Source organism: Urtica dioica, chromosome 1, assembly GCF_054948205.1.
Source record: "Urtica dioica subsp. dioica isolate 48M chromosome 1, U.dioica_male_clone48M_v1_H2, whole genome shotgun sequence".
In the NCBI taxonomy this organism is placed as follows: Eukaryota; Viridiplantae; Streptophyta; class Magnoliopsida; order Rosales; family Urticaceae; genus Urtica; species Urtica dioica.
The window spans coordinates 31,910,625-31,982,713 of record NC_142756.1 but is presented as its reverse complement, the minus strand read 5'-3'; the positions used below and the strand labels follow the sequence as shown (position 1 = coordinate 31,982,713).

The 72,089-nt window shown below is 43.3% G+C and overlaps 1 protein-coding gene across 1 annotated transcript; it reads right to left on the bottom strand.

Moving 5' to 3' along the window:
* Window positions 1-14,534: 14,534 nt before the first annotated feature.
* LOC149407895 (uncharacterized) lies at window positions 14,535-25,096 on the bottom strand. The gene is made up of 15 exons (XM_089615980.1): window positions 24,862-25,096; window positions 24,593-24,742; window positions 24,382-24,442; window positions 22,764-24,225; window positions 22,621-22,652; window positions 22,136-22,268; window positions 21,608-21,705; window positions 21,457-21,501; window positions 21,194-21,299; window positions 20,613-20,739; window positions 20,421-20,536; window positions 20,246-20,322; window positions 15,893-16,027; window positions 15,213-15,281; window positions 14,535-15,132 (listed from the first exon to the last, which is right to left on the bottom strand). The coding sequence occupies exons 2-15, from the start codon at window positions 24,709-24,711 to the stop codon at window positions 14,860-14,862; spliced, it is 2,853 nt and encodes a 950-aa protein (XP_089472106.1). The 5' UTR covers window positions 24,712-24,742; window positions 24,862-25,096; the 3' UTR covers window positions 14,535-14,859.
* Between the last annotated feature and the right edge of the window lie 46,993 nt (window positions 25,097-72,089).

Genomic DNA, 72,089 nt, shown 5'->3' with positions numbered 1-72,089 from the left:
CGCTAGAAGTAGTAGTAGTGGACGACATTGAATCTAATAAACAAAATTCAAAACATAATTTCAATTTTCAACTCAAATGTAATCAAAATTTCAACTCAAATGTAACAAAAATCCAATATAAACTCAACTCCAATCACAATATAAACTCAAATCCAATCCGATTCTAAACAAAAACACAATTTCAATCCCAATTCAATCTAATATCAAATATATTTCTCAAATCAAATCAATATCAAACTTAAATTCAATAAACTCAAATCCAATACAATATCTCCTAATTTCAAATCAATATCGAATTCACACTAAATAAGTCCATGTAGAAATGTTCAAAAACATTACCCGGAGTTGGACGAGCACAAGGGCGGCGAAGAGAAGGTGGTGAGATGAGGGCCAGAGAGGTAATGGCCGAAGGCGGCGAGGTGAGGGCGCGCGGCGAGGTGAGGGCGCGCGGCGAGGGTGGGCGCGAGCGAGGTGAGACCGGAGGGCGCGCGGCAATGTGAGGGCCGGAGGGCGGCGTGGGCGCACGGCGAGGTGAGGGAGGGGGCGGGGGCGCCGAGAGAGATGAGTGAGGTGACGGTCGGAGAGAGGGAGAGAGCGCGCGGGGCGAGGGCGCGGGGGCTCAGCGAGGTGAGGGACGGAGAGAGAGAGAGTGGTGGGGAGAGAGGGCCGAGGCGGCAAGAGAGTGGCGGAGAGAGAGAGAGGGACGAGAGAGATGAGTAGTGGAGAGAGAGATGAGAAGAAATGAAAGGAATGAGAAATGAGGGAAAATTGAAAAAAAAACGCTAAGTATAGATATGAAATGGGCGGGTAGTTAAAAAAATTTGAAATTTTCAGATTTTAAGACGCTCCTACAACGCTTATTATAAGCGTTGTAGGATCTCGCCGCGACGATGTATATTTCTCGCCGCGGCGAGATGCTTCTACAACGCTTATAATAAGCGTTGTAGGAGCCTCGCCGCGGTGAAACCAAATTCTCGTTGCAGCGAGAGTTACCCAGAAAAGTCTCGTCGCGGCGAAAATGTGCCATCACCGTGGCGAGGTAACCCTAGATGTCCTCGCCGCGGCAGTATACAATTTTCGCCGCGGCGACACCTTTCCACAACGCTTTTAAGCAGGCGTTGTAGAATCCTCGCCGCGGCGAAAGAGAATTCTCGCCGCAGCGAGGAATACATTCGCCGCGGCGTAAAATGTATGATGCCGCGGCGAGACTATATGTCTGGAACATGGTGCTCTCGGTAAGATTTTCGCCGCGGCGACGACGTGTTCCCGCCGCGGCGCAGGACTCCTGCCGCGGCGGGATTTGTACCTCGCCGCGGCGAACACATATTTTTGCCGCGGCGAGGATATTCTACAACGCTTTTGGAAGCGTTGTAGAATGTCTCGCCGCGGCGAAGTAGAAATGTCACCGCGGCGAGTGACACGAGACTGGTGATATAAATTCTCATTTCTGGTCTTTTTCACTTTGAACTCTCTCATAACCTCACTCGAAAAAATTCTCATAACCTCATTCTAGAGCGTCCTCGTTTACTAGTCTCATCTACACATTCAAATCTTGTAAGTTCTTCTTTCACTTGTTCTAATTGTTGTTCTCTTGATAGTTTACTAATTAGAATTGGCAATTTTTTGTATAATTAGAGTTTTTCTATGAATATGAGAAAGTGGATGTGGGAGAATAGATTGAATGAGATATATCGGAAAGGTGTAGATGAGTTTTGTGATTTTGCTAGAGAGAACATGGTAGATTTGAAATCTATTCGTTGTCCTTATATTAAATGTGGAAATCATAGACATTTTTCGATTGATGTCGTTCGGACCCATTTGTTTCCATATGGAATAATGACCTCGTATCAAAGATGGTTCTACCATGGTGAGGTTTTTCGTTCTACGGCAAATGAGGATGATGTTGAAGATGATGTTGATGATATGTGCGGAATGATGAATGATTTGGAGGACGATTTTGTTGAGCGACCGGAATTGTTTGAGTCCATGATGAATGATGCGGAGACACCATTATATGAAGGGTGTACAAGCTATTCGAAGTTGTCATTTTAGTTACATTATTTCATTTGAAGGCGTCGGGGGGTTGGACAAACACTAGTTTTACTCTATTGTTGGAAACACTGAAAGAAGCATTTCCGAAAGACAATAAAGTACCTTTAAGTATGTATGAAGCAAAGAAGACTTTGGGTACATTAGGCATGAAGTACGAGAAATTCCATGCGTGCCCAAATGATTGTGTTTTATATAGACACGAGTATGAAGATCTAGATGAATGTCCGACGTGCAAAGAGTCACGGTGGAAGAAGGGTAAAATTCCATGTAACGGGGTTAAAGGAGTTCCAGTTAAGGTACGTACATTTTCATCACTTGATTAGGAAATACATGTAGCTCATATTCATTATTTATTACTGATTTTTGTTAAATATATTTAAGTCGTTATGGTACATTCCTCCAATGCCGCGCTTTCGTCGAATGTTTAATAGTGTCAAACACGCGAAGAACATGGTTTGGCACTCCGAAAAGCGTATCGATGATGGTATGTTGAGACATCCTGCTGATGCTGCACAGTGGAAATCATTCGATTTAGAGTATAAGGATTTCAGTGTTGATACTCGAAATTTGCGCCTTGGTCTAGCTTCTGATGGAATTAACCCGTTCAGCATGATGAGCAGTAAATACAGTGTTTGGCCGGTTATACTTGTGAACTACAATCTCCCTCCAAAGCTATGTATGAAGAGAAAGTTCTTGATGTTAACGCTTTTGATTTCAGGACCGAATCAACCAGGAAATGATATTGATGTCTATTTGGCACCGTTGGTCGATGATTTGAAGATGTTATGGGAGAAAGGGATGGAAGTTAAAGACGCTTACCATGGAGATTCGTTCAACTTAAGGGCAATGTTAATGTGGACTATTAACGATTTTCCGGCCTATGGAAACTTGTCAGGATACTCTGTAAAATGCTCGATTGGTTGTCCGATTTGCATGAAAGACACATCTTCCATCCGTTTGAAGCATGGTAAGAAAACTGTTTTTCTGGGTCATAGAAGATTCTTACCAAGAGATCACTCGTATAGAAGATTGAAACAAGCGTTTGATGGAAATTCAGAAGAACGACCCCCTCCTAGAATTTTTTCTGGTGAAGATGTCTATGAGATTGTTAAAAACGTCAATGAAGTGCTTGGGAAAAGAAAGCGGAGTGCTAGTACTAAAGAATCGTTCAAAGAGAATCCTTGGAAGAAGAAATCAATTTTCTACGACCTTCCTTATTGGAAGACACACTACGTCCGGCATTGTCTGGATGTTATGCACATCGAGAAAAATGTTTTCGAATCGCTTATTGGTACACTTCTTGATGATCCAAATAAATCGAAAGACGGAATACAATCTCGATTGGATCTCAAAGAGATGAATATAAGAAGCATTTTGCATCCCGAGGAGGGGGGTGGGAAAAAAACAAAATTACCACCGGCAAAGTACACTCTAGATCGAAAGGAGAAAAAGAAATTGTGTAACTGGTTTGCTTCTATTAAAGTCCCCGAAGGTCATTCGTCAAACTATAAGAGGTTCGTGTCTTTGAAAGATTTGAGACTTACTGGAATGAAGACGCACGACTGTCATGTGCTGCTACAACAAATGTTGCCTCTTGCTTTGCGAGGAATTGTGCCAAAAGATGTGAGGTTTGCAATATCAAAGATATGTGTATTCTTTAACTCGATTTGCTCGAAGGTCATCGATCCAACTCGATTGGATTTAATGCAGTCAGAATTGGTGAAAACTCTGTGCTTGCTCGAAAAGATCTTTCCACCTTCGTTTTTCGACATAATGATCCACTTAACCGTCCACTTGGTACGTGAAGTGAAATTAGGAGGGCCCGTGTTTTTACGGTGGATGTATCCAATCGAACGTTATATGAAAGTGTTGAAAAGCTACGTGAAGAACTACAATAGGCCGGAAGGAAGCATAGTTGAAAATTACATAGCAGAAGAGTCGGTTGAGTTTTGTTCTGAGTATTTAGCTAAAACAGACGAAATTGGGTTACCCAAGAATACCAATTTTGATTCAAAAGCTCTATCTAAAGGTATTTTTTTAACACTTTATTTGTTTATTTAAATTATATATGAACATTATTTTTAATTATATTTGTTTCATTATAGGTACTTATTCGATCGTCAACCGAAAAGAATGGGAGCAAGCAAGTCTCCATGTGCTACACAACGTTTCCGAGGTCAAGCCATTTGTGGATATTCATTTGAATTAGTTGAGAGTGAATAATCCAAAGAAGGGTAGAAATGAAAAATGGTTGCAAGAAGAGCACAACCGTTTGTTTCAAAACTGGCTTGGAAAACGCATATTTATAGAGGCAGGACATTCATCTACGTTGAGTAAACTATCTGGCGGGCCTTCCTCAATGGTTACAAGGTACACTGCTTGGTCTGTTAATGGTTTTACATTTTACACAAGGGAACGAGACAACAAGCATCCCGTACAAAATAGTGGTGTTACATTGTTTGCTGAAGCTTTACATGTTTCGTCGGCAAAAGATAAGAATCCAAAACATGCTTTTATGAAGTATTACGGATATATTGAAGATATTTGGGAACTTGATTATTGCGGGTTGCGAGTCGCATTATTCAAGTGCAAATGGGCAGACAATAATCACGTTAAAGTTGATAATGAAGGAGTTACAATTGTTGACTTTAGACGGATTGGCTACGAGAATGATTCATTTATTTTGGCTTCGCAAGCAAGTCAAGTGTTTTATGTTTCGGATCCAGCAAATCCTGAGTTATCGTTAGTGGCTCATATGAAAGCGAGAAACGGTAACGAAGAAGAAGATGAAGACATGTCTAGCATTCCTCCGTTCACATCAGGATTACCGCCAATTGATCAAGAGGTGGATGATTTTAATGATGACGATGTGTCACATCTATTTCGTAAGGATATAGATCCTATTTTTGTTTGATATTGAACATTTAGATAATGTATTTTCATTTTGGATTTTATGTTATTCTCCTGTGGACAACGTTATTTTTCATTCAAAATTTCTCTATACAATGTCATTTACATTAAAATTACATTTCTCCAACATCGCCGCGGCTGAGTACAACTCTCGCCGTGGCAGGATAATCTCGCCGCGGCGAAATACAAATCCTCCCGCGGCGAGGACCCTTCTACAATGCTTAAACAAGCGTTGTAGAAACCTCGCCGCGGCAACGTATATTCCATGCCGCGGCGAGGTTATTACGCCGCGGCGGGAATATCACCTCGCCGCGGCGAGAAAAGTTCTTAAAAAACACAGACTCTCGGTATTAAAAAATCAAAATCTCGCCGCGACGAAATACAAATCCTGCCGCGGCGAGGACCCTTCTACAACGCCTTAACAAGCGTTGTAGAAACCTCGCCGCGGCAACGTATATTCCATGCCGCGGCGAGGTTATTACGCCGCGGCGGGAATATCACCTCGCCGCGGCGAGACAAGTTCTTAAAAAACACAGACTCTCGGTATTAAGAAATCAAAATCTCGCCGCGGCGAAATACAAATCCTGCCGCGGCGAGGACCCTTCTACAACGCTTTAACAAGCGTTGTAGAAACCTCGCCACGGCAACGTATATTCCATGCCGCGGCGGGAATATCACCTCGCCGCGGCGAGACAAGTTCTTAAAAAACACAGACTCTCGGTATTAAAAAATCAAAATCTCGCCGCGGCGAAATACAAATCCTGCCGCGGCGAGGACCCTTCTACAACGCTTTGACAAGCGTTGTAGAAACCTCGCCGCGGCAAGACTATATTCCATGCCGCGGCGAGGTCATTACGCCGCGGCGGGAATATCAACTCGCCGCGGCGAGACAAGTTCTTAAAAAACACAGACTCTCGGTATTAAAAAAATCAAAATCTCGCCGCGGCGAAGTAATATTTTAGCCGCGGCGTAGAGCAGTCACCGCGGCGGGGAATATACTGTGCCGCGGCGAGAATAGTCACGCCACGGCGAGAAAGGTACCTAGCCGCGGCGAAGAAGCACTCTACCACCTAATCATTCACTTTTTTTTCCAATATTTAACCTGTTCTCCAACTAAAAATGATCATTCAATTAAAATTTCTACAATCAATAAAACAAACCAAACTAGTCTTAAACTGAAACTTAAATTAGTCATAAACATAAACAAACCAAGCGAGTCATAAACATAAACAAACAAACCAAGCGAGTCTTAAACTGAAACTTAAATTTAAAAAGAGTTTGAAATTTATATGGAAGAGTTGGTGTTGTTGGTTCTTGAAATTTACTCGTCATTCGGTGGTGGTGGTGGTGGGTTCGCCGGATATTGAGGAGGTGCCATATGCGGTGGCCACTGTGGTGGTGCATACGGATAGTCGGAGTACTGAGGATATGGAGGAAATAACACCTGATTCTCTTGGTTGATGTCCCACCTAGAGTAGAGATCGTTCAACTGATTGATGTGAGAGGCGCCATACTCCGCTTGTTGGTGCATTAACTGTTGCGTGTGTTGGAACCCGCCGACGAGATAGTTGGAGCAATGAGCAATGTAGTCGATGGTGGCGGGGTCGATTACCGGAGGCGCTGGTAAGCGCAATAGGGGCTCCGCTTCCCCCTCTTCCCCCTCTTCCTCCGCTTCTTCCTCTTCCTCCGCTTGTGGATCCTCCCTAATCTTGTACCGCTCGATAATGGAATCCGTAATAGGCCCCATTGAACTGTGTATCGTATCCCTTTTTTGAGCGTGGTACCCCCCGCATTTGTACAAAGGCCGGTAATGATCGCCGGATATGGCAAACTGTGTCGTTCATTAGTATAGTCGAGTTTCTTCATCCAATTATAGATGAATCGACCGACGTTAATGGAAAGGCCTTTAACAATGCAGAACAACACCTGGATACGATCCTCGTCGAGAGTGGTGAAGTGCTTGATCGGATAGAGACGAGCGCAAACAAAGTAAATCCACGCTTTAGCGATCCTGGTGAGTTGGTCACGCTTGAGTACCCTTTTTCCTTTTTCAGTGACCCAATCCTCTCCCGGAATGCACAACACCCGCGACATCTCCTCATGGCTGCAACTTCTTAGCCATTCTCGATAGCCCTCGTTCTCGAAAGGCACATCTGGGGTCCCAAGAAGATCGTTGATAGCTTCGATACTCATATCGACCGGTTTCCCACGGACCGTCACAACATCACCTTGGGAGTCCGGCAAGTTTGCGTAGAATTCGTACACGAAGTTGACGTTCGAATCGAACTCGGGTACAGCACAGTACCTCCACCAATCATGACCAACTATGCTGTTGCGGATTTGCTTTCCTATATCCGACGTATTGCTTACATGGAATCCTCTCTCATGGATAATGTTACGCGGCAAGATTTTGTCGTAGCGTTCCTCCGCGACCTTGCTAGTAAAGATACTCGAGTTGTATTCCTCTTCGGGAGACTGTTGACGAGGTCGCTTGCCTTTTACTTTACTCTGACCTCTGGAAGAGCTCGAAGCCTTGGGGACCGCCGTGTTTTTAGTTCGAGGCATTTTCAAGCTCCTACAAAACATAATCATAAACAATTCTACAATTAACATATAACAAATTGTATATCAATTCCAAGAATATATATTTAAACATGACAAATTAAAACAATTCCAACAATCACAAATAATTCATAAACAATTCGACCAATCACAAATTCATGAACAATTCGATCAATCACAAATTCATAAACAATTCAATCTCAACATTAATATACATAACCATTTTAACCACTAACCTATGTAACAATATGTCAAACACAATCCGGACATTTCAATTTAACTCAAATTCTCATTCAAATTCACTCATTCAAATTCCACTAACCTAAATTCACTCATTCAAATTCCACTAACCTAAACCCTAACTTCTTGTTCTAAAAAGAGAAAATCAAACAAAACCCTAAATTTGTGAATTCAAAAAATCAAACTTTATGCAATTCGGGTAAACAACAAGAAATCCATATCAACAACACGAAATTAAATCAATATACACCTTAAAAAACTTTTAAAATCATACCTTACAATGAGGCGGCAAGAGAGAGAGAGAGAGAGGCGCGAGAGGAAGCACGGCGAGGACTCGGCGAGAGAAAAATGACGGCGAGGACAAGGCGAGAGAGAGTTGGCGGCGAGGACAAGGCGACGGTGAGATTTTGGGGCGGCGAGGACGTGGCGAGGGATTTTGAAAGAAAAAAACTGGAGAGATGCGGCCGAAAATGGTTGTCTCGTGTGTGGGTATAGAAAAAAAAAAGAAAAAAAAAACTGAAAACGGGCTTTTATAGTGAAAACCTAAAAACCCTCGCCGCGGCGAACATATGTCTTCGCCGCGGCGAGGAGTTCCTACAACGGATATTATAACCGTTGTAGGAACGTTTCGCCGCGGCGAGACAGTTTCTTAAAAAACTGCTTGGCCACGGTATCCACCTCGCCGCGGCGGAGGATATTTCTAGCCGCGGCGAAATTATGTCGCCGCGGCGAGAAATATTTATCGCCGCGGCGAATAGATTCTACAACGCTTGTAACAAGCGTTGTAGAAAGTGTCGCCGCGGCGATGTTGAAATTGTGCCGCGGCGAGGCCCATCCTTCTACAATGCTTCTACCATGCGTTGTAGAAAGTTTTCGCCGAGGCATAAATCACGTGGTGCCGCGGCGAGGATTCTACAACGGATAGTGTAAACGTTGTGGAAAATCTGAAATTTATGTACTTCTACAACGCTTAACAAAAGCGTTGTAGAATAACTAAGTTTCTATAACGCTTAGCTTTAAGCGTTGTAGAAACAATCAGATTCTACAACGCTTATCCATAAGCGTTGTAGAAACACCAAGATTCTACAACGCTTAGCCATAAGCGTTGTAGAAACACTATGTTTCTACAACGCTTATGTTAAGCGTTGTAGAAAGTGGGTTGTATAATCCAACATTTGTAGTAGTGTGTGCAACCAACCACTTAGTCCAAAAGGTCAACTTTGAAAAAAAATCCCTCAAGGGGAGGCCTTGCCTTCATCGTCTCACTCTCGGACGTAGCTCATTGAGCAATGATCGAAGTAAAAACGCCTTAGAGTACTCCCATTTAAGAGAGGGCCACAAGAGCGGCTCTTAGTCTCACGTTAATTGCTTCTTTCATTAGTGTTTGGGATCGTGGGTTACAAACAACGAGTATAACCCTCCCACTTAGTTTTTGGAGTTGGTACATCGACTCTTATAAGTTCGGAAACAAATTTCCTAGTTATAGAGCGATAGAGCGGACAACTAGAAAAGAATCCTAGATTTTCATGTTCAGAGCAGTGTTAGTGCATAAAGGCATAAGGTACATACTCGGATCTTTTCCTATTTTCTATTCGGGAAAGTGCATGAGGGAAGTGTGAACTTCAACTCACTCGGACACTTGAAAGTTTGAGATTACACATCTTTTTATTTTTCGGCTCGTCTACGAGGAGACCTCCCACTCAAATTTTCAAGAGCGTATAGATTTTGAACATATGTGATATAGATATAGTTTTGAAAACTTATTTGATTTGGATGACAAAATATTTTCAAGTTTGAAAATGAAAACGGTTTTTCAAAATTCAAACTAGTTTTGTAAAAATTCAATTTCAAGTTAAATTTTCAAAAATCAAAACATTTTAATCTTACACATCATGTTTATAATCTTATGAAAAACATTTTTGCTCAAGAAAATTTTCTCATTAGAGTTCTATAACTCATGGTAGTGGGGCTGAAAATCCGGATTTCTAAAAAAACTGGACTTTCGGAACAGCCGCGCACCTCAGAGTAAAATCGCCATAACTGGCGGCTCCGATGTCCTATTGACCCAAAACCTGTGGCATTGGAAATAGGGCAGACATACCTTTAATTTGATTCAAGAATCATTAAATTTCAAATTCTGAGCAGAGAGTTATGCAACGTTTACTGCGGGTTTTACTCCAGCTTTAAGAAAACATAAATAATTAAAGTTCGGTCTTTTAGTGCGTAAAAAGAATCGAGTGTAACGGAACGTTTTAGGGAGTTGTTAAAGCTTTTATTTGTGTTTTATTAACATGGTAATAATATGATATAAAAGAAATAACAACAAGCATAAAACGATTCAAGTAAATAAAAGAAACTAGCAAGACAATATAACTAGTCATAAAATTTACTCGAAATTTACTCAAACTTAAAAACATGTTTTTTTAATATAAATAATTAAAAACTTTTAGAACTGATTCTAATCTGTTTTAATAACATCCCAAACTCATAGAAAATCAACATGATTTTTAATTTAAAGGCAAGAGCAATAAATTAAAAAAAATCTAAGAAAACAATTCTAACTTGTCACAAAATTAGTAAACTTTCGAAAACGATTTTCAAGCTCATAATTTTAAATACATGTACATGCATATTTTTTACCATAGCTCTGATTCCATTTGTTGGAATTGATCTAGGGTTTGAGAAAAAGTTTAACGCTTCGGTAAGCGGCGGAATTTTAAAAATTTTCTTTTGATAAGTAAAACGATTTTACTAACCTAGACAAAGAGCACGCACATGTAAATATAAACTATTATGAGCATTAAAAATTACTAACCTTTTAGAATCTTGAACGTTGATGAGCCTTCGGAAGGTTGAAAACGTTCGTCTCCCTCGCAGCACGTCTCTCTTCTTTCCTCGCCAACTCGAGCAACCACGAAAGTTTCTATCACTATAATCACTCGAGAAAAATAAGAATTAGTGGGTGGGCACTTTTAAACACTTCGACTCAAGAATAAGTCTCAAAGTCGAAGAGCTAAAATCGCTAGGTCAAATGTGGACCTAGGTGCCAAAACAAAAACGAAAAGAACTTAGAGAGAGAAGGAGAGAGGGGCGGCCAAGCTAGAGAGAGAAGCTCTCAATCTCTAAAACTTGGGATGAATGAAATGTGAAGAATGAGGGCTCTCTTGCTATGCATAAGAATGAGGGCTCTCACTCTCAATCCCTCATGAGTCACACGGCCAAGGCAGCCTTCTAGAAGGCTAGGATTTGTTTCATCTTTTATTCCCTTGCCTTGCCTTTGACTCACTTGGCCGATTCTCTCTTGCTATGCATAGGAAATTTGTTTCCTCTTTTTCTTTTGGCAAGTATCTTGATACATTCATGCACAAAATAATTTCCCTTTCTCTCTTTATGTTGGGCGCCCAAGGCTTCTCTAGAAGGATCTTCTAGAAGCTTCTTCATTTGTTCATGACAACATGAGAAAAGCCCATTAAGAATTTTCAATAAAATTCTTATGAAATGAAATTAATCCAGAAGGCCCAATCAAACTAATTTGGCCGTGTGACATTAAGTCATCAAATGACCTTGTCAAAAAATTTATAGACATTCATTTCATCCTATGTCCAAAAGGACAAAAATACCCTTTTGATGATTTTCGTAAAACTTGTCTCGTTCTTGTTTTGACTTAGCTTCTAGTTTAACTATTCATACTCGATGTGATTTGTGACAGTGACCTCATGGACCCAAATGAACAAAGCTTGAGCTAAACACTTCGACTCAAAAGTTCACAAACCTTTTCCAAGTTCAGCTTAATGTCAACTGACTCCACTAAAGAGTTGACACTGAAAATCTCTCGGTTTAAATGAATTTATTTTCTACTCAAGAATTCAACCAAATTATGATGAGCGGATCCACTTAATATTATCTGTGTTTGCCCTTCATGAATATCATCAGCTAGTCGGGATTTACAAAATTACCAGTTTACCCTTCTAGCTGTTATTTCCTCAACTCCTTTGTCGTTTGTGAATAAGTTAGAAACAACGTATTGACGAGGAGCTAACAAGTCACATTGTTTCATCCAAAAAGAGTCAGGACTCAAGTTGGACACTGGCCAGTTCATTTATTCACATTCCAAGGAACAAAGCATGAGGTGATATACATTGCATTTCAGCAATCTTGTACATGAATTCCATATCTATGAGAACTTCACAAAGTTACTCATGACATTCTCACAACTTAGTACTTCACCAATAGGTCATGTTCAGAATCACATAGTGAGTCCAAACTCTGACTTTCTCAAATGAGAATACGTAAGCTGTGAAATGGCATGTCTCATTTCAGGATTAAGGTAAGCACGATGCAATTCCTACGTAGTGACTTCGAGACATAAGAGGTTAAATGGTTTGTTCTTATTTTGTCTCTAGAAGTGCACTGGTCAATTCAGTATCTTCGAAAGATACCTAGAAGAACTATAGAGTCTCCAACTCTCAATGCCCCATAACCAGACATCATAGATTCTCCTAACAATCGTACTGAGCTCAATAGTCCTTTGACCCTTAGATTGTGAATATATCGTTTTAAGCAAACTACGAAGAGTTTGTTCATGCAAATCTACATTTGTCTCTTCGTAAGTTGCTAAGTTTGTTTATGGACTAAAGACTAAGTTTTATCATAAAGCTTCAAATAGACAAAGAAGAATGAATTAACGTTTCAATTTTTATTAAGGAATAAGCAATTACAAGCAAGAGTGTTCGTGAGACTTTATTACATCAAATGTACAAAATAAAGACTACAACTCTTCTTGTGGGCACCATTGACAACATCCCTTAGGTGAGTGAACATTGACCTTTTTTCAGGAAGGCTGGATTCCATATCAGTCAATATTTCCCACTCGAATCATGCTCCGAAAACTCCCAAGACATAAGTTGTGATTAGTATGATAGTTGTCTTTTAGTGAATGAGTCAAAGAGTTTGGTAACATGATCCAGTGTCCATGATCACTTCAGGATTTAGATCAAGTCTCATTGTGACCATCATAGTGACCCCGGTTAGTGTGTCGTGACGGTACTTAAACGACACATCTACAACCAAAGTCTGTCCGGGTCGTACACTTACCACAAGTGTAGAATGCTTGCACGTCGTGATCAACCTACATTAGTGTTCCGCATATATGACTTTAGATACAGCTGTCCAGGCATGTATTAGTCATCGACCATGTTATAGCAACACCGCTCGAATTTAGGTGCCCAGCACGTGACTCAGTTTAATACGGAGGCTAAGGATGATACACTACTACAAATTCAATTTTCTGATCCGGAAGAGTATTAGGTGCGACTTTTGAGGCATTTGGTGCGACAATCGTCGCACCGGATGCCTCTATTTGTTATAGTATTAGTTGCTATTGATTCTGATATTCAGACATCAACCCACTAATCACATGATGCTAATAAAGTAAACTATTATTCTATTTAGTAATTATTTATTTATTATCTCTCGTGGACAAGAATTCCTAACAAAATCAAAGGGATTAAAATGTTAAATACTAATTTATAAACTGAATTCCATCTTTATTAATCATTAAAAAAAAGAAAAAAAAAAGTTAAAACATTACAACAAGATTATGATAAGAATATTACAACAAGATTACACTTCATGAATAGTCATGTTTTAGAAGTTTACATCAAAATTATCAACAAGATAATGTTCACAAATGTTTCTTGAAAATGTTATTCGTGTTGACACCAATATTTGTAAACAGTCAGTGTCTCGACTATTTCGAGTTTCAAACTCTGTCTTGATCGTCAATGATGCGACCCGAGCTACTAAATGCGGATTCGAACGAAACCGTTGAAACCAGGATCAAATGTACATCTCAGACTATATTGGACATTATTGGGAACATGTTTTTGTGTTGCCTCCACCATTCCAGCAAGTTGAGGTCGTCTTGGTTCATGAGTAAAATGCCTCCACAACCCTAGTATGATCACGTGCCATGTAATATTGTCCCGTATGACTCGTGTTGAGGTGGTGGATTTTCTTGGTGTTGAAATCTACGAAGTTGTTCTTAGATATACTGTGAAAGGGTCTTAGTATGCATATTGTTGTGAGAGAGAAGATGTTATTGTGTGCTCGAAGGATGTTATGTGGAGGAGGAGGTGGATGTTGTACGAAAGGCAGTGATTATTTACATAAAATTTACAAAACGTTGGTTATTTAGCAATTCTCAACATTTAAGTTGGCTATTTAGGTAATTAATTGTTATTTAAACTATTCCATTTTACTATCTATGTCACACATCTTATTGTAATATTGGGTGTGTGACATCTGGAAAACAGATAATAATTTTCACATATTTCGTAAATAAATTTACAAAAGTCCCAAAGTTCTTTAAAGTGTCATTTTTACCTCCTTTGCTGTTTCATTGGCAATCAGATAAGATTTCAAATTTCGGTCGATTCTTGGAAAATTTTCTTTTGATTCTGACCCGAGTCATTGTAGAACGATAAAAAATACTAGTCGAGACTCGAGATACCGAGAGCCCCATTTGACGTCTTTTTAACAACATGCACTATAGCCTATTACACCTTGAAATCTTGAACAATGCAACTCTCCAGTTTCATATCTAACTTAATATGAAGATTGCAAGTACCCGCCAAAAATATAAAAAATAAAAAATAAAAAATTCCTCATCAAACGTAAACAAAATGGGTATTATATATATATATATATATATATATATATATATATATATAATATTGGCGTATTTCGAAATTTCCAGAAATATAAACCTGTACCAATACAAATTTTCTTTTCATTGATCTCCTCAGCAGTAATAGTATAGATTAGATTTTATACTAAATCATATATGCTTTTCCTTCACAAATATAAAAGCAGTTTTGTAATTCAATATTCTTAGTGAATGTTGTAGATGTAACACAGGCATCACCACCCATAAACATTTCAATGTTTTAAAAACAATAATTCTGCATATTTGCGACTATCCCACTTGCAGAAGACTTGCAATTATTGATTAATGATGAACATACATGATAAAACGATATAATTTTTTAAGCTTACCTTCCCTTACCTTCGCTTTTAAGTATTAATTTGCCAAGACTATTGTCTCAACCACAGCTGATAATCTGATCCTTTGCCGACAAACTTTTGCCAACTTCCTTCGAGACTATTCTCCTTCGAGGGATTCCAATCAAAATGCCCGATCTTCATGACAAGCGTATCGCCAATATGGGCAACATAACCTTCTTTGTTCGCGTGGAATATCTTCACGGTGCTCCTGCAGTGGATCCCTGCCCTCTTCCGCGCCGCAATCAGCTCGTTGATTATGTCACGAATTCCGAAATCATAAATATGATCATAGAACACCACAGGCTGTAAAAAAATATAGAAGTAATAATAAAAATCGAGACTTGCAAAAGATTCGAGGGATTGAGAGAGGTCGAGAAACTTACGGTCCCAGGATGAGTCAAAATGTAGGCATATCCCTGCGCAAGCTTATCTCTTGGAAATGGCCAATGACCCTGAAAGAAAAAAAAAAAAAACCCTAAAGTTAGTCCTTTTCACCGGGTTCAAAAGCTTATATCAGATTCTGATGAGATAATGCTTCAAAAGTTTCTCTAACCAAGCCATTCTTGCAGGTTTGTGGGTCTTTGTAAAAAACTATACTCATTTTTATAAATAGAAAACAGGATAAAAAGAATATAAAGATAGTTTCTGGACTTTCGACGGGGTTGATCTCTCCCAAAAAAAAATCTTTGCATCAGCCTCCGCTTTTCTTCTACCATAATCTTCCTATTCATAGGCTAACACAACTTGTAACTATTATGTACTCAATCCTTAATTTACAGCTATATTTACAGTTTTACATTATTATATAACCAACATTTCGTAAATTTTAAGTAGATAGCCACGTTTATGTTTTTACACGCGTAAATTGACGTAAATACTCCACCTTTTTATTTCAATGAAAGGGCAACAAGAAACCATGTTATCTTTATGATTATTTACCTAAAATTTACGAAACGTTGACTGTATAATAATTTCAAATGTTTTAATCGAATATTTACCTAATTTTTTTTTGTTTAGTACTAATTAGTATAAATCCTGTTTAGATCCTGACAGTAAGAGAAACCTGAGTTGATCCAGTGTCGTGGTTCTCTAAGAACGTGACGGCACGAGAAGGCCACCAACCCATAACTCCACTTGGCTTTCCTTGAGGATCAATCAATCTCCAATATTCGTTATGTAGCGCTGCGTGAAGTATTCCCTGCAAAAACCTCAAAAGTGCACATTAGAAATAGAATTATAAAGAAGAAAAAACAAAAAAAACAAACAGAATTCAGGCTTACTTAGTGCAAATAGTCTTACGAAACTATGTGGCGAGTGACATTCAAGTCCCTAATGCTTTTAAAGCACTTTAGTCCTTAACGTAAGAGTGTTTAAAAAGTTTTTATATAAAATTCAATACCTAAACAACTCAACATATTTACAAACTTCAAATAAAAATTTAAAAACTAATAAAACAAAATCTTACTCTAAAACATTATAAATATTGTTCAACTTTTATTTAGTGTTTTTAAGGTATAAAAATATAATTTAATTAGTTTGTTTTATAAAATTAACTTATATTTATAAACATGTTTCGAGTTGTATAGGGTTCATTATTGAAGAAAATAAAGATATTTTTTAGAAAGGACTATAACGCTATAGAATCAATAGCTTGGGCACTATTTTTCTGAAAATTAGTTTATGACCAAAATGGCACTCCCAGAATAGTATAATAGTTTCTGGATTATTGATACGTATCTAGTACTTAGGATTATTGATAAATGAAATTAGGGGTTTTTAATTACGAAATTAGAGTTTAAGTCGTGCAATTAGGTTTTTAAATTCTGCTTTTTTACTATTCCGAATTTAGATGATTAATTAGAGTTTTATTTATGTAACTAGGTTTATGATTTTGGGCCCGGCACATTAAGTTAATGAAAAATACAGCCAATAACCAATCACCAAAAGTTTAGTCTCTCTCAAAGAGGAGAGGCTAAACTTGGTGAAAGATTGGCAAAGCTCCCTATTCGAGATCCAATTCCGGGCCGTATCAATTTTGGTATCAGAGCCGCTCAAGATGGAAGTTAGTTCGGAGGAATTTATGGAGAAGATGTTGGTGTTCATGGCTTAACTTGTATAAATTGGCAACCTATTCCCGAAGACACGAGCTCCAATCTTATTGGTCTTTTTAAAGAAGAAATAAATGACTATTTTTAGTTTGGCTATTTTTTCAGTTTGGCCACAGACGAGCCCGGTCCGGATGGTTTCTCCATTGCTTTTTATCAAGAATTTTGGGATATCCTTAAGGCTGATATTCTGAAGACATTCTCAGATTTTTGGTATAATAGAAGGATCAATCGGATTGTGAACGAGACTCACGTACGTCTTATTCCGAAGAAGGTGGAGTCGCGTTCCGTAGCTGACTTCAGACCAATCAGCTTGGTCACCAGCCTCTACAAGATTGTAGCGAAGGTTTTGTCCAGCCGCATTCGAGGAGTTATGGCTGGTACAATCGCTGCTGAACAAGCTGCTTTCGTCGAAGGAAGACAGATCTCGGACCTCATTCTCATCGCCAACGAGGTAGTGGAAGACATCCATAAAAGTGGGAGACAAGGGGTGGTGCTTAAATTGGATTTGGAGAAAGACTACGATAGAGTTAATTGGGATTTTTTCGATTTCGTCCTCGCAAAAAAAGGTTTTAATCCCCGGTGGAGGCTTTGGATACGACGCTGCTTCAGCTCGACCTCTTTTTCGTTAACGGAAAGCCTCGAGAAAGAATCGAGTGTTCTCGCGGCCTGAGACAGGGGGACCCACTTTCTCTTTTCCTTTTCACGTCAGTAGCGGATGCCCTTTCTCGAAGGATTCACCGATATTCGAATCTAGGGCTGTTTCTCCCGCTCCGTATTGGTGCATCTAATCTGCCTATAGCTCACTTGCAATTCTACGGCGATATCCTCGTTTTTGGCGAACCCAAAAACAAAACTAGGACTCTTTACAGTATAGTCTAACAATTATGTGGAGCCTCGGGGCTGAAGGTCAACATCGCGAAGAGTTCTTTTTTAGGCATAAACATCTCGGAATCTGTTATAGAAGATTTGGCCGCTGATTTCGATTGTTAGGTGTATTCTTGGCCTATCACCTATCTAGGGGTTCCTCTCGAAGGTAATCCGAGGACCAAAGATTTCTGGAATACGGTGATCATTAAAGTTACTAAACGGCTCTCGGGGTGGCAAAGAGGTTTTTTTTTTTTTTAAATCTAAAAGGGGGAAGTTCGTCCTCATCCATTCGGTTCTCTCGACCATTCCTAATTATTTTTGCTCCATTTTTAAAATGCCTAAAGGAGTTTGTGTGACCATTGAGAGGTTGATCAGGGCCTTCCTTTGGGAGGGTTTAGAAGGTTGCAATTCGGTCCACTCGGTGGCTTGGCCTCTTTGCTACAAACTTAAAGTTTATGGGGGTTTAGGTATTGGCAATATTGAAGATAGTAATAAAAGGCTGTTAGCTAAATGGTTATGGCGTTACCCGCTAAAGACCGATTCCCTCTGGCATAAGGTTATCAAAGTCATTCATGGCACTATGGAGAATGGCTGGGATCCTGACCAGTCCCTTCGGACTACTTTCCCAAGTCCTTGGAAATCTGTCTATCCAGTTTCAGAAGATTTTTTTGCTCGAGTTTCTTGGACAGTTAGAGACGGCTCCCTAGTGCGTTTTTGGAAAGATCCGTGGCTCTTTGATGATCCTCCAAGTTTAAATTATCCGGTCTCGCTCGCATTACCCAATTTGTCTACGCCACCGTCAATCACTTTGCTACGTTGATACGGCCCAGGATTTGGATCTCGTAACGGGAGCAATTGTGATTATATCACTCAGCACTGTCGACATTGTCCAACGTCGTAATCCCTACAAGTTGCTGCCCTTCCTGCTGTTCCCTGAATCCCGAGATCATCTTTTTGTCTCATGCCCTGGCCAGATCGTTATGGGCTAAAGTGGCTCTCAGTTTGTACTCTAGATCTGCTCCTCCTGACACTTTCGCAGATCTGTGTATTTGGTGTAATAGACCTGGAAAATCTCCTAAATGGAAACAGGGTGGCTAGAATAGTTTGTTTTGGCGATTTGCAAGGGTATTTGGAATCAGAGAAATAGAAGCATTTTTTACGATAATGCTTTATCGATCGAGGACTTCTGGGACAATATCTTCATAAGTATCGGCTTATGGATCTCAACCCTTAATTCGGACTTCTCCAGCTGTAGTCTTTCTGATCTCTCCCGAGATTGGCCTATCGCGATCTAGCTTGTACTTTGCTTTGTTCTAGGCGAAGCTTTCTTTCTTTTCTTTTTAATAAATTTTCGTTTCTCTTAAGATTGTCAGAGATGTCGGCGGCCGAGAGGATAAACCAGTGGTTATCAAGTGTCGGTGACGTCGGTGACAACGAAAGTTCAGACAGATTTTCTTGCAGCAATGGGATCTTATCCATGTGGGAAATAACGCCACGACGGGACGGTGCTGGGAGAAGGAAGGTCGCAAGTCTCGCCGGAGAAATCAAATCATGAGGAGATCGAGCCCAAGGGGTGCATCAGTGGCCAGGGGGAGTCCAAACCTGATCGCCTAGATTTTTCCACTTACGACGGGCTTGGTGATCCCTGAGCTCAGCTTCAGATCGTAATGTCTGCAAAACAAGCTTTATCCTCACCGAGATTGTTGCGAGAATCAAAACTTCGCCAACAAGGAGAAGCTCCATTAAAGGGAGTAGGTCGAAAAGCGATAGTGGTGGTGATTGGACAATCCACAAGTGGATCTATGATCTACGAAAAATAATCAACCAACGTTTGAATTGGGATCTTGACACAATGGAACAAGGGTGTCCACGAGCTATGTCAACGAGGCGTTCCGGAAGCTCAAAGAAGAGGAGGGGAGTAATGATACATATTTAGTATCTAGAGTTATCAATTAGGAAAATTAGGGATTTTTAATTACGAAATTAGTGTTTTATAATACAAAAAATTGGCTACGTAAGCCACCTAAATTATAGGAATTGTAAATTAGCCAACCTTTGGTAAATACTTTGTAAATAGCCAACTTGCATACGTGACAGCCTATTAACTACATTTTTTACATGTTTGACTGGATTAAATAAGTCTTTTATTAATCTGTTAATAAGTTAACTTGGCTATTTACAAGAAATTAACGAAAGGTGGGTCATATCAGTCTTTAAAAGAGGGGAGGCTAAGCTCGGTGAAAAATCGGCAAAGCTCTCTACTCGAGATCCAATCCGGGCAATAACAACTATTTGCATGAAAAAGAGTATATATCAGTGAAAGTACACATGCAATGCAACTATTAAGAATACGCCTGGTTTCTTTTCTTCATGAAACTGGAGTAAAAGTTATGGGACTACCTCGGATTTTTTAAATTGAACTAACAAATGGTAAAGAATACCTTGGTTGTGACATCAAATGCCGATGAAGTACCTCCGGTGGCATTGATCCAGTTGACTATCCTTTGACGATGAGCATCTAGAGAATGTGAAGTCCCAGGTGTCATTATCAACAGGTTTATCCCAAGTCAAACATGGTAATGTTAAAGCGTAGGCTTCGTCCCCTTATATTTTTACCTTGATTGTAACACAAGTTACCATGTTCATAACCTAAACTGTCCCAGTACTCTCCGATCGAAAATGCAGGATTCGAGGCTTCAATATATTCTTTTACATATGTCCCAGAGAAACCTCTGCGAATAACATAAAAGAAAATCAACGTATATACTCTCTAGAGATCTCATCTTATGCAAGTAAACTGTCTCTTACCTTACAAAATCTAGACGCCACCCATCATAACCTATATCAGTTCTTAGCCAGTTCAACCACTCTTTTATATCTTTTCTTACAAACTCCTGGGAATGATCAACGTTCGGAGCTGCATGGAATATATCACCTGTACAAGAAATACGAGTAACTGAGTAAGGAGCGTTTTCATCGTCCTACGTAGTAATGTACCAGAAACAAAAAATGGATTTTTTCTACTTAATACTCTATTTTGCTGCATTTTCTGAAAAAAAAAAAAAAAAAAAAAAAAAAAAAAAAAAATTGGAGCATTAAATTTTTGAATGCTGAAACAACCGGAGACTTTAAGACAGCAATCAATTACTCAGCAAAGTGTATGTACTCTGATCAGAAACAGACATAGATTAAAGTAAAATAAAAAATAGAAAATAATTTTTTTTAATAGAAACGATAATTTTTATTAATAACTGAAATAGCTCCGAAACAAAGGAGAGCAGTACAGGAAAAAACAAAGCTCAGGCAGGCCTAAAAAATAGATCAAAGTCAGTATTTAAAAGTTTATCATCAACTATGGTTTGCTCCAGCAAATAGACAGTGAACAGTACCGCTTGAAGGATTTCCTCGACCCTGAAAATTTGGGTCATCACACACAATGGCTTCGGGGCCCCAAGCAAGCTTTCCACCGTAAATGTTCCAAACGCCATTTGGACTCTGAGATCAAGATTTATAAATTTGGTCAATAGGCACCACAAAAGCATAAAATATTTTAGCACAACCAATATGTGTAAAACTTTTCATCTTAGTTTCCCACGTATATAAATGTCTCCATCACTACATGAGAAATAATTTTAGGTCAGAAATCCTTTACCTTCTTCTGTGCACATCGATGATTCAGTACAACATCTCCCAAGGCCTACACTCAAAGAGAACATAGATAGTGAACCGGGTTCAGGCACTAAACACGAACAATGCCAATCAATATGCATAAACTGATATCCGGACAAAAAATAGAGACAAACCAGAATGTTTTGCTTATGAAGTTCCGCAATGCAGAATTTCAGTTCTTCCTCGGTGCCATATGCGGAGTTCAAGTTGTAAAGATCAGAAGGCATATAACCTGCAAGTCACTAAACGTAAGTACCCAAAACCGTTGGTCAAATACTTTGCTAAACGCTATATACTAAAATGGGCTAAATAGTCTTGAGAAGTCAAAAGGGAAAAGGAGGAAAAGGGAGAAACTTATTTTGCACAACCTCATACCTAACCAATCTTTTCTATGAAGAAGATTTTTCTCCAACCAAATGAAAAGACCGGGAAGTAGAAAGATACAATTGCTGATAAAGAATCAAGATGCCTTGGAAATATTTTCATGCCACATACTATTCATAAAGAAAGGGGAAAAAGGCATTTAAGCCTGCTGCCAAACTAAACACATCTTGGGGAAAAAAGAATCTGTAGATGCGCTCATTATACTTGGTGGTGATACTAACAGTCACAATCAGAGAATAGTACATGTGATGAAAGATAAAGAAAACATGAGATGACACCTTGAGGAGCCACAGACTGTGTTGGAGGAGGAAGCCAAACTGCTGTTATTCCAGACTGAGATAAATCTGAAGCTTTAGCAGCCAAGTCTAGGTACCATGGCCTTCTCCAACTTTCCCAGTTAAAACCTTGAACCTTTAAAGTTAAAAGAATAAATCAACAAAAGCTCTAATCAGAAAAGACAATTACTTCTAATTAAGGGTGCCTATATACAACGCATCAGAAAAAGAAAACACCGTGATTGCAGCAGCAAAAATAATTCTAAATCTAGATTTTGCTACGAAGCACAGTGACTGATTTAGCAGAGTGTAAGGATTTTACACAACCTATGAATTATAGTTCAAAGTGATTGACCTGCTATAGAAGACTAGAGAAACCTGATAATTTCGCAAACACTACATTGTTCTTCAGTCGTCAACTTTATATTGCATAGACTACGAAGTATTAACTGAATATAAGCTAAAAAAAGCTTGGACAAAAAACTTACCACGATTTCTCGCCCCGTTCCAGTTCCTGGTTCTGTATAGAAGAGTGACGCCACAACAACACACGTCAATGTATATATTTTTTCTAATTTGATTAAAGCAGAAGAAGCAACAAATTTGATATAAGCAGTGTAACATCGACTACCTAATTGTTCCTTGTCCTGCTTCCGCTGCTCGGATTTCTCCTGAAGAGCGCGCTCGAGAGCCTTTCGCTTCTTCTCTATTGTCTCTTTCTCGATCACATGCTCGATAAGCGAATCCCCTTCCTTCAGCTTCTCTTGAGAAATGGACCAAACTTCATCAGCTTTGGGCAGGTCCAAAGTTCTGAAACTCGAGTTCAAGACCTCTGCAACGTCGGTCTTCCTTGGTGGAAACTTTGGACGGATGGTTCGGATCCTACGTGCCCTCCATGGGGGTATCTCTCTACGAGGACCTGCGCTCAGGAGTTTCCACTTCATCGAATCATCACCGGTCAGAAGGTCTAGCCTTCCACCATTAACGACGTAAATGGAATCTTCATCCCTTTCGCCGATCAGATTTTTCTGCAGCAACAGTGACTCCGCCAAGCTTGCTCTCTGTCTCCATGTCGCCGACGCCTCTTCAGACGCTTTAAGTGATCTCTGGAGCGCTTCAGATCTTCTCTGGAACACGTGATCCCTCGAATGCGCAGTTTCTTTAGCAGCTTCAATGGCAACTTTTATGCTCTGCAACTCTGCGTTAAACGCCTTTGTAACACTCTCCTTCCTCTCCCCAGCTTCTTTCTTCACCTTCTCCATCAGAGACTTGATCTCCTCTTCCTGTTGGTGAGTTCTTTCCTTGCTCGACTCCCGAAACTCGAGCACCGCCTTTTCGGCTCTCGCGGCGCGAATCTCGAACATTTTCACCCGCTCGCAGCTCTGCTCCAACTCCAATTTCAACACCTCGACCTCGTTTCTCACGATCAATAACTGAGATTCCAGATCATTCACAATGCTTCTCAGCTTCATATTTTCGGACTGGAGAGAGACCATCTCGTCAGTCGGGTTTATACTGTCAACCAACAAGGACGCTGCTTTCGCTGCATAATCGCCAGCCTTTTCCGCCACGTCGAGAGCTTTCTGTATCGCGTCTTTGGATTGGCTCATCAAGGACGATATAGTGCCTTCCGTGGCGTCTTTGATCTGCTTTTCGACCTGATAGGCTGCTTCGGCGGCGGAAGTTTCGGCCGCTGAAACCCTAAGCTTGGCATCCTCTAGTATGTGAGAAGTGGCCTGTTGGAAGGCGATCTCTGCTAACTTCTCGACTTGCACCGCAAGTTCCACAGCGTCTTGCTTAGCGAGGACCAACTTCGACTCCAAAGAGAATTTCTCTTCCACCGATTCCATAAGCTTCTTGTTGAACAGAGTATTGGCCGCCTCGAGTTCGGAAATCGCCAGTTCTTTATCATGCACTATCGTAGAGCTGTATTCCTTCTGTTTAGCCTCTGATCGCGCCAGTTTTTCGAGCAGATGATTTCTCTCCTTCTCGATGGCTTCTTGCCTAGTTCGAGCTTCAGAAAGGGCTTCTCTAGCCTCTACCAGTTCATCCTTATTTTCAACCATGTCGGTAATAGTATCATTCGAATCACCCTGCCATAGAAACCAAAAGTCGATACATAATCGTTACTTACATTTGCTCATTTTGGATCTACCTAAAAAATCCCTAAATATATACGTGTTTAATCAAGTCAATCCAATTTCCCTCTTGGAAACTCATAAGTTCAGATCAGACGAGTTTTGACTTACCAACACAGAAGCTACAAATCTCATTGACTCAGAAACCACCCGGTCATTGCTCCAAAGCTTCCTGCAGAACACAAATTTCATTTAGCTCCATTAAATAACGAGAAAACTCAGTAAACAATAGATCGGTTATCAAAATAAGCACTCACAAAGAACAATTTTCAGACAGATTAGGAAACTGAAGAAAGTAAAAGGAAAACAAATGTTTACGTACTTTTTACTTTTCGACGCAGCTCTGAAGCGAACAAGAGGACGTCCAATGCATAGATCAGAAACTCCTTCGCCTGGAGTGACCATGGCGTAACGCGGAAGAATCGCCACCTTAAATGCCATGTCCGAAACCAAAGCGACACTCGTTTCCTTCCTGTGAACACACATTTGAACAGCTTGTGAGTCATACTAACCAAAACGAATATAATCTCTGAATACTAAAGCTCAAACGAATCTGCAACAATTAGTCCTCCATCAGAACTGAGCATTTACCTGATCGTGAAACTATCTAGTGAAGATCAATCTCCGGAGAACTTGGAAGAGCTTGGCATAGGAAGCGAAATGGCTTCTTTCGCGATTAGGTACGTTTGACTATGAAGAGAGCCGTACAGAGAAAGAAGCGAAAGCAGTGGCGCGAGGTGTGATTCCTTTTTTTATATGCGACTCTCGAGAAGAGAGTAAAAGAATGTGTTCTTTTGAGCTTCGCTTCGAGATTTGGAAAAAAAAATATCTCACTACTCTTTTTTTTTATTTTTTCTCGTGATGTCCTAATTTGAATCTTTTTGTATTTTAATCTATTTAACGTAAATACTGATACACGTAAAGCGACCAAAAAAAATATCTATTTTGATTAGGATTCAGTATCAAAATAAGTTGAGAGAGTCGCGAAAAGCAATAAGGCCTTTGTTGTCTATTTGGTTCAGAAACAGACAAACGATTTGTGGTCACGGGTCGTTTGTCGCTTAGCTCATTGCCCCTTATTTTAATGTTGTTTTTTTTTTTTTTTTTTAGTTTCTTTCCAACTATTGTCGCAGTTAATATACAGTAACATCAATAGTTATCAATAATAATTTTTTGAACGAAAAATTATGTCAACTTATTATTTTTCACACTATTTTTAATGTTCAAAACACTGGCTCATATACTAAAATCTAAATTTTTTCAATCAGATATTAAATTTTAAATTATTATTGAAAAATATTAAGTTTTAAGGGTAACTAATATCGTAACTAGACGTATCGAGTGAAGTAACTGTAGTAGTAAATTTAGTAATCGTTGCCGGTCATTTTCAGAAAACCCGAACACATTAAATTTTATGCGACTTGCATTGAATTTCGAATTCTAAAGCCCAATTCCCGTGCACACCTCAACAAGGATTTGGACAGTGAAAAGCGAGGAATGTTAGCTCCTCGTCAATACATTGTTTCTAACTTATTCACAAGCGCAAAGAGTTGAGGAAATAACAGCTACAAGGGTAAAATTGTAATTTAGTAAATCTCATCTACCTGATTATATTCATGAAGGGTAAACATAGATAACATTCAGTGGATCCACTCATCACAATTAAATTGAATTCTTGTTTGAACCGAGAGATTCTCACAGTCAACTCTTTAGTGGAGTCAGTTGACATTAAGCTAAACTTGGAAAAGGTTTGTTAACTTTTGAGTCCAAGTATATTAGCTCAAGGTTTGTTCATTTGGATCCATGAGGTCACTGTCATAAGTCATTTGGAGTAAGATTAGTTAAACTAGAAGCTAAGTCAAAACAAGAACTAGACAAGTTTTACGAAAATTTCTAGAGAGTATTTTTGTATTTTCGGACATAGAATGAAATGAATGTCAATAAATATTTTTTTTTACTTAGCTTGTGGAGGTTGAAACATATTTATTGACATTCATTTCATCCTATGTCCAAAAAGCCAAAAATACTCTTTAGACAATTTTCGTAAAACTTGTCTAGTTCTTGTTTTGACTTAGCTTCTAGTTTAACTAATCCTACTCCAAATGACTTGTGACAGTGACCTCATGGATCCAAATGAACAAAGCTTGAGCTAATATACTTGGACTCAAAAGTTCACAAACATTTTCCAAGTTTAGCTTAATGTCAACTGACTCCACTAAAGAGTTGACACTGAGAATCTCTCGGTTCAAATGAATTTATTTTCTACTCAAGAATTCAACTTAATTGTGATGAGTGGATCCACTGAATGTTATCTATGTTTACCTTTCATGAATATAATCAGCTAGATGGGATTTAAAAATTTACCTCTTTACCCTTCTAGCTGTTATTTCATCAATTCCTTTGTCGCTTGTGAATAAGTTAGAAACAATGTATTGACGAGGAGCTAACAAGTCACATTGATTCATCCAAAAGAATCATGACTCAATTTGGACACTAGCTAGTTCATTTATTCACATTCCAAGGAACAAAGCATGAGGTGATATATACATTGCATTTCAGCAATGTTGTACATGAATTCCATATCTATGAGATCATCACAAAGTTACTGATGACATCTTCATAACTTAGTACTTCAACAATAGGTCATGTCTATATCACATAGTTAATCTAGAACTCTGACTTTATCAAATGAGAATACGTATGCTATGAAATGACATGTCTCATTTCAGGATGGAGGTAAGCATGATGCAATTCATACGTAATGACTTCGAGACATAAGAGGTTAAATGGTTTGTTCTTATTCTGTCTCTAGAAGTGCACTGGTCAATTCAGTACCTTCAGAAGATACTTAGAAGAACTGTAGAGTCTCCAACTCTCAATGTGCCATAACCAGACATCATAAATTCTCCTAACAATCATACTAGGATCAATAGCCCTTTGACCCTTAGATTGTGAATACACTGTTTTAAGCAAACCATGAAGAGTTTGTTCATGCAAATCTATATTTGACTCTTCATTTGTTGTTAGGTTTGTTTAAGGACTAAAGACTATAGTTTATCATAAAGCTTCAGACAGACAAGGAAGAATGAATGAACGTTTCAACTTTTATTAATAATTCAGCAGTTACAAGCAAGAGTCTTCGTGAGACTTTATTACATCAAATGTACATAAGTAAAGACTACTACTCGTCTTGTGGCCACCATTGACGACAGCTCCCAAGTTCTAGGGTCTAAGCTTCAGTCTTTGAGTCACCCGACTTGATGGCGACCACGGGGTGGTTCACCGGTGGTATGCCTCCGTTACCTCGGGCTCGCTCCTCTCAGGGCGACCACTCAGAGTCGGAGTCTGGGGAGGAGGACTCGGGCGCCATTCTTGCCGGCGCCGGTAGTATAGTGTGTAGTTCCTTCTTATTTTTTTGCTTCATCTCTTACGCCTTTCGTATTATGTGTTTGCTAACCCTCGGTCTCTTCGTGCAGATGATTTGGCTGTGAGCGCCCTCGCGCTAGGTCGCCACGACCTCGCTCCTCAACCGACGTGTTGGCCACGGCTCGAGCACGAGTGGCCGAGAGGCGGGAGAACACTCAGGTGAGGACTCCTCCCCAAGAGGAGCGCGGCGAGCGCCCCTCAAAGAGGCATCCCATTTCGCCTTCGACGTGCACTGCTCCAGTGGTGCCGAGTCGCTGCTCCTTGCAGAGGCTGTTGGAAATGATCTAGGGTTAAGAAAAGATTTAACGCTTCAAGCAAGCGGCGGAAAATAAAAATTTTCTTTTAAACAAGTAAAACGATTTTACTAACCTAGACAAAGAGCAAGCACATGTTATTATTAAAACTATCTAAAAGCGATTACACGTTTACTAACATTTATGAAGCTTGATCGTTGAGAAACTTGTGGAGGTTGAATCGCTCGTCTCCCCACGCAGCTCGTCTTTCTTCGTTCTTCGGGAACTCGAGTAACCATGAAAGTTTATATTACATAAATCACTCAAGGTAAGAAGGAATTAATGTGTGGTCACTTTTAAACACAACGACTCAAGAACAAGTGTTAGAGTCGAAGACCTAAAATAAACACTAGGTCAAATGTGGACCTAGGTGCCAAAACAAAAAAACAAAAAGAGCTAGAGAGAGAGGGGGGATAGGCGACCACAAGCTAGAGAGAGAAGCTCTCAATCTCTAAAATTGTGGGATGAGAAAACAATGAGAATGAGGGCCCTATTTATAGGAGAGGGATTACCTTCAACAAGGTAGTTTCCTCTTCTATTGAATATCACATATTCATGAGCAAATATTGCCCTTTATTCTCTTAAGACACAGGGCCAAGAAGTCTTCATGACACCTTGGATTTGTTTCCTCCTTTGTTTTGGTTCTCCCTTGCCTATAGTTGGACACCCATATTAATTCCCCATATAGAAAATTTGTTTCCTCAATTTCTTTTGGCAAGTATCTTCATACATCAATGCACAAAATAATCTCTCTTTTTCTTGCTATGTTGGACAGCCACTACTACAAATTAACATATTGGGTGCGGAAGGGTATTAGGTGCGACATGTCGCACCTAAATGTCGCACCTAAGCTCATATTAGGTGCGACATGTCGCACCTGATACTCCGGCAGATGACATAAAATTTCGCTGATGTTTAGTGGTATCCGGTGCGACGCTGTCGCACCTACTATGATTATGTCGCACCTAATGCCATTCGGTGCGACTTTGTCGCACCTAATAGTTTTAAAATTTAAAGTTGTCAGCCATATTCCCCCGAAATTTTTTGGGTTTCGGATTTCATATCCGGTGCGACACTAGGTGCGACATGTCGCACCTAATACGAGTATTGGGTGCGACAATGTCGCACCCAATAGTTTTAGGGTAATATAAATACCCGAGACTCCTTCTTCCTTACCCGAGTTTTCAAAACTATCTCTCTCAATCTCACTCTTTCTCTCTCTCCGACCAGCTTCCACTCGGCCGTGAACCTCCGGCGACTTGCGTCTCCTCCGTCGTGAATCTCGCCATCCTCCAAGGTACGCCTCTCTCTCTCTCTCTCTCTCTCTTTCTCTTTCTGTCTTACCATCTCTCTCTCAATCTCATTCTCTCCGACCAGACCCGTCCCGCCGTCCGCGACCATCTCCGCCCCGCCGCCCGTGACCAGCACCCATCCTTCCTCTTCGCCATCTCCTCGGCCCTCTCGCTGCCGACCAGCCTCCACTCGGCCTATCACTCTCCTCTTCGACTTGCAGGTCGTCCCCCGCGCCGCCCGTGACCACCTCGGCTCAGCCCGGTCGTCCCCCGCCGCCCGTGACCTCCCCGCGCCGCCCGTGACCTCCCCGCCGCCCGTGCGCCTCTCTGCCGCCGTGACCTCCCCGGCACCGTGACGTACGTCTCTCTCTCTCTCTCTCTCTCTCTCTCTCTCTCTCTCTCTCTCTCTCTTATTTCCGTCTTTCTCCCGCCGCCGTGACCACCTCGGCTCAGCCCTGCAGATCGTCCCCCGCCGCCGTGACCACCTCGGCTCAGCTCTGCAGATCGTCTCCCGCCGCCGTGACCACCTCGGCTCAGCCCGGTCGTCCCCCCGTACCCGCTGCCACCCTAACAGCCCTCGGCCCGCCTTCGGCCCACCCGCTGCCGCCCAAATAGCCCCGGCCTCGCGTTTAGCTCGTCGCCTCGTCGTCGCCTCGGAAAAGGTTAGATTAGAAATGGATTGAAATTATGTGTTTGAAATGGATAAATGTTTAGTTAATTAGTAATTTTGAAATGGATTGAAATTAATTAGTAATATTTATGAAAATAGTAATATGTTAGATTAGAAATGGATTGAAATTATGTGTTTGAAGTGGATAAATGTTTAGTTAATTAGTAATTTTGAAATGGATTGAAATTAATTAGTAATATATATGAAAATAGTAATATGTTTAGTTAATTAATTAATTAGTATTGAAATTGAATTTGAAATGGATATATGTTTAAATTAGAATATTGAGCAAAATGGTTGAAATTAAAATGAATAAATGTTGAAATTGAAATGTTGAGTTAAATTGTTATATGTTGAAATTAGAAAGTTGAATTGGAATATTGAAATGGATATTCGTCTGTTAATTTGTTAATAAGTATCATATGTAGTTAGATTAATTACTAATATATTTTAAAATGATTAGTAACATGTTACATTTAAAGTAATTATTGAAAATTTATTGCGACCGAGCCACAGAGGCTCGGTTTAGTATTTAGTATGTTAATAGGATAGACCTGGTTGGTTATATATGTGTTTTTTTTTTAATTGCAGATTTTGGTTAGTCAATATTTTAGGGGAAACTCTGCCGAATTTTCGGTAGAATAATAACTATATGTAATATAACGAATTCTAACCATTTCTTCAAATTAATATATATTTTTCACAATTTCTCTTTCACTCTCACTAATTCGATCTCGAATCTTTCAAATGTTAACGAGTCACTCTCAATTTCCTAACAATTCATCACTCTCAATTTCATAACAATTCACTTTAAATTTCAAATATTCACTCTCAATTTTACCTCTCAGTTTTACCTCTCAATTTCCTAATAATTCACTCTTACAAAATGAATTCTAACGATTCATTTTTATCTCCCAATTTCCCGTCTCATTCAGAAGAATGTCAAATCCATGTAGGGATTGGATTACCGAGAACAATCGGTTGAGTTTGCAATATAAAACAGGGGTTAACGAGTTTATCCGCGTTGCAAGCAAACTCCCGAACGAAAACGGTCAATATCGTTGTCCTTGTAAGTCTTGCAATAACGTGAGATGTCTGGACATCGGGGTCGTAAAGAATCACCTTTTGAACAAGGGGTTTACCCCGGGATACACCGAATGGTATCATCACGGCGAACGTCGAATGGTAGAAGATGCCAGCGAGACTAACCAAAGAGGAGTCGGTGGATTGCACGATGCTCTCCATGATATAATGGATCACGAGGACTTCGACGATTTTACGGATCCGACTCCGAGTGAAGTGCGTGCAGATGAGCAAGTGGAAGATTTGTTCGCTGAGTTGGAAGCAGAATTGTACCCTGGGTGCAAAGAGTTTTCGTCTTTGTCGTTCTTGGTTTCGTTGATGCACATCAAAGTCACGAACCATTGGACGAACAAGTCATTTACAGAATTGTTGCAGCTCTTGAGGAAGTCTCACCCAATTGGTAACCGAATTCCGGAAAAACACTACGAGGCAAAGGCGAAGCTGAAGCGTTTCGGCATGGGATACGATATGATCGACGCGTGCATCAACAATTGTGTGTTATTTCGAAAAGATCTCGAGAAAGCTGAAGTGTGCCCAATTTGCAATGAGAGCAGATGGAAGCCAACCGGGAAGAATGTATCCCAAAAGATATTACGATACTTTCCCTTGAAAGATCGATTGAAGCGATTGTACGCTTCTCGACACACGTCGCTTGAGATGCAGTGGCATGAACGAGATCGCGTCAAAGAAGAAGGCGTTTTGCGACATCCTGCAGATGGTTCGACGTGGAAGAATCTAGATGAGAGATACCCAAATTTCGCTGCAGAGCCTCGTAACGTACGTCTGGGACTAGCTTCTGATGGGTTCAACCCGTTTGGGGAAATGAGTCTAGCGTATAGTATGTGGCCCGTGGTACTAACTGCATACAACTTGCCACCTTGGTTGTGCATGAAAAAGAGTACTTGATGCTAACGCTTTTGATACCTGGATCGAGCTCACCTGGAAAAGACATGGACGTGTTTTTAGAACCACTAGTTGAAGAGCTGAAAGAATTGTGGGATAATGGATTCCAATTGCGAGACGGGGCGAACGATGAAGTGTTTCGGTTGCGTGCCGCGCTTCTATGGACGATAAACGACTTTCCGGCTCGATCGTATTTGTCTGGATGGAGTGGCCAAGGGTATCTTGCTTGCCCCACGTGCAACATTGAGACGCCATCTATGAAAATTAGAAACATGATTGTCTACTATGACCATTGTCGATTCTTGCCTACGCCTCACCGATTGAGGAAAAGCACTGATCACTACGTAAATCGTCACGAGAAGCGCCTGAAACCTGTCAAGTTGACTGCGTAAGACATACTCGATCAGTTGACTAGTGTGTCTTCCAGGACAACCGGCAAGAATATCGGTAAACGAAAACGTGCTGAGTGCGAATTGAATTGGACCAAAAAGAGCATCTTCTATAAGTTGTCTTACTGGTCAGAATTGGAGTTGAAACACAACATGGACGTCATGCATATAGAGAAGAACGTGTGCGAGAATCTTCTCGGGACGATGCTCAGCTTGGAAAAGAAGAACTACGATACGGAGAAGTCGAGATTTGACTTGATGGACTTGAAAATCAAGTCTTCTCTGCACTTGAGACAACAAAGGAATGGGTGGTACAAACCGCCAGCAGCGTACACATTAACGCTTGAGCAGAGACACCGGTTTACCGAGTTCCTCCAATCTATTAAATTCCCAGACGCGCTCGCTGAAAATTTGAAGAAAAATGTAACTGCTGACGGGAAGCTCACAGGTTTGAAGTCGCACGATTGTCACGTGATCATGCAGATGCTGTTGGGTGATGGTATTCGCCCTTTTGTGCCAAAACCGATACAAGAGACGATCTCAGAGCTCTGCAACTTTTTCAAGTTGATCAGTTCTAGAACCCTAAGAGTGGACGATCTCGAAAAAGCGCAAGATTTAATCATTGAGATATTGTGCAAGCTTGAGATGATATTTCCGCCAGCTTTTTTCACGATCATGGTTCACGTGGCAATTCATCTACCAGATGAAGCGTTGTGTGGCGGTCCGGTGCATATGCGATGGATGTACCCAATTGAGAGATACCTTGGAACGTTAAAACAATTTGTCAGAAATAGAGCTAGACCCGAAGGCTCCATTGCGGAAGCGTACATTGTAGAAGAGGCATTGACATTTGTTGCAAGGTATCTCGAAGATAAGAAAACTGTCGATGAAGTTCAAGTGCGGGAACTTAGTGTTTTCCGATCTGAAAACTGTGTGCCTTACGGGATGATGAAGCCAATAGTTTTAGACGATGACCAAAAAGAGAAGGCGGAGTGGTACATTTTTACCAATTGTCCAGAAATCGATCCGTATTTGCTGTAAGGGAATCTTTCATTTAAATATGTACATAATCTAGCTCATTGATTTACATCTAATTACGTAATGTTAACAGTGAGCATTTGGAACTTATACAAAATAACTCTGAAGCGGGAACTGCAGATTCTGATCTCGAAGCAATGCACAGAAAAGAATTCAAAATTTGGTTTGCGAAAAAGGTAAACTGAAAGGATTCATTTGGTGAAAGCATACTAAAATTGCTACTAAAATTGCAAATGACATCATCTTCATTTGCATATTCCAGATTTATGACATGAAAGTTAGTGGTTCCGACGTGTCTGAAGAACTTTACGCATTGTCTACGGGATCTATGCAAATTGTTCATCAGTATCCGAGTTGCTTTGTGAATGGCGTGAAGTTCATCACTCGTCGTCGTGATAACCAACGAATCACCCAGAATAGCGGTGTTTGTGTGCCCGTGAACGACTTCAACTTTTACGGTCGAATGGAAGACGTAATCGTGCTGAACTATACACATAACTGTCGTGTCGTACTGTTCAAATGCATATGGTATGGTGACAAGTACAATGCAGGACATATAGTGCACGTGTTGTCAATGGTGCCCACAAGAAGAGTAGTAGTGTCTATTTATGTACATTTGATGTCATATAGTCTTACGAAGACTCTTGCTTGTAATTGCTTATTCTTTAATAATAAAGTTGAAACGTTCATTCATTCTTTCTTTGTTTGAAGCTTTTTTTAGTCCATAAACAAACTAAACAACTTACGAAGAGACAAATGTAGATTTGCATGAACAACCTCTTCGTAGTTTGCTTAAAACGATATATTCGCAATCTTAGGGTCAAAGGACTATTGACCTCAGTACGATTGTTAGAAGAATCTATGATGTCTGGTTATGAGGCATTGAGAGTTGGGGACTCTATAGTTCTTCTAGGTATCTTCCGAAGGTACTGAATTGACCAGTGCACTTCTAGAGACAAGATAAGAACAAACCATTTAACCTCTTATGTCTCGAAGTCACTATGTATGAATTGCATCATGCTTACCTTAATCCTGAAATGAGACATGCCATTTCACACCTTAGTATTCTCATTTGAGAAAGTCAGAGTTCGGACTCACTATGTGATTCCGAACAGGGCCTATTGGTGAAGTACTAAGTTGTGCTGAAATGCAATCACCTCATGCTTTGTTCCTTGGAATGTGAATAAATGAACTGGCCAGTGTCCAAATTGAGTCCTGACTCTTTTGGATGAAACAATGTGACTTGTTAGCTCCTCGTCAATACATTGTTTCTAACTTATTCACAAGCGACAAAGGAGTAGAGGAAATAACAGCTAGAAGGGTAAAATGGTAATTTTGTAAATCCCGACTAGCTGATGATATTCATGAAGGGTAAAATGGTAATTTTGTAAATCCCGACTGGCTGATGATATTCATGAAGGGTAAACATGGATAATATTCAGTGGATCCGTTCATCATAATTTGGTTGAATTCTTGAGTAGAAAATAAACTCATTTGAACCGAGAGATTTTCGGTGTCAACTCTTTAGTGGAGTCAGTTGACATTAAGCTAAACTTGGAAAAGGTTTGTGAACTTTTGAGTCCAAGTGTTTAGCTCAAGCTTTGTTCATTTGGATCCATGAGGTCACTATCACAAATCATATCGAGTAGGAATAGTTAAACTAGAAGCTAAGTCAAAACAAGAACAAGACAAGTTTTACGAAAATTGTCAAAAGGGTAAATTTGTCTTTTTTGGACATAGCATGAAATGAATGTCAATAAATTTTTCAACATGGTCATATGATGGCCTAGATCACTTGGCCATGATGTGTTCATTGGGCCTTGTGGATTAATTTCATTTCATAGAATTTTACTTGAAAATGCTTAATGGGCTTTTCTTATGTTGTCATGAACAAGTAAAGAAAAATCTAGAAAGACTTTCTAGAAGCCTTTTGGCCGTCCAACCAAAGAGGATGGGAGACTAATTTCGTGCAGCCCTAGTGTGAAAGAGAGGTTATTTTTTGCATTAAATGTATGAAGATACTTGCCAAAAGAAAAAGAGGAAACAAATTTGCATCTAGATGCATAAGGGAATTCGGCCAAGTAAGGAAGGGAACAAAAGAGGAAACAAATCCAAGGGCTTGTAGAAGCACTCTTGGCCGTGTGACTCTAAGGGAAGGAGAGCAATATTTGTTCATGAATATGTGATATTCAATAAAAGAGGAAACTACCTTATTGAAGGTAAAACCTCTCCTATAAATAGAGCCCTCATTCCCTTCATTTCATTCATCCAAAGTTTAAGAGATTGAGAGACTCTCACTCTAGAACTTGGCCGAACTCCTCTCTCTCTCTCTAGTTATTTTTCGTTTTTGTTTTGGCACCTAGGTCCTTATTTGACCCAGTGGTTTTAGCTCTTCGACTTTGAGACTTGTTCTCGAGTTGTCGTGTTTAAAAGTGCCCACTTACTAATTCCTTTTTCTCTCGAGTGATTCTTGTGATAGAAACTATCGTGGTTGCTCTTGTTGCCGAGGAAAGAAGAGAGACGTGCTGCGAGGGGAGACGAACGTTTTCAACCTTCTGAACGCTCATCAACGTTCAAGCTTCTAAAAAGGTTAGTAAATTATTTATGCTCATAATAGTTTTTATTTACATGTGCTTGCTCTTTGTCTAGGTTAGTAAAATCGTTTTACTTGTCAAGATAAATTTTTTAAAATTCCGCCGCTTACCGAAGCGTTAAACTTTTTCTTAAACCCTAGATCAATTCCAACAACAAGTGCGTGTTCGAGGTTGAATCCGGGAGATTCCTTGATACATCGTGAGCCGACGAGGGATAGAGGCGAATCCCGAAAAGATCAAGGAACTCCTTCAGATGAAGTCTCCAAGACGAGTCAAAGAGGTGCAAAGCCAGACTGGTCGGATTGCTGCTCTGACGCGCTTCGTGTCGAAAGCCACGGACAAGTGTCAACCGTTCTTCAAAGCACCGAAGAAGACGGACGGCTTTGGGTGGACTGATGAATGCAAAAAAGCCTTTCAAGAAATGAAGGCTTACTTCGGGTCCCCACCATTCCTCTCCAAACCAAAAGAGGGCGAGGTGCTATACGTATATCTCGACGTCTCTGAAAGAGCCGTAAGCGCCGTTCTTATCCGCGAAGAAGATAGGGTCCAGTGGCCAATCTACTACGTGAGAAAAGCTTTACTCGACGTGGAAACGCGCTACACAGAGATAGAGAAACTTTCTCTGGCTCTCGTGATGGCAACCAAAAAGCTGCGTCCGTTTTTCCAAGCTCACCCCATTGTGGTGCGAACTGAGCATGCGATCGGTAAAGATCTTCAAAGGGGAAAATTGACTCGCATGGCGATCTGGTCCCAAGAATTAAGCGAGTACGGGATTGAGTTCCACCCAAGAGCGGCTATAAAGGGTCAGGCCTTAGCCGACTTTGTGGCAGAATTCTCCTACACTCCCGATATGGGAAGAGCAGAAAATGACTTAACCGATAACGCAATGACGCAGAAAAGAAAGGTTGACCCAACGGGTCCCATCGAAGAGTTATACGTAGACGGAGCATCTAATGCTCGAGGGGCTGGCGCCGGAATCATTTTGACTAACCTCGATGGGGAAAAGTTGCGATACGCCCTCACTACGGCTTCTAAGCCTCCAATAATGAGGCCGAGTATGAGGCCCTCATTGTAGGGATAGAGCTAGCGCAGAAGCTTGGCTCAAAGAACCTGCGGATACACTGCGACTTGCAGTTGATTGTGAACTTGGTTAAATGAGATTACACTGCCAAGGAACCTAATATGGTTGCCTACTGTTACCGGTCCGTCCCGGCCCGGTACGGCAACGACATCATATGGCGGCTTCCCCGAGCCTTTCCCGGCGCACGGCCACCTCAAGGCCGGCCATGGCCGAGTCAGAGCCGGCCATGGCCTTCACGGCCGAGTCAGAGCCGGCCATGGCCGGGTCAGAGCCGGCCATGGCCTCCACGGCCGAGTCAGAGCCGGCCATGGCCTCCACGGCTGAGTCAGAGCCGGCCATGGCCGGGTCAGAGCCGGCCTTGGCCTCCACGGCCGAGTCAGAGCCGGCCATGGCCCCCACGGCCGAGTCAGAGCCGGCCATGGCCGGGTCAGAGGCGTCTCTCGGCCAAGGGGCTGCCCACGACGCTCCTTGGACACCTATAAATACCAAGGTACCTCCCTTGGTCCAGGTAATCCGAATTTGAGTACTGAAACGCTGTCGAACTCGTACCTCGCTCGTTTCTCTCAAGTCTCGACCTCTAAACACTAAACCCTCTACAAACCACCTCAATCCTACTAATGTTGGGCGTCGGAGAGGTAAATAGAGGCAACCCCTCTGTTTCCCCTTTGTAGTTCACACCTTCTTTGCTTGCTTTTCAGGTGCCTGGACGAGACAGATACCATAGACAGCTAAGGGAAGACTTGGGATACCAAGTCCGACACGCTCGAGTCGAGATGAGACCACTTGGTCCGGCCTCGGGTCTAACCGTCTACGACTCCTAAATCGTTGTCCGAAAAACTGCGACAACATTTTGGCGCTAGAAGGAGGGGGACCACCGACCTTAGCACGCTCTCCCTTCCATTCCACACTTTCACCACTCCTACGACTCTCGAGAGATGAGTCACCTACCCACTACCTCCGCGGGTACCCGAGCGACGAGCTCGAGGTACGGTCTCCGACTCCTCGCACACCGTCTTGAAGGGCAACCTCGCGATAGCGAGAGCCAGCCCCAAGACCCGGTGAACGACCCCGAGGCCGAGCTCCGAGAGGACACGGCCCGGCGGCTCGGGGAGCTCCTTGACCGTCCCAGCGTTGACGGCTCCCTCATCGCCGATCTCCTCGGCTACGACGTCGAGGATCGATCTGCTCAGGATGACTCCGACCCCGAATACGTGGAGGAGTCGAGGACCAACGAGGCCACCCCTAGCCTCGCTCAAGCACGACCCGAGAGGGCCAATGGTGCATTGGCCGATCCTTTGTACCCGGCGCGACAACAGGCACGGTCGCAGTCCCGGGGACTCGCCCCCTCGGTTTCCAGAGGTGGCCGGACACGGCCCCTTGCCGAGGAGAGAGCGACTCTGGTCGACGATGGAGCCCATAGCCGAAGCGTTAGCCGGACGACCCGACCAAGGGCGACCTCGCCTCGTCACGCACCAAGCGTGGACCTTAGAGAGCGCTTGACGGCGCAGAGAAACTCCCGAGGGGAGGATCTCCGCCAAAGGCTAAATTCTCGAAGGGACGCGCTCCCCGCCGCAACTCTCGGCCGGCCTCAGGCCAATGTCGTGGACCAAGCGTCCAACGGACGCCAACCGGTGACTCCCGTGGCCCCGACGGTCGGCCCTACTAACGGGCTTGACATGGTCACGATGATTCAGAGCCTCCAAAATCAAATCATCGAGATGAGGGAGTCAGGGAGGCAAAGGCCGTACGGAGGGATCGAGGAATCATACTCTCCCTTCGCCGCACAAGTCCTCGCGCAGCCATGCGTGGGAAACTTCAAGTTACCGTCCATTCCCCCCTATGATGGACGTACGGACCCCCACTTCCACGTCCAACACTATGAGACGTGGATGACGATGCAAGGGCAGACGGACGCCACCCTCTGCCAAGCCTTCAGCCTGACCCTCACAGGGTCGGGCTTTGAGTGGTTCCGGAGTTTGAGGCCTGGAAACATCCCGTCCTTCCGGGCCTTGCGAGAGGCTTTCCTCGCTCGCTTTGCCACGCTTGTGGCACAAAAGAAGTCGAAGACCCACCTCCTCTCCATTCGACATGGGAGAGATGAGACATTGAGACAATACCTCGCTCGCTTCACCGAGGAGTCTCACAAAGTCGAGGGCTTCGACGACAAGGACGCCATCACAGCGATCACCGAGGGTGTTCGCACGAGCGACTTCCTCAAGTCCATTGTCGGGCAAGTCCCGCGAGACATGGCGGAGCTGATGACGAGAGCCCGCACACATATGGGAATCAAGGACTATCTCGATGGCCGAGATGGCCTAAAGTCGGGAGGACAAAGTAGTCGCCACCGCGACGAACAAGACGAAGATCGTCCCGACCCTCAGAGGAAGAGGAGCAGGGGAGGCCGGGCCCCTAACGGTCGCCCCCTCTCCGATCCAAGATCGTCGCACGTTGATAGCTTCCGAGCGTTATCAACATACACCCCACTGAACACTCCGCAAGAGCGGATCCTAGCTCTGCACCGCGACAAGCTAGGAAGTCCGGCTCCTCTTGCGAAGGATCCCGCGAAGAGGGATCGAAATAAGTTCTGTGAGTACCACCAGGATCACGGACATCTGACGTCCGAGTGCTATCATCTTAGGCGTCAGATCGAGGCCCTGATTCAAGACGGGAAATTAAAAGAGTATGTCCTGAGAACGGTCGGGACGGCCGCGGTGCACGAAGGCCGTCCACGGCAAGGAAGGAAGGGTCCAGCGACGGTGACTGTCACGGACCAAGCAGCGATTGAAGAACCGGAGAGCTCACAGCTGCATGTCGTGGGCTCGATCATGGGTGGCCCAGAGTTTGGGGACTCGTCCACGCAAAGGAAGAAGTATGTGCGCGAGGTTTCCCGAGGAAAAGTTGCGCACTACATCAACCATACGTACGAGGCTCCCCCTCCGGCCCCGTTCGAGTCCATGTTCTTCACCGGCCAAGAGGCGACACGAGTTCTCCACCCGCACAATGACGCAATAGTTGTCTCGGCCCCGGTCGCCAACAATCTCGTCCGAAGAATCCTGATTGATAACGGCAGCTCGGCCGACATCGTCTTCAAATCTGCGTTGGACAGGATGAAGCTGACCGGGCTGAAACCGACCCCAATCTCGACCCCACTCTTCGGCTTCTCCGGGGAGAGGGTCATGACGGAGGGCACTATCGACCTCCCGGTCACCTTCGGGACTCCGGGGGGGCTCGAGGTCACCCGCATCGTGTCCTTCCTAGTGGTGAACCAGCCCTCAGCGTACAACATCATCATCGGCCGCCCGACTCTTAACCGATTGAAGGCTATAACGTCTACCTATCACCTGATGATGAAGTTCCCGACTGAAAAGGGGATTGCCATCATGTTGGGAGACCAGTCGATGGCGAGGATGTGCTACATCCAAGGCGTGGACGGGAAAGGGAAGGAAAAGATGGTGAGCGCCATCCTCTAGCTCGGTCAAGCTACAGAAGCTGGCACTGCAGCGGAAGCCCGTCCACATTTCTCATTATGTCATTTTATTTCCGGTTTTAAAACAATCTCGAATTTCAATAAGGCCAATGGCCCAGGGATGTAATTTTTGACTATTTTTGCATAATAATTGTATCACATTTCACCTCGAAGTCTTTATCTTGCTGCATTATAATTTCTAGTCTCCTCTACGAGTACACGAGAAACTCGGGGGGCTAATGGGAAATAATGCTCAACGAAGAACAATGCTCGACGAAACTAGAGTTCGCTCGCTCAACAAAAAAAAAAAAGTAAAAAAAGTACAATAAAGACGTGCAAATCGATTATGCCTTCGTTGGCAAGTCGAGAAAATAAGACGCGCACAACACAACAAAGACGTGCAAATCGATTATGCCTTCGTTGGCAAGTCGAGAAAATAAGACGCGCACAACACAACAAAGACGTGCAAATCGATTGTGCCTTCGTTGGCAGGTCGAGAAAATAAGACGCGCACAACACAACAAAGATGTGCAAATCGATTGTGCCTTCGTTGGCAGGTCGAGAAAATAAGACGCGCACAACACAACAAAGACGTGCAAATCGATTGTGCCTTCGTTGGCAGGTCGAGAAAATAAGACGCGCTCAACGCAACGAAGACGTGCAAATCGATTATGCCTTCGTTGGCAGGTCGAGAAAATAAGACGCGCACAACGCAACGAAGACGTGCAAATCGATTATGCCTTCATTGGCAAATCGAGAAAATAAGACGCGCACAACACAACAAAGACATGCAAATCGATTATGCCTTCGTTGGCAGATCGAGAAAATAAGCCGCGCACGATCAACCCAAAACAAAAAGCCGTCCCTTGTGACGTACAAAGGCCGTCACTCACGACGCGCAAAGGCCGTTCCCCGTGACGCGAACCCGAGAGCATTCATCCCGCATCCGCATGAAAACGTAGATTTTGAGTTTCCACTCGACCTACGCTCGACCAGAAACTCGGGGGGCTAATGTTACCGGTCCGTCCCGACCCGGTACGGCAACGACATCATATGGCGGCTTCCCCGAGCCTTTCCCGGCGCACGGCCACCTCAAGGCCGGCCATGGCCGAGTCAGAGCCGGCCATGGCCGGGTCAGAGCCGGCCATGGCCGGGTCAGAGCCGGCCATGGCCTCCACGGCCGAGTTAGAGCCGGCCATGGCCGGGTCAGAGCCGGCCATGGCCTCCACGGCCGAGTCAGAGCCGGCCATGGCCGGGTCAGAGCCGGCCATGGCCTCCACGGCCGAGTCAGAGCCGGCCATGGCCCCCACGGCCGAGTCAGAGCCGGCCATGGCCGGGTCAGAGCCGTCCATGGCTGGGTCAGAGGCGTCTCTCGGCCAAGGGGCTGTCCACGACGCTCCTTGGACACCTATAAATACCAAGGTACCTCCCTTGGTCCAGGTAATCCGAATTTGAGTACTGAAACGCTGTCGAACTCGTACCTCGCTCGTTTCTCTCAAGTCTCGACCTCTAAACACTAAACCCTCTACAAACCACCTCAATCCTACTAATGTTGGGCGTAGGAGAGGTAAATAGAGGCAACCCCTCTGTTTCTCCTTTGTAGTTCACACCTTCTTTGCTTGCTTTTTAGGTGCCTGGACGAGACAGATACCATAGACAGCTAAGGGAAGACTTGGGATACCAAGTCCGACACGCTCGAGTCGAGACGAGACCACTTGGTCCGGCCTCGGGTCTAACCGTCTACGACTCCTAAATCGTTGTCCGAAAAACTGCGACAACACCTACCTGGCAAAGACAAACTCCAAACTCGATGCGTTCTCTTGGATCGAGATTCTCCAAATCCTGAGAGAACAAAATTCAGAGGCTGATGCACTTGCTCGCCTTGGATCTGGCATCGACGAAGACGGATTGGGGACAGTACCAATCGAATTTATTCCATGGCCATCCGTCTCCCGAGACGAAGTTGGGACTATAGGGGTTATGTCTTAGCCTACGTGGATGGACCCAATTATCGACTTTTTGCGAAGATGGGAACTTCCCAAAGACCGCAAAGAAGCAGATAAGATGAGAGTGTTAGCATCCAAGTACTCGCTTCGAGATGACATACTCTATAAGCGCAGTTACTCAACATCGCTGCTCCGGTGCCTCAATAGCGTCGAGTCAACCAAGGTCCTCCGCGAAATACACGAGGGCATCTATGGGAACCACGCCGCTGGAGTCTCCCACACGCTCAAAGTGCTTAAACAAGGCTATTTCTGATCTACCATGAAAAGAGATGCTTGTGAGTGGGCGAGGCATTGCGACAAGTGCTAACACTTCTCTGAAATCCCGAGACAGCCGCCGACCCCATTGAGCAGCATCATTGTCCCAGGACCCTTTGCTAAATGGGGCGTGGACTCGAGGAGTGATCTCAACTCGAGGAGTCATGTGTAGAGTCGGCACGAGGAATTAATACTCAAAACTTAACTCGAGGAGTGACCTCGAGGAGTCATGTGTATAGTCGGCACGAGGACTTATCAGTCGAATCGTGGACTCGAAACTCAACTCGAGGAGTGAACTCAACTCGAGGAGTCTTGTGAAGAGTCGGCACGAGGACTTACTAGTCGACTCGTGGACACGGAACTCAACTCAAGGAGTGACCTCTATCAAAGAATCATGTGCAGAGTCGGCACGAGGACTTATCAGTCGACTCGTGGACTCGAAACTTAACTCAAGGAGTGACCTCAACCCGAGGAGTCATGTGAAGAGTCGGCACGAGGACTTAACAGTCGACTCGTGGGCTCGGAACTCGCCTCGAGGAGTAAACACAACTCGAGCAGTCATATGTAGAGTCAACACGAGGACTTATCAGTCGACTCGTAAACTCAGAACTCAGTTGGAGCAGTGACCTCAACTCGAGGAGCCATGTGTAGAGTCGGCACGAGGTCTTATCAGTCCACTCGTGGACTCGAAACTCAACTCAAGGAATGACCTCAACTCGAGGAGTCATGTGTAGAGTCAGCAGGAGGAATCATCAATCGACTCGTGGACTCGGAACTCGACCCGAGGAGTGACCTCAACTCGCGGAGTCATGTGTAAAGTCAGCACGAGGAATCATCAGTCGACTCTTGAACTCAGAACTGAACTCGAGGAGTGACCTCAACTCGAGCAGTCATGTTTAGAGTCGGCACGAGGTCTTATCAGTCGCCTCGTGGACTCGAAACTCAACTCGAGGAGTCATGTGTAGAGTCGGCACAAGGGCTTATCAGTCGTCTCGTGGACTCGAAACTCAACTCGAGGAGTGATCTCAACTCGAGGAGTCATGTGTAGAGTCAGCACGAGGAATTACTACTCGAAACTCAACTCAAGGAGTGACCTCAACTCGAGGAGTCATGTTTAGAGTCGGCACGAGGACTTATCAGTCGACTCGTGGACTCGAAACTCAACTCAAGGAGTGAACTCAACTCAAGGAGTCTTGTGAAGAGTCGGCACGAGGAATTATCAGTCGACTCGTGGACTCGGAACTCAACTCGAGGAGTGAGCTCAACTCGAGGAGTCAAGTGCAGAGTCGGGACGAGGACTTATTAGTCGACTCGGGGACTCGAAACTTAACTCGAGGAGTGACCTTAACCCGAGGAGTCATGTGAAGTGTCGGCACGAGGAGTTATCAGTCGACTCGTAGGGCTCAGAACTCGACTCAAGGAGTCATGTGTAGAGTCAGAACGAGGACTTATCAGTCGACTCGTGGACTCGAAACTCAACTCGAGGAGTGACCTCAACTCGAGGAGTCATGTGTAGAGTTGGCACGAGGGCTTATCAAACGACTCGTGGACTCGAAACTCAACTCAAGGAATGACCTCAACTCGAGGAGTCATGTATAGAGTCGGCACGAGGACTTATTAGTCGACACGTAGACTCGAAACTCAACTCGAGGAGTCATGTGTAGAGTCGGCACGAGCTCTTATCAGTCGACTCGTGGAGTCAGAACTCATTTCGAGGAGTTACCTCAACTCGAGTAGTCATGTGTAGAGTCGGCACGAGGACTTATCAGTCGACTCGTGGACTCGAAACTCAACACGAGGAGTGACCTCAAGTCGAGGAGTCTTGTGTAGAGGTTGCACGAGGACTTATCAGTCGACTCGTGGACGCGAACTCTGTTGTCAATGGTGCCCACAAGAAGAGTTGTAGTCTTTATTTTGAACATTTGATGTAATAAAGTCTCATGAAGACTCTTGCTTGTAATTGCCTATTCATTCATTAATAAAGTTGAAACGTTCATTCAATCTTCCTTGTCTGAAGCTTTATGATAAAACCATAGTCTTTTAGTCCATGAACAAACTTAACAACTTACGAAGAGACAAATGTAGATTTGCATGAACAAACTCTTCGTAGTTTGCTTAAAACGATATATTCGCAATCTTAGGGTCAAAGGACTATTGACCTCAGTATGATTGTTAGAAGAATCTATGATGTCTGGTTATGAGGCATTGAGAGTTTAGGACTCTATAGTTCTTCTAGGTATCTTCCGAAGATACTGAATTGACCGATGCACTTCTAGAGACAATATAAGAACAAACCATTTAACCTCTTATGTCTCGAAGTCACTATGTATGAATTGCATCATGCTTACCTTAATCCTGAAATGAGACATGGCATTTCACACCTTAGTATTCTCATTTGAGAAAGTCAAAGTTCGGACTCACTATGTGATTCCGAACAAGGCCTATTGGTGAAGTACTAAGTTGTGAGTCTCTCATGAGTAACTTTGTGAAGTTCTCATAGATATGGAATTCATGTACAAGATTGCTGAAATGCAATGTATGTCACCTCATGCTTTGTTCCTTGGAGTGTGAATAAATGAACTGGCCAGTGTCCAAATTGAGTCCTGACTCTTTTGGATGAAACAATGTGACTTGTTAGCTCCTCGTCAATACATTGTTTCTAACTTATTCACAAGCGACAAAGGAGTTGAGGAAATAACAGCTAGAAGGGTAAAATGGTAATTTAGTAAATCCCGACTAGCTGATGACATTCATGAAGGGTAAACATAGATAATATTCAGTGGATCCGCTCATTACAATTAGGTGAATTCTTGAATAGAAAATAAATTCATTTGAACCGAGAGATTTTCAGTGTCAGCTCTTTAGTGGAGTCAGTTGGCATTAAGCTAAACTTGGAAAAGGTTTGTGAACTTTTGAGTCCAAGTGTTTAGCTAAAGCTTTGTTCATTTGGGTCCATGAGGTCACTGTCACGAATCACATCGATAGGAATAGTTAAACTGGAAGCTAAGTCAAAACAAGAACGAAAATAGTGAAAAGGGTATTTTTGTCTTTTGAGACAAACGATGAAATGAATGTCAATAAATTTTTGACAAGGTCATTTTATGACATGTTTCACTCGGCCATGACTTGATCATTGGGCCTTGTGAATTAATTTCATTTCATAAGAATTTTATTGAAAATTCTTATTGGGCCTTTTTCATGTTGTCATGAACAAATGGAAAAGCTTCTAGAAGCCCATTCTAGAAGGACATAGGCGCCCAACATACCCAACCAAGAGAGAATATTTTGTGCATAAATGTATCAAGATACTTGCCAAAAGAAAAAGAGGAAACAAATTTGCATGAGGATGCTATATGGAATTCGGCCAAGAGAGAGACAAGGCAAGGCATGGAACAAAATAGGAAACTATTCCAAGACTTAATGAAGTCTATTTTGGCCGAGCTCCTCAAGGAAAAGAAAGAGGAAATTGACTCATTTTATAGAAGAGGAAACTACCTTATTGAAGGTGAGACCTCTCCTATAAATAGGAGCCTCATTCTTCTCATTTTCATTCATCCAAGTTTAAGAGATTTGAGAGACTCTCTCTCTAGAACTTGTGGCCGAAAATCCTCTCTCTCTCTCTCTCTAGTTTATTTTCGATTATTTCTTGTCTTGGCACCTAGGTCCTCACTCGACCTAGTGTTTAGCTCTGCGACTTCGATACTCGTTCTCAAGTCGTAGTGTTTAAAAGTGCCCACTCACTGATTCCTTCTTTTCGAGTGATTTAGTGATAGAAACTTTCGTGGTTGCTCGAGGTGCCGAGGAAAGAAAGAGAGACGTGCTGCGAGGGGAGACGAGCGTTGCAACTTTCCAAAAGCTTCTACAAGGTTCAAGCTTCAAGAAAGGTTAGTAACTTTAATAGCTCATATTAGTTTTTATTTACATGTACATGCTCTTGTCTAGGTTAGTAAAAACTAGTTTTACTTTAAAAAGAAATTTTTGAAAATTCCGCCGCTTAACGAAGCGTTAAACTTTTTCTTAAACCCTAGATCGATTCCAACAAATGGTATCAGAGCTATGGTCAAAGGAATGCATGTGCATGTTTTTAAATTATGAGCTTGAAAATCGTTTTCGAAAGTTTACTAATTTTGTGACAAGTTAGAATTGTAATCTTAGATTTTTTTTTAATTTATTGCTCATACCTTTAAATTAAAAACCATGTTGATTTTCTATGAGTTTGGGATGATGTTAAAACACATTAGAATCAGTTCTAAAAGTTTTTAATTTTTTATATTGAAAAACGTGTTTTAAAGGTTTGAGAATTTTCGAGTAAAATTTTGTGACTAGTTTTGTTATCTTGCTAGTTTCTTATTTTTACTTGAATCGTTTTATGCTTGTTGTTATTTCTTTTATGCCTTGTTATTACCTTGCTAATAAAACACAAATAAAAGCTTTAAACAACATCTTAAAACGTTCCGTTACACTTGATTCTTTTTCGCACCTAAGTAGGACCAAGCTTTAATTTATTTCTTTTTCTTCGAGCTGGAGTAAACCCGCATTAAAAGTGGCATAACTCTCTGCTCAGAAATCGAAATTTAATGATTCTTGAATCAAATTAAAGCTCTGTCTGTCCTCTGTCCAATGCCACCGGTTTCGGCTCAAAAGGACATCGGAGCCGCCAGATATGGCGATTTTACTCCGAGGTGAGCGGCTGTCTGAAACTCCAGTTTTTTAGAAATCCGGATTTTCAAACCCCACTACGATGAGTTATAGAACTCTAATGAGAAAACTTTCTTGAGCAAAAATGTTTTTCATATGATTATAAACATGATGTGTAAGATTAAAATGTTTTGATTTTTGAAAGTTTAATTGAAATTGAATTTTTACAAAACTAGTTTGAATTTTGAAAAACCGTTTTCACTTTCAAACTTGAAAATATTTTGTCATCCAAATCAAATAAGTTTTCAAAATGTTTTCAAAACTATATCTATATCACATATGTTCAAAATCTATATGCTCTTGAAAATTTGAGTGGGAGGTCTCCTTGTAGACAAGCCGAAAAATAAAAAGATGTGTAATCTCAAACTTTCAAGTGTTCGAGTGAGTTGAAGTTCACACTTCACTCACGCACTTTCCCGAAATAGAAAATAGGAAAAGATCGAGTATGTCCCTTGTGCCTTTATGCACTAATACTACTCTGAACATGTCGATCTAGGATTCTCTTCTAGTTGTCCGCTCTGTCGCTCTCTAACTAGGAAATTTGTTTCCGAACTTATAAGAGTCGATGAACCAACTCCAAAAACTAAGTGGGAGGGTTATATTCGTTGTTTGTAACCCGCGATCCCCAACACTAGTGAAAGATGCAATAACGTGGGACTAAGAGCCGCTCTTGCGACCCTCACTTAAATGTGAGTACTCCAAGGCGTTATTGCTTCGATCATTACTCAATGAGCTACGTCCGAGAGTGATGCAATGATGGCAAGGCCTCCCCTTGGGGGATTGTTTTTCAAAGCTGATCTTTTGGACTAAGTGGTTGGTTGCACACTTAGGCTCAATCCCTAGTATCCTCCCTTGAGGCTCTGCGAAAGGATGTGAGTGATCAAACCAATTTACAAGGTGGCTAGTCAAAATAGATGTATTGACATCTTGGCATAGCATTAATGATGTGTCATTTACTTATAAATGGAGATTTTTTGCGGCCTTCTCTTGAGGGAGTAAATTATCGTTTGGTTTATAACACCTTTGGGTTTTACAAAAGTCTTAATGAAACTTAAATCCTAAACCAAAGACTAATCATAAACTTGTTTCAACTTATATAGGCAATATGTCTCTCAACCCTCTCTCTACAATTCTTTCCTCGAATAAACTCGAAGGCGACAATTACGTCGACTGGAAACGTAACCTCGACATAGTCCTTACTGTCGACAAGCACAAATGGGTTCTCACCACCCCCTGTCCTCAAACGAATGATGATTCGACGCAAGAGGAGAAAGACGTCCTGGCGGCCTGGCTTCGATCCGATGAGATTGCGAGATGCTATATTTTGGCATCGATGAACAATGTGTTGCAACAACAACATCGTGATTATGAAACTGCCACCGATATGCTCTACAATCTCCATGAGATGTTTGGAGGGCAAGGACGTCAAGCTAGGCAACAAGCGGTCCGACAATTCATGAACTGTCGTATGAAGGCTGGAACTCCCGTTAGAGATCATATGATGCTGATCATTAGCTATCTCAACGAGATGGAGATTCTTGGATCTGAGATTGATGGGGAAACTAAAATAGATATGATCTTGGAAACTCTCCCCGAAACCTTTGATACCTTCAAGTTGAATTATTCCATGAACAAGCTGGAGTACACTGTTACCGAGCTCATGAAGGAACTTCAAACCGCTGAGGCACTCACTAAGAAAAAGAGGGCTCAAGGAGAAGTACATGCTACTGCCTCCACCTCTGGATCTAAGAAGAGACCTCGCAACGCCGAGAAGAAGAACCAACCTAAGGTTCAAGCGAAGAAGAAGGCGCCAAAGGCTCTGAAGGTGGACAAGTCTAAAGACAAGTGCCACCACTGCAACGAGCCTGGTCACTGGCGTAGGAACTGTCCTGCCTACCTCAAAACCAAAGCAAAAGGTATTGTACTTGTTACTGAAGCCTGTTTAGTAGCTGATAATGTATCATCGTGGATTATTGACTCCGCTGCTACTAACCACATTTGCTGCTCCTTGACTGGTTTTAGGAAAAGCAAAAGCTTAGAGGATGGCGACTTCTGCTTCAAGTGGGGTGATGAGAGCGTGGTGTCTGCGAAGGCTGTGGGATCCGTGACGCTATCTTTTGAAGATCGAACTTTAAATTTGAATAATGTTTATTATGTTCCTTCCTTTGGGAAAAACCTAGTATCTGTTGCTCAACTTTTCGAGCAAGATTATTATTTAAAGTTTATAAAGAATGGAATTCGTATTTCTTTTTCTAATTCTTTCGTCACTGATGCATGTATGAAGAATGGTCTTTTTTACATCTATCCCACTCAACCTTCTCTTTTAGACACCGAAATAGATAACGATCTAATTAGGGAGCCAAAGAGGATCAAACTTTCTGAATCCTCCGATCTAACAAAATCAACATACCTCTGGCACTTAAGACTTGGTCATATCAGTCTAGATAGGATTAAGAGACTTGTGAGGGATGGTCCACTCCAAACCTCTGCAATAGGTTCACTACCTACTTGTGAATCCTGCATAGAAGGAAAAATGACTAAGCGACCTTTCTCCGATAAGGGTCGAAGAGCCACTGAGTTGCTGGAACTAATACATTCTGATGTATGTGGTCCGCTCAACCAACAGGCACGTGGAGGATACGAATACTTCGTTACCTTCACTGATGATTACTCAAGATATGGGTTTGTCTATTTGCTTAAACACAAATCCGAGACCTTTAACGTATTTAAGGTCTTTAGGGCTTTAGTGGAAAAGCAAACTGGCAAAGTGATCAAAACCCTTCGATCTGATCGAGGTGGTGAGTATATGTCTGGAGAGTTCGATGACTTTCTTAAAGAAGAAGGTATCGCTTCTCAGCTTACCGCACCTGGCACACCTCAACAAAACGGAGTGTCAGAGAGAAGAAACCGAACTCTTATGGAGATGGTTAGATCAATGATGAGTTACTCATCACTCCCGCTTTCCTTTTGGGGATATGCCCTCGAAACAGCCGCCTACATTCTGAACCAAGTTCCATCCAAGACGGTTCCTGGTACTCCTTATGAACGATGGACTGGCCGTAAAGTGAATCTTGGCCGCATCCGAATTTGGGGTTGCCCTGCACACATGCTGAGGCAAAAGACTAGCAAGTTGGCTAGTAGGTCAGAATTGTGCCTGTTTGTAGGATATCCGAAGGAAACCAAAGGTTTTACTTTCCATAGTCCCGAGGACGATAAGACTTTCGTTAGCACGAATGCTCGTTTCCTTGAGGAGGACTTTATGAAGGATGCGAAACCTAGAAGCAAAATTGTGCTTGAAGAAAAGTTGGGTGAGGAAGCTTCTACCTCATCTGTAAGAACTGTTCTTACCCCAACTGAAACACAACCTAACTCATCAGAATCTCGTCAAGTAGTACTTAGACGTAGTGGGAGGGCTACTCAAAAGCCTGACAGGTACATGTCTTATGGAGACTCTCTTGTAGCCGTCTCCGACATGGATGACCCTGTTTCCTATAGCCAAGCGATGGCTTGTTCTGAATCAAACCTTTGGCTTGACGCCATGAAAGTTGAAATGCACTCGATGTATGTCAACAAAGTCTGGAAACTTGTAGACCTTCCTGAAGGGATTAAACCCGTAGGGTGTAAGTGGATATACAAGAAGAAAAGGGGTCCTGATGGGAACGTCGAGACGTTCAAAGCACGACTTGTGGCAAAGGGTTATACCCAACAAGAAGGGATTGACTATGAAGAAACCTTCTCGCCAGTCGCGATGCTTAAATCCATCCGCATACTCCTATCCATAGCTGCAGCTCTCGACTATGAGATCTGGCAAATGGATGTCAAGACAGCCTTTCTGAATGGCAATCTTGACGAGCGCATTTACATGGCTCAACCAGACGGTTTCGTGGATAAAGGTCAAGAGACAAAGGTTTGTGAGTTGCATAAATCCATTTATGGACTAAAGCAAGCATCTAGGTCATGGAATATTAGATTCGATGAAACTGTAAAGAGCTTCGGCTTTGAACAGTCAATAGATGAGCCTTGTGTTTACAAGTTAATACACGAAGGCAAAGTTGTGTTTCTGGTACTATATGTCGATAATATACTACTCATTGGTAATGACGTGGGTAAGTTATCTGAGGTTAAGGTCTGGCTAGCAAAGCAATTCGATATGAAGGATCTAGGAGAAGCCGCATACATTCTGGGAATCCAAATCTTTCGAGATAGGAAAAACCGGACCCTGTCGCTCTCTCAAGCATCTTATATTGATAAGGTGATGGATCGCTTCTCGATGCAAGACTGCAAGAGGGGTCAAACACCCTTTAGGCATGGAGTTTCACTCTCTAAGGACCAGTCTCCCAAGACTGCACAAGAGATTGAAGACATGAGGAAGATTCCTTACGTCTCTGCCGTAGGAAGCCTCATGTATGCTATGTTTTGCACTAGACCTGATATATGTTTCGCCGTTGGCGTAGTTAGCCGTTTCCAATCCAACCCTGGACCCGAGCACTGGATTGCTGTTAAGCATGTTCTTAAGTATCTTCGAAGAACTAGGAACTTGATGCTTACATACTCAGGTACCGACCTGACTATGACGGGATATACCGACTCCGATTTTCAAGCGGATAAGGATTCCAGGAAATCCACATCAGGATCTGTGTTCATCCTTAATGGTGGAGCTGTTGTATGGAGAAGTATTAAGCAATCTTGCATTGCTGACTCCACAATGGAAGCAGAATATGTGGCTGCTTGTGAAGCATCCAAAGAGGCTGTATGGCTTAGAAAATTCCTTAAGTATTTGGAAGTTGTTCCAAACGTCGACGAGCCCATGACCCTTTATTGTGATAATAGTGGGGCTGTCGCTAACTCAAAGGAACCTAGAAGCCATAAGCGCTCTAAGCATATTGAGAGGAAATACCATTTGATTCGAGAGATCGTGCAGCGCGGAGACGTGGAAGTGAAGAAGATCTCAACGGTGGACAACCTCGCAGATCCATTCACCAAGGCCCTAGCGAACAAGGTCTTCGACCAACATCGTGAGGGATTAGGCATGAAGGACTACACACACCTTCTTTGAGTCAAGTGGGAGTTTGTTGTCAATGGTGCCCACAAGAAGAGTTGTAGTCTTTATTTTGAACATTTGATGTAATAAAGTCTCATGAAGACTCTTGCTTGTAATTGCCTATTCATTCATTAATAAAGTTGAAACGTTCATTCAATCTTCCTTGTCTGAAGCTTTATGATAAAACCATAGTCTTTTAGTCCATGAACAAACTTAACAACTTACGAAGAGACAAATGTAGATTTGCATGAACAAACTCTTCGTAGTTTGCTTAAAACGATATATTCGCAATCTTAGGGTCAAAGGACTATTGACCTCAGTATGATTGTTAGAAGAATCTATGATGTCTGGTTATGAGGCATTGAGAGTTTAGGACTCTATAGTTCTTCTAGGTATCTTCCGAAGATACTGAATTGACCGGTGCACTTCTAGAGACAATATAAGAACAAACCATTTAACCTCTTATGTCTCGAAGTCACTATGTATGAATTGCATCATGCTTACCTTAATCCTGAAATGAGACATGGCATTTCACACCTTAGTATTCTCATTTGAGAATGTCAAAGTTCGGACTCACTATGTGATTCCGAACAAGGCCTATTGGTGAAGTACTAAGTTGTGAGTCTGTCATGAGTAACTTTGTGAAGTTCTCATAAATATGGAATTCATGTACAAGATTGCTGAAATGCAATGTATGTCACCTCATGCTTTGTTCCTTGGAGTGTGAATAAATGAACTGGCCAGTGTCCAAATTGAGTCCTGACTCTTTTGGATGAAACAATGTGACTTGTTAGCTCCTCGTCAATACATTGTTTCTAACTTATTCACAAGCGACAAAGGAGTTGAGGAAATAACAGCTAGAAGGGTAAAATGGTAATTTAGTAAATCCCGACTAGCTGATGACATTCATGAAGGGTAAACATAGATAATATTCAGTGGATCCGCTCATTACAATTAGGTGAATTCTTGAGTAGAAAATAAATTCATTTGAACCGAGAGATTTTCAGTGTCAGCTCTTTAGTGGAGTCAGTTGGCATTAAGCTAAACTTGGAAAAGGTTTGTGAACTTTTGAGTCCAAGTGTTTAGCTAAAGCTTTGTTCATTTGGGTCCATGAGGTCACTGTCACGAATCACATCGATAGGAATAGTTAAACTGGAAGCTAAGTCAAAACAAGAACGAAAATAGTGAAAAGGGTATTTTTGTCTTTTGAGACAAACGATGAAATGAATGTCAATAAATTTTTGACAAGGTCATTTTATGACATGTTTCACTCGGCCATGACTTGATCATTGGGCCTTGTGAATTAATTTCATTTCATAAGAATTTTATTGAAAATTCTTATTGGGCCTTTTTCATGTTGTCATGAACAAATGGAAAAGCTTCTAGAAGCCCATTCTAGAAGGACATAGGCGCCCAACATACCCAACCAAGAGAGAATATTTTGTGCATAAATGTATCAAGATACTTGCCAAAAGAAAAAGAGGAAACAAATTTGCATGAGGATGCTATATGGAATTCGGCCAAGAGAGAGACAAGGCAAGGCATGGAACAAAATAGGAAACTATTCCAAGACTTAATGAAGTCTATTTTGGCCGAGCTCCTCAAGGAAAAGAAAGAGGAAATTGGCTCATTTTATAGAAGAGGAAACTACCTTATTGAAGGTGAGACCTCTCCTATAAATAGGAGCCTCATTCTTCTCATTTTCATTCATCCAAGTTTAAGAGATTTGAGAGACTCTCTCTCTAGAACTTGTGGCCGAAAATCCTCTCTCTCTCTCTCTCTAGTTTATTTTCGATTATTTCTTGTCTTGGCACCTAGGTCCTCACTCGACCTAGTGTTTAGCTCTGCGACTTCGAGACTCGTTCTCAAGTCGTAGTGTTTAAAAGTGCCCACTCACTGATTCCTTCTTTTCGAGTGATTTAGTGATAGAAACTTTCGTGGTTGCTCGAGGTGCCGAGGAAAGAAAGAGAGACGTGCTGCGAGGGGAGACGAGCGTTGCAACTTTCCAAAAGCTTCTACAAGGTTCAAGCTTCAAGAAAGGTTAGTAACTTTAATAGCTCATATTAGTTTTTATTTACATGTACATGCTCTTGTCTAGGTTAGTAAAAACTAGTTTTACTTTAAAAAGAAAATTTTTAAAATTCCGCCGCTTAACGAAGCGTTAAACTTTTTCTTAAACCCTAGATCGATTCCAACAAACTCAACTCGAGGAGTGACCTTAACTCAAGGAGTCATGTGAAGAGTCGGCATGAGGACTTATCAGTCCACTCGTGGACTCGGAACTCAACTCGAGGAGTCTTGTGAAGAGTCGACATGAGGACCTATCACTCGACTCGTGGACTCGGAACTCAACTCGAGGAATGACCTCAACTTGAGGAGTCATATGAAGAGTCAGCACGAGGACTTATTAGTCGATTCGTAGACTCGGAACTCAACTCGAGGAGTGACCTGAACTCGAGCAGTCATGTGTAGAGCCGGCACGAGGTCTTATCAGTCGCCTCGTGGACTCGAAACTCAACTCGAGGAGTCATGTGTAGAGTCGGCACGAGGGCTTATCAGTCGTCTCGTGGACTCGAAACTCAACTCGAGGAGTGATCTTAACTCGAGGAGTCAAGTGTAGAGTCGGCACGAGGAATTACTACTTGAAACTCAACTCGAGGAGTCATGTGTAGAGTCGGAACGAGGACTTATCAGTCGACACGTGGACTCGAAACTCAACTCGAGGAGTGAACTCAACTCAAGGAGTCTTGTGAAGAGTCGGCACGAGGACTTATAAGTCGACTCGTGGACTCGGAACTCAACTCGAGGAGTGACCTCAATTGGAGGAGTCAAGTGCAGAGTCGGCACGAGGACTTATTAGTCGACTCGTGGACTCGAAACTTAACTCGAGGAGTGACCTCAACCCGAGGAGTCATGTGAAAAGTCGGCACGAGGAGTTATCAGTCGACTCGTAGGGCTCGGAACTAGACTCGAGGAGTGAACTCAACTCGAGGAGTCATGTGTAGAGTCGGCACGAGGTCTTATCAGTCGACTCTTGGACTCGAAACTCAACTCGAGGAATGACCTCAACTCGAGGAGTCATGTGTAGAGTCGGCACGAGGACTTATTAGTCGACTTGTAGACTCGAAACTCAACTCGAGGAGTCATGTGTAGAGTCGGCACGAGCTCTTATCAGTCGACTCATGGACTCGAAACTCAACACGACGAGTGATCTCAAGTCGAAGAGTCTTGTGAAGAGGTTGCACGAGGACTTATCAGTCGACTCGTGGACACGAACTCAACTCGAGGAGTGACCTTAACTCAAGGAGTCATGTGAAGAGTCGGCATGAGGACTTATCAGTCGACTCGTGGACTCGGAACTCAACTCGAGGAGTCTTGTGAAGAGTCGACATGAAGACCTATCACTGGACTCGTGGACTCGGAACTCAACTCGAGTAGTGACATCAACTTGAGGAGTCATATGAAGAGTCAGCACGAGGACTTATAAGTCAATTCGTAGACTCGGAACTCAACTCGAGGAGTGACCTAAACTCGAGGAGTCATGTGTAGAGTCAGCACGAGGTCTTACCAGTCAACTCTAGGACTCTGAACTCAACTCGAGGAGTCTTGTGTAGAGTCGGCACGAGGACTTATCAGTCGACTCGTGGACTCTAAACTCAACTCGAGGAGTGACCTTAACTCGAGCAGTCATGTGTAGAGTCGACACGAGGTCTTATCAGTCGACTCGTGGACTCGAAACTCAACTCGAGGAGTGACCTCAAGTTTAGGAGTCATATGAAGAGTCAGCACGAGGACTTATTAGTCGATTTGTAGACTCGGAACTCAACTCGAGGAGTGACCTCAACTCGAGCAGTCATGTGTAGAGTCGGAACGAGGTCTTATCAGTCGCCTCGTGGACTCGAAACTCAATTCTAGGAGTCATGTGTAGAGTCGGCGCGAGGGCTTATCAATCGTCTCGTGGACTCGAAACTCAACTCGAGGAGTGATCTTAACTCGAGGAGTCAAGTGTAGAGTCGGCACGGGGAATTACTACTCGAAACTCAACTTGAGGAGTGACCTCAACTCGAGGAGTCATGTGTAGAGTCGGAACGAGGACTTATCAGTCGACACCTGGACTCGAAACTTAACTCGAGGAGTAAACTCAACTCAAGGAGTCTTGTGAAGAGTCGGCACGAGGACTTATCAGTCGACTCGTGGACTCGGAACTCAACTCGAGGAGTGACCTCAACTCGAGGAGTCAAGTGCAGAGTCGGCACGAGGACTTATTAGTCGACTCGTGGACTCGAAACTTAACTCGAGGAGTGACCTCAATCCGAGGAGTCATGTGAAGAGTCGGCACGAAGAGTTATCAGTCGACTCGTAGGGCTCGGAACTAGACTCGAGGAGTGAACTCTGTTGTCAACGGTGCCCAAAAGAAGAGTTGTAGTCTTTATTTTGTACATTTGATGTAATAAAGTCTCATGAAGACTCTTGCTTGTAATTGCCTATTCATTTAATAATAAAGTTGAAACATTCATTCATTCTTTCTTTGTTTGAAGCTTTATGATAAAACCTTAGTCTTTTAGTCCATAAACAAACTTAACAACTTACGAAGAGACAAATGTAGATTTGCATGAACAAACTCTTCGTAGTTTGCTTAAAACGATATATTCGCAATCTTAGGGTCAAAGGACTATTGACCTCAATACGATTGTTAGAAGAATCTATGATGTCTGGTTATGAGGCATTGAGAGTTGGAGACTCTATAGTTCTTCTAGGTATCTTCCGAAGGTACTGAATTGACCAGTGCACTTCTAGAGACAAGATAAGAACAAACCATTTAACCTCTTATGTCTCGAAGTCACTATGTATGAATTGCATCATGCTTACCTTAATCCTGAAATGAGACATGTCATTTCACACCTTAGTATTCTCATTTGAGAAAGTCAGAGTTCGGACTCACTATGTGATTCCGAACAGGGCCTATTGGTGAAGTACTAAGTTGTGAGTATGTCATGAGTAACTTTGTGAAGTTCTCATAGATATGGAATTCATGTACAAGATTGCTGAAATGCAATGCATGTCACCTCATGCTTTGTTCCTTGGAGTGTGAATAAATGAACTGGCCAGTGTCCAAATTGAGTCCTGACTCTTTTGGATGAAACAATGTGACTTGTTAGCTCCTCGTCAATACATTGTTTCTAACTTATTCACAAGCGACAAAGGAGTTGAGGAAATAACAGCTAGAAGGGTAAAATGGTAATTTAGTAAATCCCGACTAGCTGATGATATTCATGAAGGGTAAACATAGATAATATTCAGTGGATCCGCTCATCATAATTAGGTCGAATTCTTGAGTAGAAAATAAATTCATTTGAACCGAGAGATTTTCAGTGTCAGCTCTTTAGTGGAGTCAGTTGGCATTAAGCTAAACTTGGAAAAGGTTTGTGAACTTTTGAGTCCAAGTGTTTAGCTCAAGCTTTGTTCATTTGGGTCCATGAGGTCACTGTCACGAATCACATCGATAGGAATAGTTAAACTGGAAGCTAAGTCAAAACGAGAACGAAAATAGTCAAAAGGGTATTTTTGTCTTTTGAGACATAGGATGAAATGAATGTCAATAAATTTTTTGACATGGTCATTTGATGACAAGTTTCACTCGGCCAAAATAAGATTTATTGGGCCTTGTGGATTAATTTCATTTCATAAGAATTTTATTGAAAATTCTTAATGGGCCTTTTTCATGTTGTCATGAACAAGTGGAAAAGCTTCTAGAATTCCTTTCTAGCATTAGAATAGGCGCCCACCACCCAAGAGGAAAGAGAGATTATTTTGTGCATAAATGTATCAAGATACTTGCCAAAAGAAAAAGAGGAAACAAATTTGCATATGAGATGCATAGGGGAATCGGCCAAGTGAGGAAAAGGCAAGCCAAGGAACAAAAAAGGAAACATATCCAAGCCTCAAGGAGGCTGCCTTGGGCGCCCAACATGGAATGGGAAATAAGGGATTTTTGCTCATGAATATTTGATATTCTATAGAAGAGGAAACTACCTTATTGAAGGTAAAACCTCTCCTATAAATAGGAGCCCCATTCCTCACTTTTCTTTCATCCAAGTTTAAGAGATTTGAGAGACTCTCTCTCTAGAACTTGGCCGAACTCCTCTCTCTCTCTCTTTCTAGTTTATTTTCGATTTTTCTTGTTTTGGCACCTAGGTCCTCACTCGACCTAGTGTTTAGCTCTGCGACTTCAAGACTCGTTCTTAAGTCGTAGTGTTTAAAAGTGCCCACTCACTAATTCCTTTATTTCGAGTGATTTAGTGATAGAAACTTTCGTGGTTGCTCGAGGTGCCGAGGAAAGGAAGAAAGACGTGCTGCGAGGGGAGACGAGCGTTGCAAACTTTCCAAAAGCTTCTTCAAAGTTCAAGCTTCAAGAAAGGTTAGTAAACTTCTAGCTCATATTAGTTTTTAATTACATGTACTTGCTCTTTGTCTAGGTTAGTAAAAACTGTTTTTACTTGTAAAGAAATTTTTTAAAATTCCGCCGCTTCCCGAAGCGTTTAATCTTTTTCTTAAACCCTAGATCAATTCCAACAAACTCAACTCGAGGAGTCATGTGTAGAGTCAGCACAAGGACTTATCAGTCGACTCGTGGACTCAAAACTTAACTCGAGGAGTGACCTCAATTCGAGGAGTCATGTGTAGAGTCGGCACGAGGTCTTATCAGTCGACTCTTGGACTCGAAACTCAACTCGAGGAATGACCTCAACTCGAGGAGTCATGTGTAGAGTCGGCACGAGGACTTATTAGTCGACTTGTAGACTCGAAACTCAACTCGAGGAGTCATGTGTAGAGTCGGCACGAGCTCTTATCAGTCGACTCATGGACTCGAAACTCAACACGAGGAGTGATCTCAAGTCGTGGAGTCTTGTGTAGAGGTTGCACGAGGACTTATCAGGCGACTCGTGGACACGAACTCAACTCGAGGAGTGACCTTAACTCATGGAGTCATGTGAAGATTCGGCATGAGGACTTATCAGTCGATTCGTAGACTCGGAACTCAACTCGAGGAGTGACCTAAACTCGAGGAGTCGTGAGTAGAGCCGGCACGAGGTCTTACCAGTCAACTCTAGGACTCGGAACTCAACTCGAGGAGTCTTGTGTAGAGTCGGCACGAGGACTTATCAGTCGACTCGTGGACTCTAAACTCAACTCGAGGAGTGACCTTAACTTGAGGAGTCATGTGTAGAGTCGAAACGAGGTCTTATCAGTCGACTCGTGGACTCGAAACTCAAATCGAGGAGTGACCTCAACTTGAGGAGTCATATGAAGAGTCAGCACGAGGACCTATTAGTCGATTCGTAGACTCAGAACTCAACTCGAGGAGTGACCTCAACTCGAGCAGTCATGTGTAGAGTCAGCACGAGGTCTTATCAGTCGCCTCGTGGACTCGAAACTCAACTCGAGGAGTCATGTGTAGAGTTGGCACGAGGGCTTATCAGTCGTCTCGTGGACTCGAAACTCAACTCGAGGAGTGATCTTAACTCGAGGAGTCAAGTGTAGAGTCGGCACGAGGAATTACTACTCGAAACTAAACTCGAGGAGTGACGTCAACTCGAGGAGTCATGTGTAGAGTCGGAACGAGGACTTATCAGTCGACACGTGGACTCGAAACTCAACTCGAGGAGTGAACTCAACTCAAGGAGACTTGTGAAGAGTCGGCACGAGGACTTATCAGTCGACTCGTGGACTCGGAACTCAACTCGAGGAGTGACCTCAACTCGAGGAGTCAAGTGCAGAGTCGGCAAGAGGACTTCTTAGTCGACTCGTGGACTCGAAACTTAACTCTAGGAGTGAACTCAACCCGAGGAGTCATGTGAAGAGTCGGCACGAGGAGTTATCAGTCGACTCGTAGGGCTCGGAACTATACTCGAGGAGTGAACTCAACTCGAGGAGTCATGTGTAGAGTCGGCACGAGGACTTATCAGTCGACTCGTGGACTCAAAACTTAACTCTAGGAGTGACCTCAACTCGAGGAGTCATGTGTAGAGTCGGCACGAGGTCTTATCAGTCGACTCTTGGACTCGAAACTCAACTCGAGGAATGACCTCAACTCGAGGAGTCATGTGTAGAGTCGGTACGAGGACTTATTAGTCGACTTGTTGACTCGAAACACAACTCGAGGAGTCATGTGTAGAGTCGGCACGAGCTCTTATCAGTCGACTCATGGACTCGAAACTGAACACGAGGAGTGATCTCAAGTCGAGGAGTCTTGTGTAGAGGTTGCACGAGGACTTATCAGTCGACTCGTGGACACGAACTCAACTCGAGGAGTGACCTTAACTCAAGGAGTCATGTGAAGAGTCGGCATGAGGACTTATCAGTCGACTCGTGGACTCGGAACTCAACTCGAGGAGTCTTGTGAAGAGTCGACATGAGGACCTATCACTGGACTCGTAGACTCGGAACTCAACTCGAGGAGTGACCTCAACTTGAGGAGTCATATTAAGAGTCAGCACGAGGACTTATTAGTCGATTCGTAGACTCGGAACTCAACTCGAGGAGTGACCTAAACTCGAGGAGTCATGTGTAGAGTCGGCACGAGGTCTTACCAGTCAACTCTAGGACTCGGAACTCAACTCCAGGAGTCTTGTGTAGAGTCGGCACGAGGACTTATCAGTCGACTCGTGGACTCTAAACTCAACTCGAGGAGTGACCTTAACTAGAGGAGTCATGTGTAGAGTCGACACGAGGTCTTATCAGTCGACTCGTGGACTCGAAACACAACTCGAGGAGTGACCTCAACTTGAGGAGTCATATGAAGAGTCAGCACGAGGACTTATTAGTCGATTCGTAGACTCGGAACTCAACTCGATGAGTGACCTCAACTCGAGCAGTCATGTGTAGAGTCGGCAGGAGGTCTTATCAGTCGCCTCGTGGACTCGAAACTCAACTCGAGGAGTCATGTGTAGAGTCGGCACGAGGGCTTATCAGTCGTCTCGTGGACTCGAAACTCAACTCCAGGAGTCATCTTAACTCGAGGAGTCAAGTGTAGAGTCGGCACGAGGAATTACTACTCGAAACTCAACTCGAGGAGTCATGCGTAGAGTCGGCACGAGGACTTATCAGTCGACTCGTGGACTCGAAACTCAACTCGAGGAGTGAACTCAACTCAAGGAGTCTTGAGAAGAGTCGGCACGAGGACTTATCAGTCGACTCGTGGACTCGGAACTCAACTCGAGGAGTGACCTCAACTTGAGGAGTCAAGTGCAGAGTCGGCACGAGGACTTATTAGTCGACTCGTGGAGTCGAAACTTAACTCGAGGAGTTACCTCAACCCGAGGAGTCATGTGAAGAGTCGGCACGAGGAGTGATCAGTCGGTCGTAGGGCTCGGAACTCGACCCGAGGAGTGAACTCAACTTGAGGAGTCATGTGTAGAGTCAGCACGATGACTTATCAGTCGACTCGTGGACTCAAAAGTCAACTCAAGGAGTGACCTCATCTCGAGGAGTCATGTGTAGAGTCGGCACGAGGTCTTATCAGTCGACTCGTGGACTCGAAACTCAACTCGAGGAATCATGTGTAGAGTCGGCACGAGGACTTATTAGTCGACTCCTAGACTCGAAACTCAACTTGAGGATTCATGTGTAGAGTCGGCATGACCTCTTATCAGTCGACTCGTGGGCTCAGAACTCAACTCGAGGAGTTACCTCAACTCGAGTAGTCATGTGTAGAGTCGGCACGAGGACTTATCAGTCGACTCGTGGACTCGAAACTCAACACGACGAGTGACCTCAAGTCGAGGAGTCTTGTGTAGTGGTTTCACGAGGACTTATCAGTCGACTCGTGGACGCGAACTCAACTCGAGGAGTGACCTTAACTCAAGGAGTCATGTGAAGAGTCGGCATGAGGACTTATCAGTCCACTCGTGGACTCGGAACTCAACTCGAGGAGTCTTGTGAAGAGTCGACATGAGGACCTATCACTCGACTCGTGGACTCGAAACTCAACTCGAGGAGTGACCTCAACTTGAGGAGTCATATGAAGAGTCAGCACGAGGACTTATTAGTCGATTCGTAGACTCGGAACTCCACTTGAGGAGTGACCTCAACTCGAGCAGTCATGTGTAGAGTCGGCACGAGGTCTTATCAGTCGCCTCATGGCCTCGAAACTCAACTCGAGGAGTCTTGTGTAGAGTCGGCACGAGGGCTTATCAGTCGTCTCGTGGACTCGAAACTCAACTCGAGGAGTGATCTTAACTCGAGGAGTCAAGTGTAGAGTCGGCATGAGGAATTACTACTCGAAACTCAACTCGAGGAGTCATGTGTAGAGTTGGAACGAGGACTTATCAGTCGACACGTGGACTCGAAACTCAACTCGAGGAGTGAACTCAACTCAAGGAGTCTTGTGAAGAGTCGGCACGAGGACTTATCAGTCGACTCGTGGACTCGGAACTCAACTCGAGGAGTGACCTCAACTCGAGGAGTCAAGTGCAGACTCGGCACGAGGACTTATTAGTCAACTCGTGGACTCGAAAATTAACTCGAAGAGTGACCTCAACCCGACGAGTCATGTCAAGAGTCGGCACGAGGAGTTATCAGTCGACTCGTAGGGCTCGAAACTAGACTCGAGGAGTGAACTCAACTCGAGGAGTCAGGTGTAGAGTCAGCACGAGGACTTATCAGTCGACTCGTGGACTCAAAACTTAACTCGAGGAGTCATGTGTAGAGTTGGCACGAGGTCTTATCAGTCGACTCTTGGACTCGAAACTCAACTCGAGGAATGACCTCAACTCGAGGAGTCATGTGTAGAGTCGGCACGAGGACTTATTAGTCGACTTGTAGACTCGAAACTCAACTCGAGGAGTCATGTGTAGAGTCGGCACGAGCTCTTATCAGTCGACTCATGGACTCGAAACTCAACACGAGGAGTGATCTCAACTCGAGGAGTCATGTGTAGAGTTGGCACGAGGTCTTATCAGTCGACTCTTGGACTCGAAACTCAACTCGAGGAGTGACCTCAACTCGTGGAGTCATGTGTAGAGTCGGCACGAGGACTTATTAGTCGACTTGTAGACTCGAAACTCAACTCGAGGAGTCATGTGTAGAGTCGGCACGAGCTCTTATCAGTCGACTCATGGACTCGAAACTCAACACGAGGAGTGATCTCAAGTCAAGGAGTCTTGTGTAGAGGTTGCACGAGGACTTATCAGTCGACTCGTGGACACGAACTCAACTCGAGGAGTGACCTTAACTCAAGGAGTCATGTGAAGAGTCGGCATGAGGACTTATCATTCGACTCGTGGACTCGGAACTCAACTCGAGGAGTCTTGTGAAGAGTCGACATGAGGACCTATCACTGGACTCGTGGACTCGGAACTCAACTCGAGGAGTGACCTCAACTTGAGCAGTCATATGAAGAGTTAGCACGAGGACTTATTAGTCGATTCGTAGACTCGGAACTCAACTCGAGGAGTGACCTCTGTTGGAATTGATCTAGGGTTTAAGAAAATAATTAACGCTTCGGTAAGCGGCAGAATTTTAAAAATTTTCTTTTACAAGTAAAAACGGTTTTTATTAACCTAGACAAAGAGCAAGTACATGTAATTAAAAATTATTATGAGCTAAGAAGTTTACTAACCTTTCTTGAACCTTGAACTTTGAGAAGCTTTTGGAAAGTTTGCAACGCTCGTCTCCCCTCGCAGCACGTCTCTCTTTCTTTCCTCGGCACCTCGAGCAACCACGAAAGTTTCTATCACTAAATCACTCGAAATAAAGGAATTAGTGAGTGGGCACTTTTAAACACTACGACTTAAGAACGAGTCTTGAAGTCGCAGAAATTTGGTCTCCCATTCACTTGGGTTGGACGGCCAAAAGCCTTCTAAAAAGGCTTTCTAGGTTTTTCTTTAATTGTTCATAACAACATAAGAATAGCCCATTAAGAATTTTCAAGTAAAATTCTATGAAATGAAATTAATTCACAAAGCCCAATAAACATGTTATGGCCATGTGATATAATATGTCATCAGATGACATTGTCAAAAAATTTATTGACATTCATTTCATGCCATGTCCAAAAAGACAAAATTACCCTTTCGACAATTTTCGTTCTTGTTTTGACTTAGCTTCCAGTTTAACTATTCCTACTCGATGTGATTCGTGACAGTGACCTCATGGACCGAAATGAACAAAGCTTGAGCTAAACACTTGGACTCAAAAGTTCACAAACCTTTTCCAAGTTTAGCTTAATGCCAACTGACTCCACTAAAGAGTTGACACTGAAAATCTCTCGGTTCAAATGAATTTATTTTCTACTCAAGAATTCAACCTAATTATGATGAGCGGATCCACTGAATATTATCTATGTTTTCCCTTCATGAATGTCATCAGCTAGTCAAGATTTACTAAATTACCATTTTACCCTTCTAGCTGTTATTTCCTCAACTCCTTTGTCGCTTGTGAATAAGTTAGAAACAATGTATTGACGAGGAGCTAACAAGTCACATTGTTTCATCCAAAGGAGTCAGGACTCAATTTGGACACTGGCCAGTTCATTTATTCACACTCCAAGGTACAAAGCATGAGGTGACATACATTGCATTTCAGCAATCTTGTACATGAATTCCATATCTATGAGAACTTCACAAAGTTACTCATGACATTCTCACAACTTAGTATTTCACCAATAGGCCCTGTTCGGAATCACATAGTGAGTCCGAACTCTGACTTTCTCAAATGAGAATACTAAGGTGTGAAATGACATGTCTCATTTCAGGATTAAGGTAAGCACGATGCAATTCATACGTAGTGACTTCGAGACATAAGAGGTTAAATGGTTTGTTCTTATCTTGTCTCTAGAAGTGCACTGGTCAATTCAGTACCTTCAGAAGATACCTAGAAGAACTATAGAGTCTCCAACTCTCAATGCCTCATAACCAGACATCATAGATTCTTCTAACAATCGTACTGAGGTCAATAGTCCTTTGACCCTAAGATTGCGAATATATCGTTTTAAGCAAACTACGAAGAGTTTGTTCATGCAAATCTACATTTGTCTCTTCGTAAGTTGTTAAGTTTGTTTATGGACTAAAAGACTAAGGTTTTATCATAAAGCTTCAAACAAGGAAGATTGAATGAACGTTTCAACTTTTTATTAACGAATAAGCAATTTCAAGCAAGAGTCTTCATGAGACTTTATTACATCAAATGTAGAATATAAAGATTACAACTCTTCTTGTGGGCACCATTGACAACAAACTCCCACTTGACTCAAAGAAGATGTGTGTAGTCTTTTATGCCTAATCCCTCTCGATTTTGGTCGAAGACCTTGTTCGCTAGGGCCTTGGTGAATGGATCTGCCAGAGATCTACTTCACCTCCATGTCTCCGCGCTGCGCGATCTCTCGAATCAAATGGTATTTCCTCTCAATATGTTTAGAGCGCTTATGGCTTCGATGTTCCTTTGAGTTAGCGACAGCCCCACTATTATCACAATAAAGGGTCATGTTATCGGCCCGACCCCGATAGCGGCCGAACGGAGGCGAAGCGACGTCGAACGCGCCTCGGCAGCTCGCCCCGGCCATTGGCCGGCCCTAGGGCCAGCCTCGGCCAATGGCCGGCCCAAACAGCCTCGGCCATTGGCCGGCCCAGAGGCCAGCCTCGGCCAATGGCCGACTCGATCTACTCCCGGCCATTGGCCGGCCCTAGGGCCAGCCTCGGCCAATGGCCGGCCCAAACAGGCTCGGCCATTGGCCGGCCCAGAGGCCAGCCTCGGCCAATGGCCGACTCAAGATACTCCCGGCCATTGGCCGGCCCTAGGGCCAGCCTCGGCCAATGGCCGGCCCAAATAGCCTCGGCCATTGGCCGGCCCAAGGGCCAGTCTCGGCCAATGGCCGACTCAGTCTACTCCCGGCCATTGGTCGGCCCTAGGGCCAGCCTCGGCCAATGGCCGGCCCAAATAGCCTCAGCCATTGGCCGGCCCAAGGGCCAGTCTCAGCCAATGGCCGGGCCAAGGCAATTCTCGGCCAAGGGGGTTGCCCATAACGCCCCTTGCTCGCCTATAAATAGAGGGGCCGCTCCCCTAGTCCAGGTAATCCGAATTTGAGTACTGAAACGCTGTCGAACTCGTACCTCGCTCGTTTCTCTCAAGTCTCGGCCTCTAAACACTAATCCCTCTACAAACCACCTCAATCCCACTAATGTTGAGCGTCGGAGAGGTAAACAGAGGCAACCCCTCTGTTTCCCCTTTGTAGTTCACACCTTCTCTGCTTGCTTTTCAGGTGCTTGGACGAGATAGAGATCACCTACAGCTAAGGGACGGCTTGGGATACCAAGCCCGACACGCTCGAGTCAAGACGAGACCACTTGGTCCGGCCTTGGGTCTAACCGTCTACGACTCCTAAATCGTTGTCCGAAAAACTGCGACAACATTTTGGCGCTAGAAGGAGGGGCTCTCTCGACCTTGACGACGCATTCCCTCTACCAGTCTTCTCCCTTTGTTCTCACAACTCTCGAGAAATGAGTCACATTCCCACCACCTCCGCGGGTACCCGAGCGACGAGCTCGAGGTACGGTCTTCGACGCCTCGCATATCGTCTTGAAGGGCAACCTCGCGATAGCGAGAGCCAGCCCCAAGACCCGATGATTGACCCCGAGGCCGAGCTCCGAGAGGACACGGCCCGGCGGCTTGCGGAGCTCCTTGACCGCCCCGGCGTCGACGGTACGCTCATAGCCGACCTCCTCGGCTATGACATTGAAGATAGGTCCGCCCAAGATGACTCCGACCCCGAGTATGTGGGGGAGTCGAGGACCAATGAGGCAACGCCCAGCCTTGTCCCTTCATGGCCCGAGGACTCGCCCCCTCGGTTTCAAGAGGCGGCCGGACACGGCCCCTCGCCGAGGAGAAAGCGACTCTGGTAGATGATGGGGCCGATAGCCGAAGCGCCCGCCGGACGGTTCGACCAAGGGCGACCTCGCCTCGCCCCGCGCCAAGCGTGGACCTTAGAGAGCACTTGACGGCGCAGAGAAACTCCCGAGGGGAGGATCTCCGCCAAAGGCTAAACTCTCGGAGGGACGCGCTCCCCGCCGCAACTCTCGGCCGGCCTCAGGCCAATGTCGTGGACCAAGCGTCCAACGAACGCCAACCGGTGACTCCCGTGGCCCCGACGGTCGGCCCCGCTAACGGGCTCGACATGGTCACGATGATTCAGAGCCTCCAAAATCAAATCATAGAAATGAGGGAGTCAGGGAGGCAAAGGCCATACGGAGGGATCGAGGAATCATACTCTCCCTTCGCCGCACAAGTCCTCGCGCAACCATGCGTGGGAAACTTCAAGTTACCGTCCATTCCCCCATACGATGGGCGTACGGATCCCCACTTCCACGTCCAACACTATGAGACGTGGATGACGATGCAAGGGCAGACGGACGCCACCCTCTGCCAAGCCTTCAGCCTGACCCTCACAGGGTCGGGGTTTGAGTGGTTCCGAAGTTTGAGGCCGGGAAGCATCCCGTCTTTCCGGGCCTTACGAGAGGCGTTCCTCACCCGATTCGCCACCCTCGTGGCGCAAAAGAAACCGAAGACCCACCTCCTCTCTATCCGACAAGGAAGAGACGAGATGCTGAGACAATACCTCGCTCGCTTCACCGAGGAGTCTCACAAGGTCGAAGGGTTCGACGACAGGGACGCCATCACAGCGATCACTGAGGGAGTACGCACGAGCGACTTCCTCAAGTCTATTGTTGGCCAAGTCCCACGAGACATGGCGGAGTTAATGACGAGAGCCCGCACGTATATGGGAGTCGAGGACTATCTCGATGGCCGAGATGGCGAAAGTCAGGAGGACAGGAGAGTCGCCGCCGCGACGATCGAGATGAAGATCGTCCCGACCCCCGAAAGAGGAGGAATAAGGGAAGCCAGGCCCCTAACGGCCGTTCCCTCCCTGGGCCGAGGCCGCCACATGTCGACAGCTTCCGAAAGTTCTCGCCATTCACTCCTCTGAACACTTCGCCGGAGCGAATCCTAGCTCTGCACCGTGACAAGCTGGGGAGCCCAACCCCTCTCACGAAGGATCCCGCCAAAAGGGATCAAAGCAAGTACTGTGACTACCATCAGGATCACGGGCACCTGACATCCGAATGCTATCAACTCAAGCGTCAGATTGAAGCCCTGATTCAAGATGGGAAACTAAAAGAGTACGTCCTTAGAACTATCGGGACGGCCGCGGCGCACGGGGACCGCCCGCGGCAAGGAAAGAAAGGTCCGGCGACGGTGACTGTCACGGACCGCGCGACAAACGAAGAACCAGAGAGCTCGCAACTTCACGTCGTGGGCGCGATCTTGGGCGGCCCGGAATTCGGGGACTCGGCTACGCAAAGGAAGAAGTACGTGCGCGAAGTTTCCCAAGGGAAAATAGCGCACTACATCAACCATACGTACGAGGTCCCTCCTCCGGCCCCCTTCGAGTCCATGTTCTTCAACTGACAAGAAGCGGCGCGAGTACTCCATCCACACAACGACGCGATAGTCGTCTCTGCCCCGGTCGCCAACAACCTCGTCTGGAGAATCCTGATCGACAACGGGAGCTCCGCCGACATAATCTTCAAGTCGGCATTGGACAGGATGAAGCTATCTGGGGTAAGACCGACCCCAATCTCAACCCCGCTCTTCGGCTTCTCCGGGGAGAGGGTCATGACGGAGGGAACTATCGACCTCCCGGTTACCTTCGGTACGCCGGGGGGGCTCGAGGTTACCCACATCGTGTCGTTCCTAGTGGTGGATGTTGTCAATGGTGCCCACAAGAAGAGTAGTAGTGTCTATTTATGTACATTTGATGTCATATAGTCTTACGAAGACTCTTGCTTGTAATTGCTTATTCATTAATAAAAAGTTGAAACGTTCATTCAATCTTCCTTGTCTGAAGCTTTATGATAAAACCATAGTCTTTTAGTCCATAAACAAACTTAACAACTTACGAAGAGACAAATGTAGATTTGCATGAACAAACTCTTCGTAGTTTGCTTAAAACGATATATTCGCAATCTTAGGGTCAAAGGACTATTGACCTCAGTATGATTGTTAGAAGAATCTATGATGTCTGGTTATGAGGCATTGAGAGTTTGGGACTCTATAGTTCTTCTAGGTATCTTTCGAAGATACTGAATTGACCAGTGCACTTCTAGAGACAATATAAGAACAAACCATTTAACCTCTTATGTCTCGAAGTCACTATGTATGAATTGCATCATGCTTACCTTAATCCTGAAATGAGACATGCCATTTCACACCTTAGTATTCTCATTTGAGAAAGTCAAATTTCGGACTCACTATGTGATTCCGAACAAGGCCTATTGGTGAGGTACTAAGTTGTGAGTCTGTCATGAGTAACTTTGTGACGCCTTAGCGGCCTGGTGAATTAATTTCATTTCATGAGAATTTTATGGAAAATTCTTAATGGGCTTTTCTTATGTTGTTATGAACAAATGAAGAAAAATCTAGAAGGCTTTCTAGAAGTCATAGGCGCCCAAATACCCAAAGAGAGAATTTATTTTGTGCATAAATGTATTTAGATACTTGCCAAAAGAAAAAGAGGAAACAAATTGCATAAGGATGCATATAGAATTTCGGCCATAAGAGTAAAACGCAAGCCAAGGAACAAAAAAGGAAACAAATCCTAGCCTTCTAGAAGGCTGCCTTGGGCGCCTAAGAGGAATGGGAAATAAGGGTTATTTTGCTCATGAATATGTGATATTCTATAGAAGAGGAAACTACCTTATTGAAGGTGAGACCTCTCCTATAAATAGGAGCCTCATTTCCTCACAATTCATTCATCCAAGTTTAAGAGATTTGAGAGACTCTCTCTCTAGAACTTGGCCGAAGTCCTCTTCTCTCTCTCTCTAGTTTATTTTTGGTTTTCTCTTGTCTTGGCACCTAGGTCCTCACTCGACCTAGTCTTTAGCTCTGCGACTTTGAGACTCGTTCTTAAGTCGTAGTGTTTAAAAGTGCCCACTCACTGATTCCTTCTTTTCGAGTGATTTAGTGATAGAAACTTTCGTGGTTGCTCGAGTTGCCGAGGAAAGAAAGAGAGACGTGCTGCGAGGGGAGACGAGCGTTGCAACTTTCCAAAAGCTTCTACAAGGTTCAAGCTTCAAGAAAGGTTAGTAACTTTAATAGCTCATATTAGTTTTTATTTACATGTACATGCTCTTGTCTAGGTTAGTAAAAACTAGTTTTACTTAAAAAGAAAATTTTTAAAATTCCGCCGCTTAACGAAGCGTTAAACTTTTTCTTAAACCCTAGATCGATTCCAACAAATGGTATCAGAGCTATGGTCAAAGGAATTCATGTGCATGTTTTTAAATTATGAGCTTGAAAATCGTTTTCGAAAGTTTACTAATTTTGTGACAAGTTAGAATTGTAATCTTAGATTTTTTTTTAATTTATTGCTCATGCCTTTAAATTAAAAACCATGTTGATTTTCTATGAGTTTGGGATGATGTTAAAACACATTAGAATCAGTTCTAAAAGTTTTTAATTTTTTATATTGAAAAACGTGTTTTAAAGGTTTGAGATTTTTCGAGTAAATTTTGTGACTAGTTTTATTTTCTTGCTAGTTTCGTTTATTTACTTGAATCGTTTTATGCATGTTGTTATTTCTTTTATTCTATGTTATTACCCTGCTAATAAAACACAAATAAAAGCTTTAAACAACTTCATAAAACGTTCCGTTACACTCGATTCTTTTTCGCACCTAAAAGGACAAAGCTTTAATTTATTTCTTTTTCTTCGAGCTGGAATGTAAACCCGCATTAAAAGCGGCATAACTCTCTGCTCAAAAATCGAAATGTAATGATTCTTGAATCAAATTAAAGCTCTGTCTGTCCTCTGTCCTCGATCAAACTCGAAAACGAAAACTTCGTAGATTCGAAACGTAACCTCGACATAATACCTACCGTTAACAAGCACAAATGGGTACTCACCACCCCGTGTCCTCCTCTGACGAATGATGATTCAACTCAAGAGGACAATGACGCCTTAGCGGCCTGGCTTCGATCCGATGAGATTGTGAGGTGCTATATCTTGGCATCTATGAACAATATGCTGAAAGAGCAACATCGTGACTTCGAGACTGCCGCTGACATGCTCTACAATCTCCTTGAGATGTTTGGTGGGCAAAGGCGTCAAACAAGGCTACAAGCAGTCCGACAGTTTATGAACTGTCATATGCAGGCTAGGACTCCTGTTAGAGACTTCATGATACTGATCATTAGTTTTCTGAATGAAATGGAAATCCTAGGATCTGAGATTGATGGGAAGAATATCACAGATATGATCTTAGAAACTCTCCCCGCATCTCTAGATACCTCCAAGATGAACTACTTCATAAACAAACTAGAGTACACTGTTACCAAGCTTATGAAGGAACTTCACACTGCTGTAGGTCTCACTAAGAGAAAGAGGAATCAAGGAGAGGCACATGCTACTGAGCAAAAAGCCTCCGCCTCTAGAACTAAGAAGAGACCTCACAAGGCCGATAAAAAGAACTGTCCTGCCAATCTCAAAGCAAAGGAACATAGTATTGTACTAGTTACCGAAGCATGCTTAGTA

Bases quoted from the DNA above. Each gene is read 5' to 3' on its own strand.
- LOC149407895 (XM_089615980.1), bottom strand. From the start codon at position 24,711: ATGGCATTTAAGGTGGCGATTCTTCCGCGTTACGCCATGGTCACTCCA. The intron at 24,226-24,381 runs GTAAGTCAAAAC...TTTCTATGGCAG, and splicing joins GATTTGTAGCTTCTGTGTTG to GGTGATTCGAATGATACTAT. The intron at 21,502-21,607 runs GTTTGTCTCTAT...CTTTGAGTGTAG, and splicing joins TTCATAAGCAAAACATTCTG to GCCTTGGGAGATGTTGTACT.